A 66,624-nucleotide genomic window follows, 5' to 3' on the forward strand; every position below is an offset into this window, starting at 1 on the left:
CATGCCTCAATGCGCCCCTTGAACATGACATCCCTTTGTCCCGTCATTCTCTCCGAGAAGACGGGCAATTACGTCCAATCAAAACCTAAGTTCATACCACGTGACCATCCTCATTATGACGTCATGATACCGGAAGAAGCGAGAGAGAAGACTAATCTGTACTGTGGACACCCTGGTAGGAGGCCGATGTACATGTATATATTCATACTCTATATATATTCTTTCACGTCTGAAAATAATAAAGTATAATTAAAGATCACAACATGTTATCAACAGACATAGTGATATTACATTATTTCTTCCTTCAAATCAAAATTGTCCCCCCAAACACACACACACACACACAACAATTTCAATGAATTGATGTTGCTTTTGTCATTAGCAATTAGTGTATCTCTGTTTTGTTTTAATTTATTTTTCTGTGTGTAGTAGGAAATATTTTATACCTTTTAGTATAGGTATCATTTTGTTCTTATAAGCGTCTCTTTGTGTCTACAAAACCAGAAAAAAAAAGACGATACTCACCCATCAGCCACAGGACTAAAGTAAATGAACAAGGAAGGACACCCTAACAAAACTGTAGAGTTTAAAAAGGTAGAAGGAGAATTTTTGACGTATAAATCGAATAACTACATTTTTTTTTCCATCTCTGATGATTGCACGCACTAGACTTGCGAGCCCAACCCCTGTCAGAATGGAGGGACCCTGTACGGAAACTATGGACGACTTCACTTGCGAGTGCCATGGATCATGTTGGAAAGAGATGTGAAATGGGTATGTGCGTATAGGGAATTCCCGTCATATCGACGTCCTCGGGACCAGCAGTTCAATTTCAATATTATTGCCGAATTTTGTTACAGCTAAAATAATAGTAAAGGACATAAAAATATGTGACCCTGCATCACAAACCCAACAAAAGTCGCCAGACATGGATCTCCAGTTAAGGGGAGCTTATGGAAGAGCAGATTCCAAGCTACAGAATGATGTTTAACTTCAAACTGACTATCCTTATCTATCTTAATACTTGGAAGAGAACTTGCACTTTCGAAAAGTGTGTAAAGAGAAAAGAGGCATTGAAATATGCGTCTGTTCAGTGATTAATTTATATCAAGCTGCCCTGCATACAAAGAATGGGACTAAAACAAGATGTAAAAATCCTTAGCAAAAAACAATTAGGGGATTCTTCTGAAAAAGGGTCTGCTCCATTACGATATTCTATCCAAGACGTTCGTCAACTTTCAAGCAATAGAATTATCCTTTCAGAAGTTATAAGAATTGAAAGTGAAGAATGTGTAAAGAGCTTTTTAAAAGAATGAAGAAGGGCCTATACGACATGCTTTATTACGTGCACTATTCTACTAAAAATAAATGCTTTAACAGGTTTTTCCATTCGTTTTAATTATACCCAGAATAATGTAGAAGAATTGCATTTTTCAGAAAATATACACGTTTACATATATATATATATATATATATATATATATATATATATACATATATATATATATATGTAACAGCTGACGATAGGTTAACCCGTTTCACATACTTTGAGTGCTCGGGGTCACCAACAGATTATACTATTGATGTCAAAATTTTTACATCATTGCAATAAACATTTCGTAAAAACCCTATTCGCTTTTAATGATTCAACGATCCATTTTTTTTTTTGCATATTAGGTAAATCTACACGTTTATCATTTTGTTTTATATAAACAGGTGGATCCTCACTTGCACTGATAAAGACTCTCCCTGCGGATCATCACTTGTGGTCCTTCGAGTACCCTCTCATCAGAATTGGCCATTACTCTATAGTCTCAGAGTACACATGAACTTACCTCCTACAGGCATTCCAAAACTTAACACAAAATATTTGGTGTAAATGTGTACAATGTACGTATACATGTATTTAGCGTTTAACACAGGTGTGATTGCGTGAGCGCATTTCTCTACCCTCCCCCTCCCCCCCCCCCCCCCACCGCTCCTATCTCATCTCTATCTCAAACTCAATATCTGTCTTTTTTTTTTCTGTTCAGAGTGTGACGCGGTTTACCCTGGCTCAGTCTCGTCTGCGGGTTCCTGCTCTATCTCTTCAGCGCACAAGACCACCAGACCTGGCAAACTGGCGCGGGATAGATGCGATCAACTTGGAGGGTATCTGGTCGCCATAGAAACGCCGGGCGAGCTGATCACCATCCAAGAGGACATTCTCCTCTCCTTTTATGGAGTACCGCTTACAGACAAAGTGTGGACGGGGCTGAGTGACACCTCCTCTGAAGGAGATTATGAATGGACAGGAACCGGTGAGACCTTAACCATCTCTAGCAGCCTGTGGGAGCCGGGTCAGCCAAACCCAGACACTGCACAGGAGCAAGATTGCATCTTCTTAAAAAATACTCATTGAGGGACACTTACTGCCACAATGAATTCAGCTACGTCTGTGAATTTGAGGCCGTGGACATGAAAAGTTTACACCGCCGTTAATGTCTGACGTCTGAGATTTATTTATTTATGTATTTGTTTATTAATGAATTGATCTGTTTGTTTATTTGTTTATTCACAATTTCATTTATTTTGTTTATTTACGATTTTATTCATTTGTTTATTTATTGTTTAGTCATTTATTTAATTCTAATGCACTATATTTACCGATGCTCTGCCCCTGCTCTTGGGTCGACTCTTCATTTCAAGGTATTATGTGTTTTTATTACTTTGAGATACAGATATACCTTTTCCCACATTTTCCCTGCACTAGTTCTACCTCAATAAACTTAATATAGTCAGTAAGAGACACAAACGAGAAAATACCAAGATCTAGCCATTCAAATCGGCCTCAATATTCATTTTCATTACCTTTTTGAATGATATATTGTTGTTTAACATGAAATAGGTGAATGAATTTCTCTGTGCTTTGTAAAGCAAAATGTCAGTGCAGTATCTTTAGGAGTAAATAATGTGTTCTGTGTAATCTTAACATTGATCTTTCAGCAACATCTTCTAACCACAATGTAAATAATTTTACGGATTGTCAACATTTTTCTGTACACTCGTAATTCTTTATCCCACAAGGATCAGTACAGACATGATGAGTAATCTTCAAGCATGAATCTGCAATCAACGGAAGAAAAAGAATAATAGAGGAATCAGCAAGTATAATTTGTAACATCTTCCCAGATGGCACTATCTATAATGAATCCTAGAGTTTTGGCAAAAAATGTAAGTGATCAATTAAGTCATGTACGTGTATTTAAAATAGTCATGTAATCAATGTTTTCCCTAGCAGAGGATGTACAAAATAAGCCAACATTGATACATATAATTAAATCGAAGTTAAGATAGATGTGTTTAAACAAGGATATTCTGCATTGTGGTCGCAAAAGAAACCCGCTAGATATTGAAAATCTGTTTATCCGCAACATAAAAATAATGTAGTGCAATAGGGAATGGGGCCTTAGACCATATATTAATTGGGAACGGGTAAAACTCTACCCGTCATGAAAACATGAATAAGCATTACCAAATTAATAAACATTGAGGTAAGTAGTGACAGAGTGTGCAAGTGGTACCTTGTTAAAATTTAGAAAGTATGCAACAGATTGGAGAAAAAAAAAGATCTGAAAGTTAATTCATATATAAGGAGTAGCATTGCTTTGGCTGCGATCCGGGGGAGGGGTTTTTCAGATTTTACATTTTTGAGAGGTAATTAAAAACCACGTAATAAAATATCAAAGAGGGTATAATTCTCAGAAAAATTCATGGTATTGTTGTAAGTGGTGAGGAGTAGCAATTATTGCATTATTGAAATTGTCGTTGCCTCACCGTTTTTGTTGACACGGCTTGTTTCTCTACAAATGCACTTGGAAAGTTATATTTTTATTGTTTCATGACCTAAAAGGTTTATACCAGTAATTCGACTTGGCACTGCCGACAACCAGGGATAACGGAAGATAATGTCGCTTCCCGGAGAGAAGTAATTCACAGGTTGGATCCAACTGGTTTCTTTCCCCGACATGTTTGTTAAAAATGCAGGTCAGCAGTTGCGATCTACCAAATACATTTGTTCAGAGAGTAACAGCTGATTAAAAAAAAAAATTATCTGTTATACAGTAGAAAATATATAAAATAATGTGTCACAACAAACAATATCTATATGAAAATAAAAAGACAAAGTGCCTCAAATTAATGTTGTGACTGAGAAGTAAGAAATGAAAAGAAACGAATGTAAGATATTGAAATCCTTTGATCACGGTTAATACAATCATAATCCATGATAATCTTTAATACAATTGTTAGGTAGGCCTATCTATACTGTAACAAAGTTAACTGAGGCTAACAAATTGATACTGAATTTTGAGGCGTAAACCTTGTTTTACGTGATACAAAATCTTTTTGTGGTAAGATAAGATCTAGAGGAAAGATAGAACTAGAAATGTCGCCACGGCGACTGGTATGCCTCCGCCATAAATGCATGGTTTTCCTGATAGGTCTACAGTACAATGTCTTGACAATGTGTGATGACAGTATCACATTATTGACAAAATATTACAATGACAGGTTTGTCACAAATGTGCTGAATGTTCACTTTCGTTGAACTAGGTTTAAGTGGATGAACGACTAAATTGACAGGGTGCAGGTATTAGGGGGATTTGAGGACTTTTACTTGACTTTTAGCCCTTTTGTAAGTTTATGCATTGAGTAATTTTAAAGGTATGGAGAAAAGTGTATTTTCAGTATTAAACGCAAAAATATTAGTATATAAATCTGGCCTTTGACCCTTGACCATAATGTTCTAAAGAGAATCACTGTTAGGTAAAACATGCATAAATACGTGATACCTTGAGTTACTTTCGAGATATGGAGGAAGAAGTGAAAGTTAGCACTTTCACTTGACCTTTGACCTTTTGGCAAGAAACTTTCCACAGAATATCTATTGGGTAATACATGTATATATCAAGTTTCAAGAAAAATCCTGCAGGCATTGCATAGATATGAGAAACATTTTGAGGAATTGACTTTGACATTTGTATATATAACCTTTGACCCGTGACCCCAAAATTCCCTACATAATCACTATCAGTCAGTACATGCATTTAATCAAAGTTCCACGAAGATACCTTGAACCATTTGCGAGATATGGAGAAAAACATGAAATTTGAACATTTTGACTTGACCTTTGACCCTTGATCTTAGACGTCATGACCCGAAACTCTTTCTGGAGGATCTTTATTTGGTAGTACATAAATACACTAAGTTTCAAGAAAATAACTCCTGGCATTGCATGGATATGGGGGAAATAGTGAAATTTTGAGCATTTGACCTTGACCTTTGATCTTTAACCTTGAGCATGTGCACCTAAAAGTTGATAGGCACAACTTCGCCCATTCATACATGTACATGCCAAGTCTCATTAGGATACCTCAAACGATTTTTTAGTTACGCTGTCCACAAATTGATTACGGACGGAAGGACAGACGGACGGACGGACGGACGGACGGACGGACAACCCGAAAACATATTGCCTGCGGCACCACTTCGTGGCGGAGGCATAAAAAGGGGGAAAAACTGAGTTCTTCCATGAAGATTAAGTTGCATCCCTGATCGCGCAGGCGCTAGCGGGCATGTATGCAGTTATGAGCACTGAACCGCGAGATATAGTTTTTTGATCCTTTTTAACCCTTTTGTGGATGATGAAAAAAAAACAATGTAAAAAAATTTCACAATTTTGGTTGCCTGCCATTTCCTCTCCTCTGTTCTGGATAAGAAAATCACAGGAATACACTGTAGGATATTTCACACTCACGGAAATTTGGTGAACCAACGGGGCCAATGAAAGCGTACATAATAGATCGGTATAAATTACACAACCAGGAAATCTATTTGTTGAACAATATTCATCTTTACTTAATTACGAAAGGTCAAGAAGGGTCATTTCTCTGAAAAAAAAAGAGTATAGTGCCAACGTCTGATGTCAGAGGTAATCTGTGGTATTGGCGTTTAAAGGGACTGTACAGCACGGGTTAAGGTGAGGATTCAGGGATATAACATTCCTATGTGAGATAATGAGGAACCTCTTATGAAATATGAAATAGCATGTAATTCTAAAAATGATTCAACGTTTATTATTGATGAAAATTAGTTTTCAAATGGCTGAGATATCCCAAAAAGTGATAATAATAAAAAGTGAAAGGCAACGACTTTATTAGGATCTCTTTCTTGTCACCTTGTTTTTGGATATCTCAGCCATTTCAAAACCGATTTTCATTAAACAAACTTTTGATGCCCCTTAGAATTACATTCTCTTTGACATCTCATAGAGTGGTTTCTGAATATCTCGCAAAACGTTAAAAGCTAAATCCTCACCTCAACCAGCACTGTACAGTCGGATGTCTATGAAGTTTTCCCTATCACTATTCACAATATCATTCCAGTATATTTAAATTTACATAGCACAAGCACGTCATGCAGCCCTGTTCTTGTTCTTGTATATGTGTTTGTGATATCCTTTCTGTCCTGACTATTAGTCCTGTAGAGCCTGCATGGTCTGTTTTAGATAATTTCGTTCTCTTGCTTTGGAATCAAGAAAGTCTAACTCTTTGGATGGATATCTTGTTTTGTCCAAGGTGTCACAATAGAAGTTCCATGATCAAATGGAAAGGGAGTACTCATTTCACAATTATCATATCACATCATATACATATGCAAGCACTGACTTCTAGTGAACCCTTTATATATTTTTTTTTCATGGAACATAGTGCAGTGTGCTTGGTTCAAAACTTTGCAAACATTATTCAAGATCGTTCATTACAACTTATATTCATCTTCCAATCTACGAATGTACACTCAAGATCATGTAGATTTTCCAATGAAGTCATGGGAAAGAAAAAAAAATAAAACGAGTAAAAAAAACTAAATAGAAATCGATTGGTCTTTATCCATGTGGTTTCCTAGTTTCCAAATCTGTGTGTGTGTGATCCCCTTCGGGTCAGGTGGGAAAGTTGACAAATATATGGATGAAGACTATTTGGACCATTGAATGATATTGCCTACAGCCCAATTAATAACGCCGTGAGTGTGTTTCTTTGTTTGTTTCTTACAGAAGTTAGAATCTCCTGTCTCACAAATTAGTATTTACGCAGTATCAGTGGCGCTGAATATCACTCAGTAGACTATATGCCTTGAAATTCAGACACTCGAACGTAATACCTGTATTCATTTCATTCATTTCATTTCATTTATTTCCAAATTCTCATTAAAATACATGTGACAAAGAACAAGGTAAAGATAATAACATTACATTCGGTAATAGTATACATGTACAAGAAAAACAAGAACAATGAAGAGAAAAAAAAAATGGAGAAAAACAAAGAGGAAATTCTAAGAGAGAAAATGGAGGAGCCAGCAGAGGCCATTGGCCTTTCTACGGCTGGACTCCCACTTGAGATTTTTTTTTTTTTTTTTTGTACATTATAAGATACACTTAAATGGAGGGAAAAAAAGACGATTAAAAAACAAGAAAAATAAAAACAAAAATAAGAACAGGCAAACTACGTGTGAAAATATGTAGAAAAAATACACATTGCAGACATCATATGTACGTTGTCTGATTAAATTTCTGGAGAAACTTCAATTATAACTATTCAACAAATATATTTTATATCTACGTTTAAAAGAGGCAAGGGAAGGACATAACTTCATTTCTTCAGGCACAGAATTCCAAACATGTACTCCTTGATATTTAACAGATCTTTGTGATGTAACATATCTCAGAAGAGGTAAATATAAGTTACCAGTTTGTCTAGTGTTATGTAAATGAATATCTCTTGTATATTTGAACATATCATCAAAGACAGAGGGTAACAACTTATGAGTATACATATACATAAATGAGGCTGTTTGTAATTTACATATATCAAATACAGTAAGAAGCTGGAGCTTTTTGAACAGAGGTTGGGAAGGTGTTGAAGGGTGAGAATTTGTTATTGCACGCAATGACCTTTTCTGAAGTGTGAACACACGATTTAAAAGAGATTTTGCACATTGGCCCCAGATCATTGTACAATATGTTAAATGTGGCAATATAGTGGCGTTATAGATATACAATAAAATCCTCAACGATAACAGATGTCTTATCCTATAAATCACACCTGTTGCACAGGATATTTTATGCAAAACATCATCTATATGGGACGCCCAATTAAGATGTTCATCTAACATAACACCAAGAAATGATGTACAAGACACTCGCAATACCTTTTGATTATTTATAACAACATCAGCTATATCATCTGCTATTCTCTTATTTTTCTGTTTAAATACTATACAGTTTGTTTTCTTCATATTAACCAACAGCTTATTTGATAAAAAACCATTGTTCACGTTTGGGTATTTCAGTTGTTATAATAGATGTTATTTGGGTGGCGTTTCTACCAGATATAAATACATTTGTATCATCTGCAAAAACAACTGAACTCAAATTACTACTAACATTTTGTATATCATTTATGTACAATAAAAATAATAAAGGGGCCTAGAATAGATCCCTGGGGGACACCTGAGGTAATTCTTAGAAACGTGGAGCTATTGCCATCAATACAAACAAATTGTTGTCTATTACTTAAATAACTCTTAATCCATTCCAAAGAAATTCCACGTATGCCATAAAAATATAATTTTTGTAACAAAATAGAATGATTCAGGGTGTCAAAGGCTTTCGACAGATCTAAAAAGATCCCAACTCCTACATGACCAGCCTCAAAAGCTGTATTAAGATTGTTAATGAATTCCAGTAAAGCCATATATGTTGAGTGTCCAGATCGAAACCCAAATTGTTTATTATAAAGTATATCGTATTTATCAATAAAAAACATGAACTTAGCATAAACAAGCTTCTCAAATATCTTTCCAAAAATTGACAACAAAGAAATTGGCCTGTAATTTTCACACTGAGACTTATCGCCTTTCTTGTATATAGGCAAAACTTTAGCTATCTTTAGTTTTTCGGGAAAACAACCAGTTTGCAAAGATATATTAAAAATATGGGTCAATACTGGAGCAATGATATGTATACACTTTTTCAAAACCATGGTGCTGATGTCATCATGACCTGGACTTTTGCCATCTTTCAGACTTAATGTTGCATTAATTACATCAGAGTTGGTTATGGGTGTGAAGAAAAATGAGTTTGGGAAATCACCAATAAGAAAATCAGATGGACTTTTCACTGAGGATGGAACACTTTTTGCAATATTCTCACCAACAGAGACAAAATATTCATTAAACAATTCTGACACTTCCACAGAATTTGATACAGACTTGTTATCTTTCACCAATTATGGGGAATCAATCTTACTCTTATATTTCAAAATACCATTAATAACATTCCATGTACCTTTCAAGTCATTTTGTACTCCCAAGAATTTCTTACCATAAAAATCACGCTTAGCTTTTCTTATTGCATCATTAACAATATTTCTCTGTTTCTTATAAGCAGCCTCTCTATATAATGTAGGATTTTTTTACAAATTTGCGATAGTAAACATTTTTCTTCCGACAGAGTTTCCTTAAATTCTTATCGAACCATGGATTCATTTTTGTGCTATTATTACCCTTGGTCAATACCATTGGAAAACATGTATTGTATAAAGAACAAAATTTTGTAGAAAATATATCATATAACAGATTAACATCATTTGTAAGATTGTGTATGATGTCATCCCAGTTAATCACAGTCAATTCTTCATAAAACAACAATATATTACTCTCATTAATATGTCGTACCAGAGATGAGCATGGCTCATTCACATTCTGTGTGTGTAAAGTTACATTAGATATGAGAAAAATTGGCATATGATCACTTACAGGGTAAGTGACTATACCTGACACATCAATATTGCACGGGTTATTAACAAATATATTGTCTAACAAAGATGATGATTCAGTTGTGACTCTGGTTGGCTTAGAAATAACAGGACCCTCACCTAGTGCCATCACATAAAGCAAACGGAATCGAAATCGGGTTAGAAATGGCGAAGGAGTAGCATTTTGTAGCCAATGTACAATATAGGTCAAAAATCAAGGTCAAAGGTCAAAGAAGTCAAAGGTCAAAATTCTGTGTAGAAGTTTTGAAGCCCTCACCTAGTGCCATCACATAAAGCAAACGGAATCGAAATCGGGTTAGAAATGGCGAAGGAGTAGCATTTTGTAGCCAATGTACAATATAGGTCAAAAAATCAAGGTCAAAGGTCAAAGAAGTCAAAGGTCAAAATTCTGTGTAGAAGTTTTGAAGCCCTCACCTAGTGCCATCACATAAAGCAAACGGAATCGAAATCGGGTTAGAAATGGCGAAGGAGTAGCATTTTGAAGCAAAATGTACAATATAGGTCAAAGGTCAAGGTCAAAGGTCACAACTGAAATTCTGTGTAGAAGTTTCAAAGCTCCCATGTAGTGCTATCATATAAAGCAAACAGAATTAAAAAAGCATATGAATTCATGTATTGTATAAAGTCTTTGGAATTTGTATCATCCTGATTACAATGATTTATATTGAAATCTCCCATCATAAAACAGGATTTACGCTCGTTTGCAATTTTGAAGAGAATTGTCTCAAAACTGTCTTTGAAGGCAAGAATAGGCTGACCAGGTGGTCTATATAACACTCCAATAATGACATTTGAATCGGAGTATAACTCAATACAAAACAATTCCACTGAATCTACAAATACATTCAGATCATCACGTATCTTATATTTTAGAGTGTCTTTTATGAAAAGACCCACTCCACCACCGGGACGGTTCCTTCTTCCCTTTCCAACATAAGCTGTTATTTTCGCCTACAGATATTTTCGCGAATGAGGAGGTCACAGACATTTTCGCGAGATGTTGTTTTAGCGATGTGACACCGAGGCTATCGTAAGTGCACTATTAGTATAGTGTACGGCAACATTTTCGCGTGTTGTTAGATTCGCGGTGCAACATATCTCCATATCTCATCATCTGAACAAGACTCACACTTTTTCTTCTCTATTCAAGCTAATTGTTCAGCTGCTGAATTCTTCGCAAAATCACCAATAAAAACAAATAAAGTGTGTCAGATATTTCTTTTTTCTTCCTTTTTGGATGACCCATGCACCCCCCCCCCCCACAAAAAAAAAAGGAAGTTGGAAGAACGAGGGAGATACTTGCAAGTTACTGATCTCGTGTTACAGCATTTTCCTTTTTGACGAAGTTTGCTCAAAAAAGATGTTGGAGTCCAAACCTGGACAATTTCTGCCCCCAAACTCTGAGGAAAAGTCTAAGAATCGAAAATTTGACCACAAATCGGGATATATGACGGTTCGGATGACCGCTGACGATATGTACAAAATTTATCCCATGCGAAATTTGTCATATATGACATCCTACATTTTCAGAAAGATATAAAAAATGGAATCCAATCTCACTGCCTCAAATCTCGTTGGATGCTCAGAAGAGAATGTTCGTTTTTACCTTTGCAGAACACGGTAAAGAAAAAAAAAACATAGATGAAATAAAAGTGTAAAAGAGTGAAAGATAAAAGAAAGTGGAAAAGAGCGGAATATTCAGCTTTCTTACGTTGATAACTCTATGCCACTTTGAACATTTCAGTAAATGTCATTTAAGTGAATGTAGAAAACAACAAATAACATGCTGCATATAATTATATGAAGAGCTTGCTTCCAAAAGGTGCTAAATCCATTTTTCAATGGATTTAGCGCCTTTTGGAAGCAAGCTCTTCATATATTTCATGATATCAAATAAACGGCAGTACATCGGGACTCGAATCAAACAAGCTTGCTTTCATGTAGGTCCCGTCATACTTCTCTTTGTTCATCCCCATTTAGATTTCGACCAGTTATCATTACCATTTATGTGTTATTACCAAGTACATTTGTATATTGTTTGTTTTTGCACATTGTTCACAAGGTAAAAGAACTTGTATTATTATTTCTGATGTAATATTCATATACGAGAAGTATGAAAATAAATGAATTGAATTGAATTGAATTGAATTGAATGGAAAAATAAATTTTCCATTCTATATAGCGGTACGTCGATAAGATATCACCCCTCCTTTTCATCGGGGCGGAGTAATATTTCAAAATCTAGTTTACAGGCAAAAATGTGTTCAAAAACATGTGAAGGTGTTAAGGCGCTTTCAAACCAAATACGGTAGATTGTCATAACACATATCACATCTTCGTTAGATCGCGACGATTTAGGTGACGCCAACCTTTCTTGCGTTGAAAATCAGAACCAGGATTTACCAAGTTACAAGTAGGGTATTCTGTATTCCTTCTTTTTCTTTAAACTCATTCGTATCCCCTGAAATTTGGAAACATGGTCTAAGAAGCATATTTTCTGCAACGTTTCAGTGTTATTTATTTGTTGTCGTCCGATCTACACATAAATTCTTTGTGCTTAGGTCTCTTAAACCTTTTACTTCGTGCATTGTGGTTGATTTTGCAATGTTGTAAAAGAAAAGAACAAATAATGATAAGGCAAAACATGAATACATATTTGACTTTTTCGAAGATTCAATTTCTCTATTAAGAGCTTTTTTTTCAAGATTCATACACTGCAAAAAGTCCGGTGTTAAATAGTGAACACCAAGCTGGTTTAAATTTTCGGTGCTCATTTATGGTGTTAAATTAACACCTACGGGTGTCATTTCCGAATTTTAAACTGTTTTTTGAAGAGTTTCCTAGTAACTACACTTCTTGTTGATTTTTAATTTAAACAAGACGATCAAGAATTTTACATTAAAATACTAGATTTTTAAAAAAATGTGAAAATAAATTTACACCAAAGTAACACCAGCTGGTGTGGTCCCTTATTGAAGCTGGACGGGTGTTAAACCATTGATATTAACACCAGCAAATATCAAATCAACACCATGTGGTGTCATTTTTGAATTAACACCTGTACAGTGTAAAAATAACACCAGGTACAGTGTCAAATCAACACCACGAAGTGTCAGGTGAACACTTTTCAACACCATCACAGTGCATTTTTAACACCTGTGGGTGTGGTCCTTTATTGAAGTTTGATCGGTGTTAGATTTAACACCCGTGGTGTTAAATCTAACACCGATGTTTTTACAGTGTATCTTAATTTCTCAATGTCAGTCATCTGTGCTGCATAACTGAGACAAATTCAAGTTAACTATACGAGATCAAACATATTTGATGTCACCCTATGAAATCTCATCCCCGCTATGAGGTATTATTTCATTAGATATCGGAAATAAGAATTGAATGAACCTACACAATTTGAATGTTTTGGTTTTTGTTTGGTTGTTTGAGATATGTTATCACACTGTTGTGAGACAATATAGAATGAACAGATTTCCCCCTACAGCTGCTGCGTGTTAGGCTTACCATGGTGAGATATAGGCTTTAAACCTATTACACAAATTCCTACTCTTGAATATCAATTTCCAGTGGAAATATATGGTTTTAAAGACTATTATTACCTTAAATAATGAGCACTGTATCAGGTGCAAGATTTTCAAAATCTTAAAAACTGCTACAATAATAACTGGAGCTGGGAGTTGAGACAAGTTCGTATAAGTTTTGAAAATTAAAATTCTCTATGTCTGTTTGAAATTGGCTCCCGTTTTATGGTTTCCCGATCACTGAGGTGTTGTAAGTAAATACTGTTGATGCCATAAATTTCTGTTATCTTCGGGATGTAGAGATGTGAGATGCTTAGAAAAGGTTAACTTCAAACATATCGAACTTAGAAACTGAACCTAATTATGTTAAGCGTTGATTTGTGTTCTTTGATGAGTAGCTTATGATGATGACAAATTGTGATATCGCTGCTACTCTCTGGGCCTTTTATGTAAACCTACAAACATTAGACACATACACATACACACACACACACACACACACACACACACATAAACACATACCTGAAACCTTTGTCCATACTTTATAGTTTCGATGACTATTGCTTCTTCTCTTTTCTCCGAATAGAATAATAACTCATTCTTTTTCTCTTCATATTCTTCTTTTTCGGAGTAAATGGTATTGTAATGCTATACATAAGAGTACTGATTGATTGATTAATTACTTTATTGTCCACTCTGCAAATTCTTTGTACATAATTGGATATCTCAACAAAATAAACATTAAATACATCACAGGTACACCACAGACATATCACAGAATACGAATGAAACTAACTCTATATTAACATACAATAACATATGCACCATAACAACATGGCATTAACCCGACATTTACAACTAAAAATATTGATATATAACACTTTTATACAATTATTCAACTTATAAATACATTCATTGATATCCTTTTCTACAACCCATGCAGTCTTTTATCGTAGCGAGGCTTCGAAGCAAAATGGTGGGAGAATAGCTAATAGTTTTCATGATGTCTCGACTGCAAGAAGGAGAACCGCCATTGTAATTATTTCAATTTTATAGCGCCTTTCCTTGTCTCGGGGCGGATTAATATTTCAGAACACCGTGGCAGCAAAGAACTTCAAAGCTAAAAAGCTTTGTAAGTGGTAGTGCGACTTTACCCTGCATGATAAGTTTGTAATGTACATCACATCTCCGTGTGATCACTTGTCGGTAGCACCTGCCATCAATAAGTTGGCGCCGGTCTTCTTGCCCAGAGAGTCAGAACCGGAATTTACAGGGCTGCAGGTAGGAAACTGTGCATTCTTTCTAGTTTCATTATAGTGTTTGTAGCTTTTGGAATTATTGACTCTTTTGCACATTAAAACAATATTTACAAGTCTCTCCATATTAATGGACATTAGACGTATACGTACATGGCTTGGACGTCACGACTTACAACTATACCCGCCAGTACAGCTATGATTTTGCGATATGGAATCATTCGCGTCTGCAGCTGCCCAGCGTGGATAAAATCATTCCATTGAAAACCATAATTATGAATTTATCAAACCAAATGACCTGCACCGTAGCACCATCTTCATGATGGTGCTATTCCACCTATTAAGAGCATTCAGAACTTCAGTAAAAGTAAAGGTGCATTCACATTGCATTCGACACGACAGCACGACACGACACAACGACACGACACTTCGACACGACATTCGATTTTCCGTTCACACTATGCACGACACGCCCATAAATGTCGTGTTGGATGTCATTCGATTTGTAGTCCATGGGTGCGTTTATCAACTCCTTTTCTCGGCAGAAACAGGTTATCCAAACAGCTTTCAAGGAATTTTTACGAGTTGATAAACGCAAAGATGTTTTGAAAGCCCTTTAGGAAAGCCTTTTCGAAAGCCCCAAATTTGTGGCTATCCAAACAGGTTTCCTAAACAGGCTTTCAGAAACCTGTTTGTAAAAGCCTTTTGGAAGTTGATAAACGCAAAGCTTTTTTGAAACGGCTTTGTAGTCTTGTACTTCAGTACTTGTACCTCTCCTTGGGTTGAATAGCGCAATGCAGCTTTGCAGTGACAGGCCAGTTAAAAAAAATTGTGTTCGCGAAGAGAGTTGATAAACGCAACTATTTTGAAAGCCGTTTCTAAAGGGCTTTGGAAAGGGCTATCGAAAGCCGTTTAAACAGGGGAAAGTTGATAAACGCAGCCAAAGTCTCATGCCGCCACTCAGAAATATTTGAAGTATGTGCTAAACTGGAGCTGTCTCACAGATAGGAAGGCAAATGATTCATGTGGCATTGCATCATGACTCGTCACTCTCAAAGGAAGATATGTCTTTATGATGGTAATTGCTTTTCGCCGTCCCTTCTTAGAAAACAAGCGGCACATTAATAGTACAGGCAGTCAGGGCTTTGGAAAGGGCTCTCGAAAGGGCTATTAAAAGGGCTTTCCAAAGGGCTATCGAAAGGGCTATCGAAAGCCGTTTACACAGGGGAAAGTTGATAAACGCAGCCCATCTAATACCATTACCATGGCAACAAACAATAAAAATGGCGGCCCCCGTATTTGATGATGAAGAAGCTGCGATTATCGCCTGCTCGTATTTGTAGTAGGAAGAAGCGAATGAGTGCATGAGATAAACCAAAAAAAGGTCATCGCTGGGGGAATATTCCCACTTGGTGAGAGAATTACTGAGTCATGAAGACAGGTTTTATGGTTACTTCAGAATGGGTGTTGACGAGTTCACGCAACTCCATCACCTCATCAGTGACGACATAGAGAAGCAATCCACCACTTTCCGAGCGGCAATATCTTCCCTCGAGAGAATGGCAATTTGCCTTAGGTGAGACTGATGAATTATTATAAAAAGATGCTCCATATCACCACCTTCGTAGATGATTAATGAATGTTACACTTTTTGAATAATAATATTAGAATATAATGTATATTTACTGACACTCTGTAGTATTTTGTGTTCTTTGTTTCATACACGTGCAGGCACACACACACACACACACACACACGAACACACACACACACATACACACGAACACACGCTCATACACATACACACATACACGCACATTCGTTTCACCGCTGGATATGGACACAGTTGCTAACGGATGAACACCACATTCTATATGTCACGGTATTGCAATCATTGGAAACCTGTGACGCACAAGTCAAATCGTCCTGTGCGAGCTTGAAACATCATTGGAGATGAGAAATTAATAAGACTGACTTTATCAATTCATCACATTTTTGGTTTCTACGTTATTTTAATCTCCCTAAAACATACAAACGAACAAACAAACAAGCAAACACTGATCGTTATGAGATCAACTCAGATCATATTACACTTCAGAGTAAAATTCATAAACAAAACGAAAGAAATGCAATTTTAAATTTTCACCTAGGCCTATATTTCAATGTTAATTGAAACGGCATAAAATCACCACATAAATTTACAGGTCAGATTCAACAGTGGCACTGAGTCTGATTCTAGTTGGACATTGAATTTTAATAGTCCTATATACAAGTACATGTACATGTATTTTCTTTTCCCATATATACAGCAATTAGACTGATTTCTCTAAAACCAACTTTCTGAATATTCCATGTGCTATTTCAGACGACATAAGATTTTTGATAGAACGCCATCTAACCCACTACGGACTGTCACTCCCCTTTGATACTGCATTAAAATGAGATCAGAAGTATACAAAATTTAATTGAATCGGCTAACAAATAATTGCCTTCCATCTAAAGTTATTGCCGAGATATTGATATATTGCAAGTATATTTTCGTCACTGTTTTATATCAACAAATCAATATGATCTCATCTTGAAATTGTACTCTAACAAGGGAAGGATGTCTGGTAAACATGCACATTGATAAATAATGCATTATGTACAAACACAGAATACACCAGTTTCATACCTGTAAACAATGAGACCCAAGGGAGGGAAACACATTGGACTTCAAATCCCACAAATTGGATCATCAGATATTCACAAAAATAAGAAACTTGTAAAATAATGCTAACTTTACACTTAAAAATCTGAATTATGAATCAGGTGGGAATGATATGGGAATTTACTCACAAAGATACCACAGTACCTTTAAAATCTGATTTACATTTTAAAGTTTTTTTTTTTAGTACAATATTATACTCTTCTTAAAGGACCTATGTCAACCTAGAGCATTTGCTCATTATAACCCACCTCTCTATTCATACCTTTTCAACATCTAGATCACATTATAGTCTAAAAGATCTGCGTGTTATAAGCAGTCTCAAAATGCTCGAGCCATTCGTTACTATAACATATTAAAATTTTCTCTGTGAGAAAGTTATAAATCTGCAAGTGAGACTTTAAATTGTAGTTACAGTCCAATGTTACATTGGCTCATGTGAATTGTTCAGATACTGTAGGCAAAAATGTTTGAGACCGATGAAATTGTTCCCTACTTCGGTATGAGTTAACAATCTTTGTTCATTGAAACAATGAAGGGTATATTGAAAATATGTAAATTGTTCTTTTCATCTGAAAAATATTTTAAGGGCAATATCTCTGAATGACTTTTTCGGGGTTGGGAAGATAAAGTTCATAGACCACACACAAATAAATGTATGCTTTAATATTCTTCGTACAGATACTTGGCAACAGGTGACTCATTTGCAACTATGGCATATAGTTTCCGAGAAAAGTTCACTGAATACTTTTCCACCCCAGCAGGCGCAGTATCCTAGCAAACAAATGCACGTTTTGGAAAGGCCAAGTAAAGTAATTTGATAGTTGGTGTCTCTCTTGGCTTTAACATGAGATTATTATACTGTAGAGAATTACATCCAAAAGATGCAAGTTTTGGGTCAAGCAGGATGTCTTTCATCTCCCTGAATGAACTTATTTTCTTGAGGTTGTAAAAAGCAATGGTTTGAATATGTTTCACTTGATATTAAGGATCGCATTTCAACTGAGATCCAGAATTCACATAATTTAAAAGGGCAAAGTAAATTACACGTATTTACCTCCACAAAATGGTGATGAAAATTGGAAACAAAATACCAGTCGTTTAAATACTAAATATGAGGGACTTTACTTTCTCTACATATCTTTGACAGTAAATGGAGTTAAATCACAGTCGAGGCAAGTAACATGTGGTGTTCCACAGGGCTCAGTCCTAGGCCCTTTATTGTTCCTTATTTATATTAATGACATTATCAATTCATCTAGCTTGTTTACTTATTCGCTTTTTGCAGATGACACTTGCTTACTTGCCCACCACAACTATTTGTTACCCTTAATAAACTCTGTAAATGATGAAATTGGTAATATATTTGAATGGTTTTGTTGTAATAAACTATTATTGAATACTAGCAAATCTCAATATGTTGTATTTAGATTAAGAGGGAAAAGAATCCAAAATGACATTGTTCCACTTGTTATAGGCGGTAACCAGATTGATCGAAGCCAAAATGTACGATTCCTAGGCTTTATAGTCGATGAATATTTATCGTGGAAAGACCACGTCAGTTACGTCTGTACTAAAGTTTCTCGTAGTGTTGGTATCATATCCAAGTTACGTCTCTATTTACCAAAAGAAACCTTAATTACTCTGTATAATGCCATAGTTATGCCTCATTTAATGTACTGTAATGTAGCTTGGGGAAATACTTATAAGACTCATATAGATAAGTTGATTGTTCTTCAGAAAAAAGCTGTAAGGTATATTACAAATTCAAACTTTAGAAGTCCACGTTTGCCATTGTTTATTCAACTTCATATTTTGCCATTTGAAAAATTTGTTATCTTGAGTTGCTTGATTTTTATGTTTAAGACACAAGGTGATCCGAAATCTTTCATGAAGGATGCGTTTGTGTTAAATTCTACCGTTCATGCTTATAATACGCGTAAAAGTAATCTCATTCATCAACCCTTTGCAAGAACTCAAACTGCCCAAAATTCATTTGTATATGTTTGTATTAGAGAATGGAATAATTTGCCATTGAGAATTAGGTCAGCCTCATCACTATCCAACTTTAAACGTACATGTCGCATTTATCTTGAGGGAAATTTGTAAAACAAGAATGATCAGGGAAGCTGAATTTAAAAGTATAGTAAAATAGAAAGTATCTTTCTGCAATTTCATGTAAATTGTATGTGTGTGCATGAGAGTTTTTGTGACACGTGTTTGTATGATTGAATGTGTGTGTGTGCGCGTGTGTGTGTGTGTGTGCTTGTGTTGCATCTGTCCTATGTAAATATGTTACTATTATACTTCTTGTTAATATGTTTAAAACTTTAGTATGTTTTGCTTTGTTTTATATGTTTATCCGGGACCCCTTTTTTACAAGCTCTGCTTCTTTTGGGGTCCCAAACCATTCATTATTCTTAATGCTGTATCCTTTTTGTAAAATGTCAAATGTTTAATGAATTGGTTAAATAAACTTGAAACATGAAACTTGAAATGATCAATAATTCTTATTTCAATTATTAGACCTTAAAGCTTGCCTTCTAGCCACCCCACATAATTGAGGAAAAAATTATTGTTCCGATTGGTTTTAACATGCTTGTACATGTATATGTAAAAGAATGAAATAAAGTTTCATAAATCGTGATGAGAGTACATTATACGATTACTCATTTAGATATTCAAAATGACTGGTCAACAAATGATTGCTCCTCTCTCCCCCCCCCCCCCCCCTCAAAAAGTGAAATTTAATGTCATAACATCCTAATTTCTCTCCAATTTTTCATAAATGTTGCACTATTCTGTAGGGGAAAATTGCTTTCCTGTGTAAATAACCCAGACCTCCAGTACTCTTAATTCCTTTGTTCATAGTATTTAGGAACAATAATACGTCAGGGTAGCGGACATGGTGAAAATAACATGTACTATGTCCTCTACACATTACATTACTATTTTTCAGAAAATTTTCTATCAACTGCAAAATGGACGAAAACATGCTTTTGTTATAGCTACCATTGCAGATGACACGATATGTACATGTAGTACAATTACAAAGACTTAATAATGTACTGCGTATGCACATATAAAGTGTGACGGCAGATAAACAAATCATTGGACGTTTATCCATGATAAGATAAATCATTGGAATCAACCGAACAGTTACACTGTGTGCTACCATTTCCAATCTGAGTTGAAACAACTGGTGTATTATAATTATGGAGAACTCCCCATATTGATCTTGTAATTTAAAAGATAACTACTAGACCAGTTCGATTGCTGTGCAGTCGCTGCTTCTGTTGCTGCTGCTGCTTCTAGCAGTGTTGCTGATGTTCCTGAAAGTGCAGATGCTAAAGTTGCAAGTAGAGGCTCTGCTGCTACAGTGGTACGTAGAGGCTCAGTTGCTACAGTTGTAAGTACAAATAGAGGCTCTACCGCTAAACTGTCGTACTTAGAGGCTTGCTACTTCAAGCGGTGCTGCTGATGTTTCTGGGGATTCAGCTGTTACAAATCGATGTTGAGGCTCTGCTACTGCTGTCACAAGTAACGATACTGCTGGGGAAGTTTTAAGCAATGCATCAATGAACAAATTATGTGAGCATCCTGAGGGTAGAATCTACAAGATTTATACTAGATATACTTGCAAACATCTATCATGGGCACTAGAATATACAGTATATTACATGAACATAAAGCAAATTATCAGTAATTGATTTTGTTTTGGACTGAGAAGAGACATTGACATGATAAGTAATAATCAATATCAGACTTTTAAAGAAATAAAGTGGAAAGCTAACAATCTTCAGCATCCTACAGTCATTACAAACTACAATATAATTACAACATTCATTTTATTCATTACACAGAATTGAATATTTATATTCAAATGGTAATGCAATGAAAGTACATTGTACCTACATGATACTATGCATAAAAATCTCTACATACCTGGTATTTTAAAATGAATAGAAACATAATTTTCTTGATACAGTTATTGATCTAGAACAAATCAGTACCGGTAACTATGTATTCAAATTACCTCAGGCAGAAAGAGGAATGCCCTCATCATCCGACATTCTACGTCCATCCATGGGCATGTTGAAGACTTGAAGCACCCTCCCTTTCCACCAGCCATTTTCACTTCTCATATGTACGCAGGAACCTCGTTTGCAGTTTGGTCCGTTGAGCATGATGGAGGTCACTTGAGCTGACAGGATTCATAGAACCGTCCCTCTTCCACTTGACAAGAACATCTATGCCTACGGTGGTTCAAAAAATACAAAAACTTGTACGGACAATTTCAGTAAGAAATTTGACAGTTGTGTAATACACTATGTAATAAAACATTACATGTACTTGCAGGTTTGAAAAAAAAAATGTGAAGAAGAGTATTTCTTAGAGTTAAGCACAATTTCAGAAGAAAAAACAAATAACATTCTTCACAGGCAATCAACTACAACACTATGTGAGACAAAATGAAAATAGCTACAGCATACCTATTTGAACTGCAAATTGTCATCAAAGTCTGCTGATCTGTGAAGAGCACAGTAATTCAAGTGCAATTGGTTTGAGCTTTTACACCTTGGGGTTGGCAAAGGTAAATAATGATAACTGATACGCATTGATTAGAAATGTGATGTTTTTCACGTAAAAACATAAAGTGCTTGCATTTTTCTCTTTTTCTGGTTACAATCTTTTACTACATTGAGTAGCATTCAACATTGATATAAATGAAATAATTACAGTAAGGCCATTAAAAACTTGCCCCAAGTATGCTTGGGCAGGTGTCTAGGGAAGAGCTTGTAATATCAACATCAGCCTGTCATCACCAGGTTAATATCTACATAAGATATTTGACAGTAAAGTTAGATAAGATCCACATTACAATAAATGTACAAGTATTACATTCCAGATATCAAAACAGTGATTTCTGTCAAATTACATGATATAGTCCAATCATCTGTTCCACTGACAGTAATAAACAACCCATTCCATGTACTACTATGCAAACAGAGAAATGTTTGTTAATACCTGGTACCCGGTACACTGTATGACCCACAAGTACCGGTAATCACTTATTATGAATCAAACTTACCATTATAGGCAGAAGGAAAAACATCCTCATCACCACCACTCTCTGCAGTTGTACGTAGAGGCTAGTCTGCTGCTACAGTCTGACAGTCTCAGCTGCTACAGTTGTAAGTTAGCGTCATGCTGCTACAAATGTACAGTTTTACGGTACCGGGTACCATGCATAGAGGCTCTGTTGCTACAGTACCGCAGTACGTAGAGGCTGTGCCTCTACAATTGTATGCAGAAGTTCAGCTGCTACGGTCGCACTTTATAGGCTCTGCTAATGCTGCTGTTGCGTCGAGAGGTGCTGCCGATGTTCCTGGGATGTTAGCTGCTACAGTTGTTATGGTAGCGGTGCTGCCTTTGTTTGTGGGGACTCGGCTCCTGCTTGTAGTGGTGCTGCTCCTAGAATTATCCCCTAGATATAAATCAGGAAAATTATGTCTGTGTTATAAATCAGGGCACAAATAGGAAAATTTATATAAAATACAAATCCTTTTCTGGATATAGGCTTATAAATACATGTACATGAGTGTTAAACAAACTGTGAGTACCGGTACCGGTACCAGTAATCAACTTTGTTTAATTTTTCTGAAAGTTCACTGATATTTGTGTACCTGGTAAAAGTTACCGGTAATCAAAATAAGTACCGGTAAATATAACCTAACGAACGTTAGCTCTAGAGCCTATAAATTTACTGTTTATGCAAGATTTATATTAGACAGTATTAAGGCCAGAGTAGCTTTCCTCAGCTTAAGGAAGCTATGTAACTATAACGTTAACACTTAACACAGTTGAACACTAAACAGTCTCTTCATGCAATCTCATTCTTACTTAAACTATCTTCTTTCTTTTTTTAATGTGACAACATGAATCTTTATTGAATACAATAATGAATTACTTGTACAGAGGGCCTTCTTACAGTTCTACCTGGGTATTGGCAATTGCTACACGATATTTTTCTAGTTAAGAAATTCTACGATACTTTAGGTTTTTTTTTAATGCATCAAGGTTGTATGGGAGGCTTGCTTTATCTCTGACCACGAATAAGGATCCCCTTCGACAAATTTCTACTAATTTAGAGTGGCTAGGGTCTAAAAAAGCACTAACTATACACAGCCCAGTCGCTGTACATGGTACGTCATAGCGTAGTAACATCGTTTGTCTGGTCAGGCTAAAAAAGCACATGACATACGGTAATACGGTACTACACAACACAAGCAAGTTACTGCGACCAGCCCCATATCATGATACGTATACGCATAGCGTATGGGGCTGCGGACTGTAGCATTCAAAATCATGACTGGGTAGTATCGCGGACAAGTAAAAGTTAGATAGAAATGCATTTTATGATTTACACAAAAACATCATTTTGAATTTAAGTTAATTTAGATCTAGAGTCTAGATCTAAAATAAATGTCTTGATTATCATCACATTTAATTTCAAAACAACGTCTATGACATGTTACGAAAATCATGCACCGTTGCGGCGTCGGTCTAGATCTAGCCCAACCGGTAACCAGACGCTGTTACTACGCTGTGCGAAAACGTATACGTACAGCGACTGGCCTGTGTATATTTAGCCTAGATCCTATTACTCTAACTTGTTAAAGTAAATGATCATGATGTGTCTAAGACTCTTCAGTCTGTCCGAATTTTTATAAGTTCAATCTCATGAATTGGACTTGGAGTTGTTAGACACACATTCTTAATTTTTTAAATTTAAAGTTAATGTTTTTTATGTTACTGACACTCCCGTTCTGATTGTCTTACCTTTGAATTGTAACGACTTCGAAAGTTCGAAGGCAGCTTGACTTGGAAGTTGGAGTTGAGGGTTAACTTCGTAAAAAGTTCAACAATTCTACAATACAAATGTTAGAATATCTCTGGTGGTAGTCTGGAGATCGAGACTGGATGGAGAGTCTGGTTTGGGGTAGTCTTTAAACAAGGCGACTCGCTCTGCGTGCCCCCGTATAGCGCGTTTACCCCACAAACCTGTTGGCCGGCGAGTGGAGCGAGCCTCGCCGGCCAGCGTTTTTTTTAAAGACGGCACAGATTGGGGCATGGCGCGTGTTAAACCTATAGGAAAAACGTTGGGTTAGGGTTTTTGGTTATGGTTATGGTTAGGGTTAGGGTTGGGGTTAGGGTTAGGGTTTAGGGTTAGGGTTAGGGTTTGATGGTTAGGGTTAGGATTAGGATTAGGGTTAGGTTAAGGGATAGGGTCCCCGATAGATTTTTAGTTTCCCCAATCTGTGCCGTCTAAAAAAAACACGCCGCCGGCCAACAGGTTTGTGGGGTAAACGCGCTATACGGGGGCACGCAGAGCGAGTCGCCTTGTTTAAAGGCTAGGTTTGGGGCCGCCGCACCGCCAGAATGTTTGATTTGACGGGCCGTGACACACTAAATTAGGCTAACTCACGTGATGTGCGCAATGTTCTTCGCGAGCTCCGGCCGTTCCTTCTGCATACTGACTGTAATCGTTATCTGCACAACTTTAATACTTTGCACTGACTCCAATGTTTTAACAACGCAGTTTCTTACATATGGGACTGAAAAAGTTAAGCGATTACAACTTTGGTATTTGTATGTGAAAGTCCATAGAGAGGCTTCGCCTGTTTCCCGCTTCCAGCGACACGAGCAAACTTAACAAGAGGATACTTGTTTGTGATTGGCTAAAACTTTACCCCCGCGAAGAGTGTCGTGTGTCGTGCTTGAAAAATCGCTCTGTGAGCCGCGATTTGCTTAATCGACAAATTATGTCGTGTCCTCGTCGAATCAGGAAGGACGACACGACATGCTTGAAATGTGAACGGTCTCATTGGGTTTGCACTGGAGTAATTTGTTTTTGTCGTGTGTCGTGTCGTTGTGTCGTGTCGTGCTGTCGTGTCGAATGCAGTGTGAATGCACCTTAACACGAATGATTGAGACGTACACGTACGTAGTCGAAAAACATACGTCACAGTTGAAGGTGTCTTCCCACGAGCTAGACACCAACGAGTCATGCAGCTCACATTGAAATAATATGCAAATAGTGAATGGTCACGAGTGCAATGGTACGAGATTTCGCACGAGGTGAAAGATAGAGGCGCACTATTCAACGAGGCGCAGCCGAGTTGAATAGTGCGCCTCATCTTTCACCGAGTGCGAAATCTCGTTCCATTGCACGAGTAAAGACCATACATACTATTTGATTTATACAACGTCCAAGTAGATCTTTTTGGTCTAAGTAGGCCTAGAAGTCTATAATGTATGAAAAATATAGCCATACTTACATACTGTGGATCCACTACGATTCTCTTTCTGGCTTGTGCAATCAGTGTAGATACAGGTCACAGCTACACTAGCACTACGTAGGCCTACGTACGCGCATGCATGTACCGCGCACGTACACTGCGCTAGCTGCATGCGATCCTCAATATGCAATACACAGTACACGCAGTACCGTACAATTTCTGGAACCGTGGAATAGAACGAAAAAATCGAACCAAGTTGCACGCAAAAATAGAACCAAAATTGGACGGCGCGTTGAATGGAGTATATACTTATTGAGTATATACTTATTGAATAATATGTCACCAACAATCCTCCAATCAAATTACAAGGATCTACTTGGACGTTGTTTAATATGAATTATGCACCGACATGTATAAAGCCCACGAGTCATGCAGAGTTTGAGCTAGTACAAAGACCCAAGAGGTATAGATACTATTCAAATTAAGAACAATGAACTCGACGCTAGAAAAACGGTCCACCAGCTCGACAGTACCTAAATTCAACCCCCGAAGTAATGTCGAGCTTGTGATTTTTTTTTTTTTGGATATTTGATCGTCTTCATCTCATGGGTCTTATTTGCTTTGTGTCTACCTCATGGACAATATGGCTCGTGAGCTTGTTTGATACTTAATGTCGAGCTTGTGGGCTGTGTTAACTTGTTTTCGTGGCCTGTTGGTAGGCACTCGAAAGCTGTATAACTCGTGGTTTGTATTACTCGTGAGCTGTATGACTCGTGGGCTGTAGGAATCGTTGACTGTACGACTCCTGAGTGTCGAGTTCGTGACGTGCACTCTAATGCAAGAGCACATGTGCAAGATGTTAGTGTATGTCAGGTTTTTTTTTCTTTCTTTTTTAATCTAACTAACCTTGACAACTCCAAAGTCAACATCACGGAGGACATGATATTGGTACTGATCATACCTAATCCCTGATAAGTGGCTTATTCCTGATGGGTAATTTAATTGCTCTGCCCAATCAATTATCCCACTACTCTTAAAATGGGTGTTTTTGCACGGAGTATACAAACTCTCATTGCATATCGCGTTACTGAAAGCATTTTTCTTACTCGCTCAGTTTTAGCCTCGCAAAACAACCTATCTAATTACCCCTCATTCTTTTTTATCTGAGGAATCTTATATAGGCGATGTTGATTATTTTCTCACTTATCATCCAGACCCCCAGAGCAATACAATCTACAAGATGAAGGTGTTTAAACAACTTCTCTTCGGACTGGTTACATGCATCCATGCATTTCACCGAGGTGAGTTTATTAACGTTATAACTTTGTTGGTAAAGTGGTGAAGCAGATAATGGAACTGTAATGTAAACAAGAAAATAACTTTTCTAGTGGAAAATCTTTATACTGCATTTTTGCTGCTACATAACTATTAAACGCTCCACCTGGAATAGATGAAAAGGTGAACTGGTACAAAAAAAAAGGTTCTTTTATATGTATATACGCATATTATGATATGTATGTGTTATCCTGCATCACAAAAAGTCGCCAGACATGAATTTTTAGTTAAGGGCAGATTCTGAAAGAGCAGACCTGAAGCTTTAAAATTTCAAAATGATTTATAATTCAATTCAAATGGAATCCAAATGGAATCCCCTAACCTATACTAAATACTGGAAAGGAAGCACACATTGTGGTAAAGGAGGAACTTTAGAAAAGAGGCTCGGAAGTACAGTGTCTATTCAAGCGCTTAATCTTTACCAAGCTGTGCAATGAATGGGACAAAAATATGATATAACCCACCGAAGCAACAACAATGAAGAGACTATCAGATGAAACTGAAATTAAAGATGTTGTATAAGCACATTCTGCCCATGATTAATGCCAACTTTCAAAGCAGTAGCGTCATCCTTTCAAAAGTTATTAGACTTGAAAGTGAAGAGTGTGTAAAGGATTTTTGAGAAATAAAAGGGGACCTGATCATTTTATTCTCCCCCCCCCCCCCCAAAAAAAAAAAAGTTGTAGAAAACTGCTGAAAACACACTTTCCCAATCATGTAATGAGACCGAAATAAAGAATAATGTAGAATAGCTCTTTCAGAAACTATGAAAAAGTCAGGATTGACTCGCGACCCATTTCATCTTTTTTGAGTCCTCACGTAAAATCAAGAGGCGCCACTGTTTTGTTGGTTTTGTGATATACTGTCATATATAATATGCATAGTTATATATATACAATGCTGAGATCATCATCCACCTGAATTTCTCCAGTAAAGTCATAAACGATTAATATGTATTGTAAAACATTAACATTATTTGTGGGAGGATGATATATCAATTCATACCAATTAAATTTAAATTTCAAAAGTTGAGAGGTTTTTAATATCTCGATGCCACCATCGCTCGAAAAAACAAACAAACAAAATCAAATATTGTCTTCTATATTGCTGCATTCCCTCCAACCACATTCGTTAAGCTTTTGACTAAATAGTGTCGCTACAAAATTTCTTCCCGATGTAGATTGCTTCGCAGAAACAGCAGAAGACACGTGTGAGAATGGCGTTTTACCACCTGAACACCTTTGTCCCCTTATCGTCTCCGAGAGGACGGGGTTTTTTGTTCAGTCAACACCTAAATACATTCCACGTGACCATCCTCATTATGACGTCATGGTTCCAGAATCAGCGAGAGGAAAGACGAACCTATACTGTGCTCATCCTGGTAACTTAATTGTAGCCTGTCTTCTCAACTAAGCAGTATATACTGCGAGTTGAAGAATACTAACAGCGTTACGTTTGATTTTTCCGCGGAATAGATTCTGTGTGTGTGTGTGTGTGTGTGTGTAAACTACTAAACTTTGCAATATTTTGGGCCTGCCGAATACGAATCTGTTTGTTGCTATTAGATAGTAAAAATTAGGTCTTTTGAAAGAAAAAAAAATTGTCTACAAAGTTTATTGCATACAAATATAATTATACACACATGAATGTATGTGACCATGCACCACAAAACCAACAAAAAGCCGCCAGACATGGATTTATAGTTAAGGTCAGATTCTGAAAGAGCGGACTCTAAGCTTTAAAATGAAGTATAACTCAATCCAAATGGAATCTGCTAACCTATCTAAATATTGGAAAGAAAGTACACACTCTGGATAAGCGTGAACTGAGAAAAGAGGCTCTGAAGAACAGGATCTATATTCAAGCGCTTATATACCAAGCCGCGCTAGCTCTGCGATGAATGGAACAAATAACAGTATGATAACCATCAGAGCAACAACAATGAAGGGATGTTCAGATTGAGCTGAATTTGCGCACGCTTTATAAACACATTCTGTTGATGATCAATGCCAACTTTCAAAGCAGTAGCAATATCCCTTCTAAAGTTATTGGAGTTGAAAGTGATGAGCATGGACAGGGTTTTTAAGAAATGAAAAGAGGACTCTTCGAGAAACACCTAATCACACTATTCTACCAAAAAGTGTTCCAGAAAAACTGCTAAAAACCTAATTTCCTTTTCGTTTTATGATCCTAAACTTAAGTATAATGTAGAAGAAGACTTGCTCTTTTATAAGATATGAAAAAAGTCAAGATTGGCTAGGTTGACCTATATTTCACCTATTTTCAGCTCTCACACAAAATCAGTGCGTGCGACTCTTTGTTCGTTTTGTGATGCACGGTCATATACATTATACATACATATATATATATATATATATATATATATATATATATATATATTATACATATGTACATATATACATATAATATATATATATATATATATATATATATATATATATATACATATTATATGTCATGTGTGCATTTAGGGTCTAGGAATAGTACCCCCTGGAAAACCACCCTCCGGATAACTACCACCCGGATAATTACCCCCCAGGACAATTCCCCCCTAGGGCAACTACCCCCCGGACAACTACCCTCCAAGGGCAATTACCCTCCAGGGTAATTACCCCCTAGGACAACTACCCCCCGGACAACTACCCTCCTAGGGCAATCACCCCCCAGGGCAATTCCCCCTTAGGAAATCTACCCCCTGGATAACTACCCCTCGGATAACTACCCCTGGATGACTACCCCCGCGGATAACTACCCCCTGGATAATTACCCCCCGGAACACTACCCCCTGGATAACTACCCCCAGGAAAACTACCCCCTGGGTAACTACCCCCAGGAGAACTACCTCCTGGGTAACTACCTCCAGGATAACTACCCCCCGGATAACTACCCCTCGGATAACTACCCCCCGGATAATTACCCCCCGGATAATTACCCCCCGGATAATTACCCTCCGGATAACTACCCCCCCCCCGATAATTACCACCAGGATAATTATCCCCATGTTAATTACCCCCTCCTCCGATAACTAGACCCCAGATAACTTCCACCCGATAACTACCCCCTCCGATAACTCCCCATGGATGATTACCCCGGATAAGTAGGCCTACAACTTCCCCTCCCATATAACTATCAAGAGGAAAATTACCCCCAGGACAGTGCACCACGTCAATTACTCCCTGGGTAACTACCTCCGGGTCACTGCCCCCCCCCCCCCCCCCCGACTCTTACTTTCAATAAAAAGGATATCATTACTACAGAAAACGAAATTCTTTGTATTATTTGCCAGGAATCACGGAGATGCCATACTGAGACATCATCTTATGAAAACAACATCTAAAGGATTTACGATTTGTATCGTTTGCATTTAGGACGATTTACGTACAAGCTTAATTTCTCTCTCTGTATTTTGACTCTATGTTCATAAAAAAACGAAGCTGTCCCTTCATATCCTACCCGGTAATCCAGTAAATGTCAATGCCTTTAACCAAAACGATTTTCACTAAATCTGTATTTTCTTTTACTGTTCCGAAATTTCGGATTTCTCTTGATAGCATAGTATAAAAGAAGTTTAAAGTTCGAATGCCTTTACCATTGAACTAAAGACATTTTGAAGAAATGTTACACTTCAGAATGAGTTAAACTTTTTGCAATATTTTTTTAACCACAATTGTCTATCGTTTACCACAACTCCATGTAACACTTCTTTATTTTGAGGAGCTTATATCTCATGCCTCACGTGCCCTGGTTTTGACCCATCATCTTCCTCCTCCCTCTCGCTTTTCTCTGTCCACCGTGAAGGTAGTCTATTCCTGTCATTCATAACTCACCTTTCCTCTTTCTCTCATTACAAGGGATTTATCTCGTGTGTGTTCATGTGCAGTGCACTCCCGTTAAAACGAAATGTTCAGGACCGGCAGTTTTTTTTTTTTTTCGTTTTAACGAAATTTCGTTATAACCGAACCAATAATAATATGCAATGTATAACGAAAAGAAGGAAACCACGCATAAAAATTGTGTTTGTTGAATCCTCATCATACGCTGGAAAGCTATGTGAAATGGGAGATTACCTTTCTAATTTCGTTAAAATATCACATTTTAAAAAGAGCATAAAGTTGTTTGTGTTGTCACACATGTGTAGAAAATGACGGTGTACGATTTGGTTTACAGTTCGCTATTCCAAAGGTTCTTTTCTTACTAAAGTACGTTACTCCGAAGGCTCCTTATTCCGAACTTTCGCCATCCCCGGGATTCCGATGGTTTGTTTATGTAAAGGTTCGCATTTCCGCAGAATCGTTATTCCGAGAGTTCATAATTTAGATCAAAATAATATATTGTTCATTTTCCGAAGGTTCGTTGATCTGAAAATTAAATGAGGTTCGTCATTCTGAAGGTTTATAAATCAAAAAAAGAGAAGGGATCACTGTTCAGAGAGTCCGTTGTTCCGAAGGCTTTTTCATCCGAAAATGAAATAAGGTTCGTTATTCCGAAAAAAATTTTGTTAATGAAAAAAAAAATGAGAAAGGTTTGTTATTTCGAAGATTTATTTATCTTAAGACGATTATAAGAATTGCAATTCTTAAGTTTTGTTAGTGTACTCTCCTTTTTCCACCATGGATTAACGATACTTTTTGTAATGTTCCGATTAACGAACGTTTTAAATTCCTGTCATTTTCGGACTAACGAACCGTATAAGAATAAGAATAAGGACCATAATAAATTATTTTACTATCGGATTAACGAACCTTTGGAATAACGCCAAAATGTGCTTAATAACAAACCCTCTTTCATTTCCGAACTAACGGACATTTAGTTGTATCAGAATCTGTGTGTTTTGTATTAAAGGACTTCGGAACAATGAAACAAACCTTATCTGAACTCAGATTACTGTATTACAATAACGCAAGTTCCCCTCGGAAACTGTGCGTGATACACGGAGTGAACATTCAATGATGCGTTCGCTCATGCAGAGACGCTTTAAAAATGCTTGTTCCGCTACGCATTTTCGAATGCGATCCGCATTTCGTTATAACGGAGCACATTTCTTCTGTTTTTCTTTGTCAGTGGCGCTCAGAAACGACTTCGTGATAACGAAAATTTTGTTATAACCGTCTTCGTTATAAGCGAATTTTGTACCATTTAATGGCGACAATTTTGGGACCAGAAGTTTTGCTTCGTTATAACGAAATTTTGTTATAACCGTGTTCGTTGTAACGGGAGTGCACTGTATCTTTATTTGTGTACTTCGTCTCTGTCTTAATGTGCTTTCTTTGTATTGTTTCATCAATTTTGTAACTATTTTACTGTTATACCGTTAACGCTCATTTCAGAATTGCCCTACCTGCATTATTGGGCATTAACAACTAGTATATCAAGGATGTGGGAAGAGATTGTCACCTCCTTGGTATGATCACCGCAGAGCATTACCTCCCTTGACAATTACTCCTTATTAAAATTAGGCTCCAAACAATCACCCCTCTTACAATAACTCTCCCCCAGAAAAGTACGTCTCTCATTGTTATTTTCGGACAACGTTTGCTATTTGAATTGAAAAAAAAAATTTCATATCATCTGGTTTTGGTCGAGACCTAACTTCAGATTTTAAACATCTTTTGGGTGAGATAATTAGAAACCCCTTACGAAATATTAAAGAGCATGTTATTCCAAGAAGGATTCAAGTTTTTGTGAAAAAAAACCCTCTTGAAATGGCCGGGATAAAACAGAGCAGCCCTATAATGTAAAAAGGATTCTGTCAACTACAACTCTCTATAGATCTATTCAAAAAGACTGTGCAGGACAAAAGACTTCGTTAACAACTGGGGGTGTTTTGTAAAGAAGAAAGAAATACCGTTAAACTCGTAATATTTTACTCTGTCTAATGAGACTAACTTATATTTGAACTGGATTTCCCCTTAAAGTGTCGAGAACATTTAATTTGAAAACTAGCACAATTCTACTTGTATGTAAAACAAGCTGTAATTTTACTCTTATGACAGATTAGGGCACCGTTTGATAAAAGTTGCCAGTTATGACATCTTGTTAGTCTCTAATAATTTAAATAAAACCATGGGTTCTGCTTGATTGATAAGCTCGAGTCACTGACTTGTTACCATGGACCTGCTTTGATCGACCTCCAACGATTGGTAATGGAACTGACAGCTTGTCAGGACTGATAACTTTCATAAAACCGTGTCCGAATCCTATCAGAAATTATGGCTTCATATCGAAGGGTCCCTCGCTAATGTTAAGGGAATATGAATTGCAGTGAAATCAACTCTCCTTTTCTTATGTTTATCATCGAATGTGTTATAACGGTAGAAAATGAGAAGCCATAAGAGTAATGATGACAGTGTAAGAGAAAGGTTCATCTTCTGATATGGTGTTATGAACTTATTGAAAAATTACAACGGGTGGTAACTTTCGGGGGGCGGGGAGGGAGGGTTGTCCAGTAGGTAAGTATCAGGAGGGGGCGGGGGGGGGGAGTTCAGGGTATGGTTATGGGGAGGGGGGTAGTAATCCGGGTGGTAGTTATCCTGGGGGTAGTTATCCGGGGAGTAATTATCCGAGTGGTAGTTATCCTGGGGGTAGTTATCCGGGGGTAGTTATCCGGGTGGTAGTTATCCTGGGGGTAGTTATCCGGGGGGTAGTTATCCCGGGGGTAGTTATCCGGGGGGTAGTTACCCAGGGGGTAGTTATCCCGGGGGTAGTTATCCAGGGGGTAGTTATCCGGGTGGAAGTTATCTGGGGGGTAGTTATCCGGGGGGTAGTCATCCAGGGGGTAGTTACCCAGGGGGTAGTTATCCAGGGGGTAGATGTCCTAGGGGTAATTGCCCTTGGGGGTAGTTGCCCTGGGAGGGTAGATGACCGGGTGGTAGTTGTCCTAGGGGGTAATGGCCCTGGAGGGTGATTACCCTAGGAGGGTAATTGTCCGGGGGGTAGTTGCCCTAAGGGGGAATAGACCTGGGGGGTAATTATCCGGGTGGTAGTTATCCGGAGGGTAGTTGCCCAGGGGGTAAGTGCCCGGATACGGTGCATTTATATCAAAAAGTATGTAAAAAACGGTTCTAGGAACAGTACCCCCTGGAAAACCACCCTCCGGATAACTACCACCCGGATAATTACCCCCCAGGACAATTCCCCCCTAGGGCAACTACCCCCCGGACAACTACCCTCCAAGGGCAATTACCCTCCAGGGTAATTACCCCCTAGGACAACTACCCCCCGGACAACTACCCTCCAGGGGCAATCACCCCCCAGGGCAATTCCCCCTTAGGAAAACTACCCCCTGGATAACTACCCCTCGGATAACTACCCCTGGATAACTACCCCCTCGGGTAACTACCCCCTGGATAACTACCACCCGGATAACTACCCCCTGGATAACTACCCCCCGGAGAACTACCCCCTGGATAACTACCCCCCGGAGAACTACCCCCTTGGTAACTACCCCCCGGAGAACTACCCCCTGGGTAACTACCCCCAGGATAACTACCCCCCGGATAACTACCCCCCGGATAACTACCCCCCGGATAATTACCCCTCGGATAATTACCCCCCGGATAATTACCCCCCGGATAATCACCCCCCCCCCCCCCCGGATAATTACCCTCCGGATAACTACCCCCCCCCCGATAATTACCACCAGGATAATTATCCCCATGTTAATTACCCCCTCCTCCGATAACTAGACCCCAGATAACTTCCACCCGATAACTACACCCTCCGATAACTTCCCGAGGATGATTACCCCGGATAAGCAAGCCTACAACTCCCCCTCCCCTATAACTATCAAGACGAAAATTACCCCAGGACAGTGCACCACGCCAATTACCCCCTGGGTAACTACCTCCCGGGTCATTGCCCCCCCCCCCCCATCTTACCTTTAATAAAAAGAATATCATTACTACAGGAAACGAAGTTCTTTGTATTATTTGCCAGGAATCACGGAGATGCCATACTGATACATCATTTTATGAAAACAACATCTTAAAGATTTACGATTTGTATCGTTTGCACTTAGGACAATTTATGTAAAAGCTTAATTTCTCCCTCTGTATTTTGACTCTATGTTCATAAAAAACGAAGCTGTCCCTTCATATCCTACCCGGTAATCCAGTAAATGTCAATGCCTTTAACCAAACTATTTTCGCTAAATCTGTATTTTCTTTTACTGTTCCGAAATTTCGGATTTCTCTTGATAGTATAGTATAAAAGAAGTTTTAAGTTTGAATGCCTTTACCATTGAACTAAAGACATTTTGAAGAAATGTTACACTTCAGAATGAGTTAAACTTTTTGCAATATTTTTTTAACCACAATTGTCTATCGTTTACCACAACTCCATGTAACACTTCTTTATTTTGAGGAGCTTATATCTCATGCCTCACGTGCCCTGGTTTTGACCCATCATCTTCCTCTTCCCTCTCGCTTTTCTCTGTCCACTGTGAAGGTAGTCTATTCCTGTCATTCATAACTCACCTTTCCTCTTTCTCTCATTACAAGGGATTTATCTCGTGTGTGTTCATGTCCAGTGCACTCCCGTTAAAACGAAATGCTCAGGACCGGCAGTTTTTTTTTTTCGTTTTAACGAAATTTCGTTGTAACCGAACAAATATAATATGCAATGTATAACGAAAAGAAGGAAACCACGCATAAAAAAAATTTTGTTTGTTGAATCCTCATCATACGCTGGAAAGCTATGTGAAATGGGAGAATACCTTTTTAATTTCGTTTAAATATTACATTTTAAAAAGAGCATAAAGTTGTTTGTGTTGTCACACATGTGTAGAAAATGACGGTGTAGGATTTGGTTACAGTTCGCTATTCCAAAGGTTCTTTTCTTACTAAAGTACGTTACTCCGAAGACTCCTTATTCCGAAGTTTCGCCATTCCCGGGATTCCGATGGTTTGTTTATGTGAAGGTTCGCATTTCCGCAGAATCATTATTCCGAAAGTTCATAATCTAGATCAAAATAATATATTGTTCATTTTCCGAAGGTGCGTTGATCTGAAAATGAAATGAGGTTCGTCATTCTGAAGGTTTATAAATTAAAAAAAAAGAAAAAGGTTCACTAGTCAGAAAGTCCGTTGTTCCGAAGGCTTTTTCATCCGAAAATGAAATAAGGTTCGTTATTCCGAAGAAATTTTGTTAATGAAAAAAAAAAATGAGAAAGGTTAGTTATTTCGAAGATTTATTTATCTTAAGACGATTATAAAGATTGCAATTCTTAAGTTTTGTTAGTGTACTCTCCTTTTTCCAACATGGATTAACGATACTTTTTGTAATGTTCCGATTAACGAACGTTTTGAATTCCTATCATTTTCGGACTAACGAACCGTATAGAATAAGAATAAGGACCATATTTTATTATCGAATTAACGAACCTTTGGAATAACGCCAAAATGTGCTTTATAACAAACCCTCTTTCATTTCCGAACTAACGGACATTTAGTTGTATCAGAATCTGTGTGTTTTGTATTAAAGGACTTCGGAACAATGAAACAAACCTTATCTGAATTCAAATTATTTTATTACAACAACGCAAGTTCCCCTCGGAAACTGTGCGTGATACACGGAGTGAACATTTAATGATGCGTTCGCTCATGCAGAGACGCTTTAATAATGCTTGTTCCGCTACGCATTTTCGAATGCGATCCGCATTTCGTTATAACGGAGCGCATTTCTTTTGTTTTTCTTTGTCAGTGGCGCTCAGAAAAGACTTCGTGATAACGAAAATTTTGTTATAACCGTCTTCGTTATAAGCGAATTTTGTACCATAGACTTTAATGGCGACAATTTTGGGACCAGAAGTTTTGCTTCGTTATAACGAAATTTCGTTATAGGGCCTAACCGTGTTCGTTGTAACGGGAGTGCACTGTATCTTTATTTGTGTACTTCGTCTCTGTCTTAATTTGCTTTCTTTGCATTGTTTCATCAATTTTGTAACTATTTTACTGTTATACCGTTAACGCTCATTTCAGAATTGCCCTACTGCATTATTGGGCATATTAACAACTAGTAGCAAGGATGTGGGAAGAGATTGTCACATCCTTGGTATGATCACTGCAGAACATTACCTCCCTTGACAATTACTCCTTATTAAAATTAGGCTCCAAACAATCACCCCTCTTACAATAACTCTCCCCCAGAAAATTACGTCTCTCATTGTTATTTTCGAACACATTAGCTATTTGAATTGAAAAAAAAACCAACATTTTTTCATATCGTCTGGTTTTGGTCGAGACCTAACTTCAGGTTTTAAACATCTTTTGGGTGAGATAATTAGAAACCCCTTACGAAATATTAAAGAGCATGTTATTCCAAGAAGGATTCAATTTTTTGAGAAAAAAAACCCTCTTGAAATGGCCGGGATAAAACAGAGCAGCCCTATAATGTAAAAAGGATTCTGTCAACTACAACTCTCCCTAGATCTATTCAAAAAGAGGGTGCAGGACAAAAGACTTCGTTAACAACTAGGGGTGTTTTGTAAAAAAAAAAAAATACCGTTAAACTCGTAATATTTTACTCTTTCTAATGAGACTAACTTATATTTGAACTGGATTTCCTCTTAAAGTGTCGAGAACATTTAATTTGAAAACTAGCACAATTCTACTTGTATGTAAAACAAGCTGTAATTTTACTCTCATGACAGATTAGGGCACCTTTTGATAAAAGTTGCCAGTTATGACATCTTGTTAGTATCTAATAATTTCAATAAAACCATGGGTTCTGCTTGATTGATAAGCTCGAGTTACTGACTTGTTACCATGGACCTGCTTTGATCGACCTACAACGATTGGTAATTGTGTGGAACTGACAGCTTGTCAGGACTGATAACTTTCATAAAACCGTGCCCGGATCCTATCAGAAATTATGGCTTTATATCGAAGAGTCCCTCGCTAATGTTAAGGGAATATGAATTGCAGTGAAATCAACTCTCCTTTTCTTATGTTTATCGTCTATCATGTGTTATAACGGTAGAAAATAAATGACAAACCAAAAGAGTGATGACAGTGTAAGAGAAAGGTGCATCTTCTGATATGGTGTTATGAACTTATGGAAATATACGACGGGTGGTAACTTTCGGGGGGCGGGGAGGGAGGGTTGTCCAGTAGGTAAGTATCAGGAGGGGGCGGGGGGGGGGGGGGGGGGGGGGGGTTCGGGGTATTGTTAATGGGGGGGGGGGGTAGTAATCCGGGTGGTAGTTATCCTGGGGGTAGTTATCCGGGGAGTAATTATCCGGGTGGTAGTTATCCTGGGGGTAGTTATCCGGGGGGTAGTTATCCGGGGGGTAGTTATCCGGGGGGTAGTTATCCGGGGGGTAGTTACCCAGGGGGTAGTTCTCCGGGGGGTAGTTCTCCGGGGGGTAGTTACCCAGGGGGTAGTTCTCCGGGGGGTAGTTATCCAGGGGGTAGTTATCCGGGGGGTAGTTATCCAGGGGGTAGTTATCCGGGTGGTAGTTATCTGGGGGGTAGTTACCCGGGGGGTAGTCATCCAGGGGGTAGTTACCCAGGGGGTAGTTATCCGGGGGGTAGATGTCCTAGGGGCAATTGCCCTTGGGGGTAGTTGCCCTAGGAGGGTAGATGACCGGGTGGTAGTTTTCTTAGGGGGTAATGGCCCTGGAGGGTGATTGCCCTAGGAGGGTAGTTGTCCGGGGGGTAGTTGCCCTAAGGGGGAATAGACCTGGGGGGTAATTATCCGGGTGGTAGTTATCCGGAGGGTAGTTGCCCAGGGGGTAAGTGCCCGGATACGGTAAAAAACAACAACAAAAAGAACAACAAAAGACACGTATCTAATTTGAAAATACGTAGTATCGCTGCATGCTATAGGATTAGAACCAGCACGGGCTCTCGGGTAGAAACTCTCGGGTGGATAGAGTCTTGTAGGATCATCAGGAGACCGCAGGTTCGAATCCTATCTGAGTATGTAGACCCATGATTTCAAATCTTTATTGTGTCTACTACTACAAGAATAGCAATAATTACTTTGGTGCTCATTTACCTCGATGTATTGTGTAGGACAATAAATCAATCAGATGCAATAAAAACAGCTCGATTTATCGAACAATAGGTTTCTATAGAATAAACAGGAGATGTAGTTCGGTTGACCCACAATAGTTTTGATGCGTTTAAATAATATAAGTGCATTTACCCAGTCCAAATTATTTGGTATCATTCTCCCGTAATTATAAAACAGACGTGTCGCTAACGAAATTGCCTTGGTGGCCACTAATAGCGCCTTTATACATAACTTATCGAAACTGATTATGGAAACATAGTTCTGCCTTACGTAAAATGAGACAAACAAACAAACAAACAAACAAACAAACAAACACATAAACAAAGAAACGACTTAACAGGCAAACGCCAAAGCATTTTCAACGATATAATTCATTACATGAACAGACTGTGAGCCCGATTCCTGTTTAAGTGGAGGGAGCTGCTTGGAATCTTTGGAGGAATTCACCTGCAAGTGCCCCATTCCATTTGCCGGAAAACGATGTCAAGTGGGTAAGTTGTGGTCAAGTTCGACACCCACGAGTCGTACATCCCACAAGCTCCACACTTTCCAAAAAAATGCGCACCAGCTCGACACTAGGCAAGTAAGGCCCATAAGCCTCGACACTAAGCAAATAAGACTCCACGTTATAGCTCATCGACCCATTTTACTGGTATAACTCGTGCGCTCTATGATTCGTGGGCTGATTCGACTCATGGGCTGCATGACTCGTGGGCTGCATGACTTTAAGGTGTCGAGTTCGTGATGTGCACCTGGTATGTTTCCATTTATTTATGCTCACAGTGTGTACACTTCAAAACTGGTGGTAAAAGTATTTGCACATTATGTTAACTTATGTAATAACTATGTATGTATGTCCGTGTATGTAGGCCTATGTATGTAGGTAAAATTAGGTAGGGACATTTGTTTTATATAATACATTAACTCAGAGACAATTTTTGACCGACATCCATGATTCATGCTGCACTCGAGATTGACATAGAAAAAAAAGTCCATGAGTCACACAGCCCATGAGTTCGACACCAGGCAAAAAAGCCCCACGAGCTCGACATAACAGCTGCTGCTTGGGGCTTACGGAGTCGGTCTCGTGGGCCCTATTTGTTAATTGTCGAGCTCGTGGGCCTTGCTTACCTAGTGTCGGAATCGACGTGGGCCTGGTTTAATTAGTATCGGACTTATGGGTCTTATTTACCAAGCGGCGAGGTCATGGGCTGTATGTCTCTTGGGTGTCGAACTCTTGACGTGCGGCTGGTAAAATAATTTAGTAAAACACGAAAAGAAAAAGGACTCCTTCATACCTTACTGCTATTTCAACAGCACTATTGATTTCATTTCATATTTCATTATGTATTTTTCATTGTTTCTGAATCCTTCCGTGACGGACTTTCTACGTCCATGTGTGTTACGTTTTGTCGTGTATGTAATTCAGACGTCGTGTGCCCTGGCGATGCATCGTCCCCAGACTCCTGCTATCTCTACCGTCAGGACCAACAGACCTGGGAGGTGGCGAGGGATACATGCGATGAGCTGGGAGGGTATCTGGTCGCCATGGGAACGCAAAGCGAGCAATCCAGCATCCGAAATGACGTTCTCGCTTCGCACTACGGAATTACGACCTTCTCCGGGATATGGGTCGGGTTGAATGACAGACTGTCCGAACAGTTCTACACGTGGGAGCATGTCGGTGGCACTTTGCCCCACTCAAGTGGTGTTTGGGGAGGGGGCCCGCCCCTGAGATCCACAGGAGTCAATCAAGACTGTATATACTTGTATGCAAATGGGCTGTCTGATGATTATTGCTACAGGGTAAAGCCCTTCATCTGCGAATTTAAGCCTTGACTTGACGATGTTAGATTCTATATGGTGGAAATTCTCGTGCACATGAATCGAATTCATTTACTCTCCCTCCTCTCCCCCTCTCTCTATCTATCTCTCTATCTATCTGTCTGGCTATCTCTCTATCTATCTATCTATCTATCTGTCTATGTATATGTCTGTCTATCTACAGCTGTATTCTATCTACATTGTATCTATCTATCTATCAAAAAATCACGTGACGCGGCGGATGGAGTGAGGCGCCATTTTTAAACTCTCGATACCACTACCAAACTTACACAAAATTTTCATTTTGGAACAACCTGACAAGCTGCAGGATCTTCTGGATATTGACTTGAATAACTTGTCTCTTGGAATATCGACGTCGTGTATCATTTCTCCATGCCTAACACCTATGAATTAAGGAAGAAAACCATGCCCGGACCTACGCAACGCGGCGCCAGTGCAAGTTCCACCCAACGCCCTGATTTACCGGATGATGCCTCATCACACGCGGGAACCTCTGGCGGGGACCCCCAACCCACACTCGCTGATCTTCAGAAGTCATTGAACGCCTTCTCAAGTAAGGTTTGCGCTAAACTGGAAGATATTCACACAGATTTGGCGAGTATGAAGAAGCGAATGCTAGACCTAGAGTCAGCTGTCGCTGACAACTCGGCCCGGGTACTTGATCTGGAGAAAGGGAAATTGCCGGAAACAGAAGCTAAGTTAAAGGAGGAAATCGACGCTCTGAAGGAGAAGCTTACGCTGTCTGAAATATACCAGCGTAAAGGAAATCTCCTTTTCTACGGCCTTCATCAAGCCCCCAACGAGGATGTATATGCAGTTCTACGTGGTGCTTTTGTAACCCTTGGTCTGTCGCAAGAGGAGTCTGCGTCTATCGCACTTGTTAATGCCCATCGCCTTCCCCAGCGGAACGCAGCTACCAGTTCACCCCAGCCCATAATTGCAAAATTTGTGTACATGTATGAGCGAAATCGCGTTCTTGCTACCTACGAAGGAAGAACTACTCGTCGCGGAACACCCGACGATGGAGCTCAAACGCGAGGTCCAAGGATTTCTGTCCGCACCGATCTACCCCCCGCCCTGAAGGCCAAGCGAAGCGTACTTGCAGCCAAGGCGTACAAGATGAGGAAGGACGAGAACCTCTCCACAAAAATAACCCTTGTTGGAACTAAAGTGGTCTTGTTCAGCAAAGCGAAAAATACCACCGCCTGGCAAGCTTATAAGGAATAGCTGCACTTCATTCTGTTCTTACTTCATTTCCATATCATATCAGATCAACGGTGTTTTTCGGCTTGTGACATGCCATCTGCTCCAGGTAACACTCTTCTATCTATATCTTTCAAAGTAATACTGACATTGATAATGAAATATGTTATAATATTACCAATACAATTTTGAAAATTGAAACAAATTGTCAAACTAGACAGTTTGAAGTAATATAGAACAAACATTGTTCACTAAATTTTGTCCTAAATAGTGTTTTTTTTTCTTTCTTTTCTTTTCCTTTTCTGGCACAAAGGACAATTTTGTAAGAACACGATGAAAATATAATGAGTTCTTACCTGTTAGACCGATTTTTACGAAGTGTATGCCACGGCTGACCATAAATAGGGCTATTTGTTACAAGTTTGTATGTTTTCAGCTAATTTTGCTCCAATGCATACATATAAAGGAAGCTCTGGTTTTCTTTTTTATTGTTCTCCTCTCCATCTTGGAATAAAAAAAAAAGAAGAAAGCAGCATGGAAAAAATGTATTCATACTTACCTCTTATAATGACAATGAATTGCAGATCAATGCTGCTTATACACAGTAGTGACCATTTCTTCTTGTACATTATTTCCTCACTGATTGAACAAGTAAAGCCTTCACTTTCCTATTTTATTTTCACAAGAAGACAATGAGGAGAGAGAGGAGGAGGATGAGGAGAAGGGTATAATGAAAGTAAAAGGTTGAAGAAATGAATGTTGGTATTCTGTTGCTTTTTAAGGTTTTTTGTTGTTTTCCCTAGTACAAAATACGGTGATATGATAGAAAATTTGATTATTTGTTTTATTTTCTCCTCATTTCCATTTAGTAATGAAAAAGAAAGAAGAACAAAAAATATTTGTATATACTAACCTTTTATACTGATTGTGAATATTGTATATCAGTGCTGTCTATACACAGCAATGACTTTATACTTCTCCGTGTATATCCTTTCTTCATTGATTAGATAAGTTAAGCCTTCACAGACCCACTCTTAATTGCACCAAAAAAAAAAAGCAATGAGGAGAAGGAGGAGATGAAGGTAAATTGGATTTAGCTTTTACCTTACCTGTTATACTTACAATTGTATCATGAAATAGGTCTATAGTGAAAGTAAACTTAAAGCAGGTTATTTGCTGCGTGACATCATTTCACACCTTTTCTTCTTTGAATTATTTCGATTTTGTAATAAACAAGGAAGAGGAGAATGAAGAAAGAAAAATCCTTTTATTTGTTAAAATGACTGAAACCTGTGTTAAAGCTGACTTCAAAGTTTAATACATTTTGTTTTCGTATGTGTGTGAAAATTCTCCAAGCATAATATGCATAATATGAAGTTTTTTTTCTTTTTCCCTTTTCATTTCCATTTTCTAGTCAAGACAAAGTAATACATACAGTACGCATTTATTCATAATATCTACTCCACAATGTATGTCCATGTTGACATCAAGTTCTTTATTTTTTGTGTGGAATGCTGATTCTCATGTATGACCTTCAGATCAAACCCAGTATTGACAAAAAAATAATCAGATGATAAGGAAGAAAGGGAATAGGAAAACGATCTACATAAACCCCATTTGTTTGATTGTGTAATGGATAAAGTTGATCACAAATTAAGATATATATGTAATTGTTGTACGAGCCCCCCTTTTCCAGTACCAACCAGGTTTAAATACATGTTTGTATTTGTAATAGTTTCTCGGTAATCAGAATTATCATTTTATGTTTTGTTTTTGGTAACAGTTCCGGGGAAAGTTAACTCATATAATCATTCTTATATATAATTATACTTAACAAAGATAAAATGTTTGTTAGTATAATGTAATACGATAAGATTGATTTAAAGCTGTGCTACACGAAGCTGTCTCAGTAATTTGTCTTATGTTGTGTTTGTTACTTGTACACCGCCGGAAAATATTCATCCGTTTAACTCTAAAGAAGTAATGTTTGACAAAATTTGTTATAATTCTGGAATGTTGTTATTATGAACTTTGCGGTAGCTGGAGGGGGGGGGGGAGGGACACGGATCACCTGTTTTGGGACACCGTCGCCCAGCAACCTTCGTTGCTGTACTACTTGGGCTTGTTTATAGGTGCTGTTTATACTCATGGATAGTTATGGCAATTTATTGTATCATATCAGGTGATGTTGGCCCCTTGACTGCCGTTGGTTGTCTTAATGTATTAGTTATTTAAAATTCAAAGTTATAACATATTTAAAATAACTGGAGATTGGGAGGCGTTCTGTTGTCAGAACGTTATTTTTATGCAAGAGTGTAATGACGTAATAATTGTGCAAACATTTTTCCCAGGTGACAACACGCCTTTATTTTTTCATCTATTCTCGGCTTTGCTTTTCCCTTCTTATGCACACACACACACCTGTAGACACATGTATACCCACGAATGTTATAAGTTAATTGCATAGCCGTTTTGTTCAGTTCGTCAAGATTTGTTGTCTAGATTCTCTTTTCATTCCCCCTCTCACTCACTTTTTTCTTTCTCTCTCTCTCTCTCTCTCTCCCTCCCTCCCTCGCTCTTTTATCAAGGGTACTCACTCAGTGAGACAGATTGGGCTATCTATTATTTTATGTATTTACACATTGTGTACTCGTATTTTGGGCAATTTTGTTTGTATTTGCATATCAGTTTGATGAAAATTTTAACAATAACAATGGAATTGCATTTTTGTGTGTATGTGTTTTTGCATTACTTTGATATAATTGTTCGTACTGATTATAAATCCCAATGGTATAAGAATTAGTTATTTTGGATAGGCGATCCGACTACCAAAAAAACCCACAACAATAACTGGTTCCTTATTTTGTCATTAAGTGGTCGAGAAGTTTAATATGCTCGTGGACGCTGCCTAGTACGTGTAGCACACGTCTTTGTTTGTTAAATAAGTTTATGTTAGGTATTGTATACGAGCCCATGGCCTTGTGTACCATCCGCAACGATGTTGATTCTGTGTCATCTGTGTTCATGTTCGTTTCCTTGTTTTGTCTGTGTTTCATGTTTCTCTGCACGCATTTCGGTTTCCTTTCTTCTTTTAGGTCTGCATATCCCCACGTAGCTGCTGAGTTAGGACCAGGCGGGAGGCCAGTTATTAATTCCCGAATGTTTTATATTCTAACCCATGGCTGACACAATAAATTTTGCTTTTAATTCCTTGAATAATGATGAATTCTATAACACAGTAAGGCACTTTGAATCTGATCATGCAAATATGATCTCCAGTTTATATGAAGATTACATATCCGATAAATACAATACCTCAGCACAAGAATTTGAATATAACTTTGACTCAAATGATCCAGTCCAGAGTCCATCGTGTGTTTACTTGACCGAAAATCAGTATAAAAATCGGATCACGAATACAGTTGATGAAACATTTTTGTTAGCTCACTTTAACATACGCAGTATCAATAAAAATTTTGATAAGTTGCGCTTACTCTTAGAAAACCCAGATCATAAATCTTGCTCCATCATAGGGCTAACAGAAACATGGTTGAACTCTAATATCAGTCATTTATTTTCTTTACCTGGATTCGAATTTGTATTTAGAAATAGAAATGAGAGAGTTGGTGGAGGAGTTGGTTTGTACATCTCGAAAAAATTTAAATATATTATACATGAGGAGATTAGTGTTATGAGCGATGTACTCGAATCCCTTTTTATTGAATTGATAAATCCACATGGAAAAAACATTATGATTGGTGTAATTTACAGGCCCCCTCGGTCGAATTTGAATGATTTTTTGACAGTTTTGCAGGATTTAGTACAAAATCCCATGATATCTATTAAAGATACATTTCTGATGGGAGATTTTAATATCGATCTCATGAAATGTAACTCCCAAAACAGTTCAAAAGAATTTATAGAAACATTAATGTCTGCTTCGTTTTTACCATTAATTTCCAAGCCTACCCGTGTCACCAGCCAATCGGCTACCCTCATAGATAACATTTTTTGTAATGTTCTTCCACTTCCTGAGTCTGGTATCGTCCTCTCAGACATCACTGACCATTTTCCTATATTTGCTCAGGTTCCAATTAAACTGAATAAACAAAATAATTATCATAAGCGTCGTAAGATTACTGCAGATAATCTTACAAGTCTCCAAAACAGTTTAAAAGAACTCGATTGGTCTTCTGTATACAACACTACCGATGTCAATTTGTCTTATGATTATTTCATATCTACTCTTACCTCCGAAATCGATAACCATATTCCCCTGCGTAACATAAAAAATAGATATAAGCAAATTCCAAGACTCCCGTGGATAACCCAGTCTATATTACGATCTATAAATAGGAAAAATAATTTGTTTTATAAATATAGATGTAATCCCACTGAAAAAAATAAGAAAAAATATGTTTCATACAAAAACACACTCATCAAATTATTGCGTACGCAGAAGAAATTTTTTTATGTTAATCAGATAAGCAAATATAAAAATGACATTAAAAACACATGGAAAACATTAAAGAATGCTATGAATACACCTAACAATTCATCTAATATTTCTGAAGTTCGGTGGGGCAATGCCTCCAGCAACACTCCCGCTGGCATGGCTGAAATTTTTAATGACTTCTTTTCTTCAATTGGAAAAAATCTTTCTCAAAATATTCCTCTTTCTAGTAAATCTTTTAGTGATTTTTTAGATACACCTAACTCTAAAACTATATTTTTTGACCCAACATATAAAGAAGAAATAATAAAGATTGTTGCCAATTTGAAAGAAGGTAAAAGTCCTGGCCACGACGGAATTGACAACTATTTGATAAAAAACATAATTCCTCAAATAGTGGATCCCCTAGTACATATTATCAACTCATCGCTTGCAACTGGCCATGTGCCAAATAGCATGAAAATTGCGAAAGTAATTCCTATTTATAAGAAAGGGGAGAAGGATGATGTCAATAACTATAGACCCATATCTTTATTATCTTCTATTTCTAAGATTCTTGAAAGAATAGTCTACACCAGGACAGTACGTTTTCTTAAAACCTGCGACATATTTTCAAACTTTCAATTTGGATTCAGGGAAAATCACAGCACAACACACGCACTACTTGCCCTCATCGACAAAGTCACACACGCACTCGACGCACGTTCACACACAATAGGTATCTTCTTGGACTTCTCCAAGGCCTTTGACACGATTAACCACGGAATACTTCTCGCCAAACTGTCTCATTATGGAATACGTGGAAAGGCCTTGGAGTGGTTCACGAGTTACCTATCAGAAAGATCCCAATTTGTACATGTCAACGGCTTTGACTCTCAAAGTAAAACAATTGCATGTGGTGTTCCACAAGGGAGTTTATTAGGCCCATTGTTATTCATTATTTATATTAATGATTTCCATAGATCCTCGGAGAAACTATCATTCATATTATTCGCGGATGACTCTAATCTTTTTTTTTCCCACCCTGACCCAAATATCTTAATAAGAACAGTCAATGAAGAATTGATAAAGGTCATACAATGGATATACGCAAACAAATTGTCATTAAATATTCAAAAAACAAAAGTTATGCTTTTTAGTAATTCTTTAGATAGCCTCCCAGGCAATATAACATTTGATACTACTCCCTTAGAAGAAGTTTCTTCTTTTAAATTTCTTGGTGTTTGCGTTGATAACAAGCTTTCATGGAGGAATCATATTGATAACATATGTAAAATTATTTCACGTAACATTGGCGTAATGAATAGATTAAAATATTATCTTCCTTCATCTGCATTATTAACTCTTTATTCTAGTTTGATACTCCCTTATTTAAACTACGGGATTCTTGCTTGGGGTAATACATATCAGATGTTACTTGATAAACTTCTTTTATTGCAAAAGAAAGCGCTTAGAATTGTTTTTAATTTACATACCCGAGAACATACAGATGCTTTGTTTTCTGACCATAAAATATTAAAAGTAAATGATTTGTATGTGTTTCAACTTGGTCAGTTTATGTTTAATTACAACAGTACCTTTTTACCTAAAATATTCCACGATTTATTTCATCGAAACAGTCATGTTCATAACTATCCCACGCGACGATCCGACGAATTCCATCTTCCGTTAATGAGAACCGCACATGCCCAAAATACATTTCTTTATACTGGACCCAGACTTTGGAATAATTTAGATAATAGTTTAAAAGATTCCCCCAAATTTGTCACATTTAAATATAAACTCAGAAAACATTTACTTTCTACTTATAATCTTAGATAATTTAAATTGCTATAATTTATGCTTGAGCTTTCACCTGTCCTGATGTCGCAGCACTTGGCGTGTTCTGTGTGCAGACCTCTCTTCTTTCTTCTCTCCTTTTCCTTTCCTGTCTATTGTTCTTCGTAGACTTGTATTGTTACCGTCTTCTCTCCTCTCGGTACTGTCTCGCGTCCAACAGTGTATATGCGTGTGGGTAATTGAATGTGTGTACGAATGTATTGTCCTTGTCTTATTTTCCCGGTACATGTGGTTCAATGAACAGTGTCCGGGCACTATAGCATTGGTATTCTATATTTTTTTTCCCGACCTGTGTATCTCAAAATAACTACATGTATATTGTTATAGAATAGTATATCATTCACTCATTATTTATCTAGCGATCCACGTCCGACAAGCTTTGCTTTTTAGTGGATCACTATTTTCCATGATCGAATTTACTTTTCGCTCGCCCACGTAGTATTTGTACAGTGTTCCTCTTTATTATTGTACATATATGTTGTTCTATAATTTGTCTCGTATATTACATGAATCTTTTGCAAGCGTTGAACAATATCAGTTAATGACATGTATACATTGTACTATGTTTTTGATTTTCGTTGATTGGAAATAAACTATGATTGAATTGAACTGTGTGTCTATCTATCTATCTATCTATCTATCTGTCTGTCTGTCTGTCTGTCTATCTATCTCTATATCTATCTCTCTATCTCTCTATCTATCTATGTATATGTCTGTTTATCTATTCTATCTACATGTATCTATCTATCTGTGTGTCTATCTATCTATCTATCTATCTATCTATCTGTGTGTCTATCTATCTATATATCTATCTGTCTGTCTATCTATCTATCTGTCTATATGAAGAGTTTGTTCGCAAAAACCGATAAGTCTATTTTTGAAGATTTTGAAGTACTTTCTCTGCCATAAGGCACAAAATAATACCTTTTAAATGATATATTGGTCACTACATATAAAGGTACATTTTGAAGTTATGGTCAAAAGAAGCAAAACAATTCTTATCATTCTCTTTATATTTCTTGACCTTTAATCGCAAATATCTCCATTTGGCAAATATGGACCTATCGGATTTTGCGAACAAACTCTTCAAATATCTGTTTGTCTATCTATTCTATTCTCTCTATCTATCTATCTATCTATCTATTATATTTAGCTATTCTATCTATCTATCTATCTATCTATCTATCTATTTATCTATCTATCTATCTATCTGTCTCTCTATCTATTCTACCTATCTATCTATCTATTATATTTAGCTATTCTATCTATCTATCTATTTATTTATCTATCTATCTGTCTCTCTATCTATTCTATCTATCTGTCTTGATTTCCTTGTATCTCTGTCTTCATTGTTGTTTTTTTCCTTTCTTTCTATTGATTTTGGAAATGGTGACCTTCCTGACAACAACATGTGATTTCTAGTAGTCCAGTGCATATCTAGGGCCCTGAAAACTGAAATGATGAATTTCCGAGTTACAATCCCGACTGAAAAATCTCTTAAATTGTCTTTGCACCGATTTTTTTTTCACCAATCCCTTCCCCTTCTTCCCTAACTTTTTTATCTCTCTTTTTCATGCGTTTCTCTCCCTCTCTCTCTCTCTTTCTCTTCTTCACTAAGCATGCTGGAGATCATTGCACCTTCATCACCTTTCCCTGCCAAAACAATATTTTTTTTTTGTAGTAAAATCCTGAAAGAGGCTAATATTTTTCGAGAATGTATATTCTGCTTTGATAAAAGTATAGCTCTCTATACATAGCCAGTTTGTCATGTACCTATAGTACTTTAGAGTTAATAGTAATGTGTTTCTTTTATTTCTTTGCTTGTTTGTGTGTTTGTTCATTTTTTTATCTAGTTTCCTGAACTATGTATAAAATGTTGTATCTTGTAAGGGTATTTTTTTTTTAAACCACACGGACTCATAGAAAAAAAAAACAGCCAATGGCTGAAGTGAGCGACCCGGGGTGTAATAGAATTAACTCAAATTCATGCGTGTAAACTCATTCTCTGAAAGCACTACAGCACAGAAGAGTAACGCCCAAGTGACTGGGGATGAGAAGTAGTACTGGTCATTTTTTTTTCCTCGACTGAACGAATCATCAACACGAATTAACTCCCTCTTCCCTCAAGATAGAAGAATGTCCATCGTGTTGTGCTTACATGAAACGTTTCAAACCAAATACTGGAAAGGTTAAGTATACGGACTGAAATAATCCACCATGATGTAAATAGGCTAATATGTCATAGCGCATAAAACCCTTCAATGAATACTTTGTAGAAAAAAAAAAGATAATGTGTACAGTATATAGGCTTCCTGCATGTCTGTATCACTGCTACGAAAATACGTTTTAGAAGGCAAATGGGTTATTGATATACACTCAGCAAAAAAAGAAAGTAAACACTTTTTCGAGGTCATATTTTTCATAGAAGATTTTTATAAAAATCAATGTATCATATACCATTTTAAAGGTAATTTAATTGCTTATTAAAGCTAATAGGTTAATTAGAAAGAAAACTTTATGCATGAGTAAGCACATTCGATTTTGTCCTCCAAGGCACAAAATTAAAAATTGCAAAAATTGACAAGTTCTCTTTTATTTGCAAATGCCCTTCACGATAACATTGACAACAAAAGAGCACTTTAACACAATGAGAGACATGATTAAAATAGGAAAAATAAGTTTTTGTTCTCTTTATCTCTTAATAACCTCTAAGAAAACAAAGTGGGAAACTAGGGGGAAAAACAAAAATTTTCTGTCAAGTCAAACTTCAAATGACAAAGGGAATAATAAGCATAAAGATGGTTAAATGAGCAGAATTTCTTTATTTATTTCTTTCAATCTAGTGATTTAAGAATCCATATGACAATTTCAAGAACCGAACATTATTTACAATTTCCAAATTTGAAAAAAAACCCTCAAATTTCTACCATTTTTGTTAATTATTACTTCTGCTCTCATTTCATTTGAATTTGGATTTGACATAAGATGCTTTATTTTCCCCCTTTATTTTTAGCCTTCATTGATCTTTTGGTCTTTAAAGATATCATAGAGATCAAAGGTTTATTTTGGCAACTTAATTCATGTTTCTTTTTGTGTGAAATTTGTTGTTTGTTCTCATTGTTCTATGGAAGAGCACATACGCATGAATGGCAAATTGTTCAGTTTTGCAATTTTTACTTTTGTGCCCTGGAAGACAAAAACAATGGTGTTCACTCATGCATAAAATTTCCCTTTTTGATGATCCACCAGGTTGATAGCCAATTAAATTACCTTCAATATGGTATATAATACATTAGCTTTCAGCCAAATATTCTATGAGAAATCTAAACTTGAAAAAGCGTTTACTTTCTTTTTTGCTGAGTGTATATATATTTGAAGATTACCCAAGTATTTGAAGGGTTTATTTTCTAAATTAGTTAGGAATAACCAGAGCTGCCCGAGTTGGCGCGAAGACTAGGCTTGAAGAGGGACAGCGTGAGCGAACCAATTCTCAGTGAATTTATTTGTATTCATTCAGATGCATGAAAGCGACACTATGTGGCCATTCCTGATTTTTTTTTTTTCTATAAGCACAATACTTGCGATGAAAGAATTGTGGGTACACTATCGACTGGGTTTGTAAGCTCTTGTTTTGGTTTCCTTTCCATCTTCTCTTTTTGTCTTTATGTTGTATGTTTCCATATAAGCTGTCTTTTCCTCTTTCTCTCCCTGTGTTGTCTCAATTTCTCCCCCTCATTTTCTTTAAAAAAAAAGAGATACTTGTTTTAAAGGTAATTGTGAATGGGGTAAGTTACCCAAGTGTGTAATTATCTTCTTTAGATTTTTAGTTTTGGAAGTTTGAAGAACATCAGGACCTGATTGACAAATTGCCCTACATCGACGTAGATAAGCACTGAATTGATCAGTGTTTTAGTAGTAGCCATATTAACAAAAAATCATGGGCGTATATACTCGAGCAGGAAGAATTTCATGAATTTTTAGCCGCTGCGCCATCGCCCTTCATGCGGTCACTTGGGCGAGCAGTCGAGGGTTTTTGTATTGGATGTGTCGTAATGATAAAGATGGATGTAACATTTTTAAATTTAAAATGAAGAGTTTATCGTCGACGGCAAGGCATTACCGTTTTCCACATCTGACTTTTGGCCCCGTTCGATCACCGACGACGGACAATTATTCTGTGGCATAGTTTTGGCACTGAATTATGCTTTACGATTACAATGGATGATCCGCTTAATTTTGAAATGGTGGTTTGGCAATGAAGTATGAAGGTGATGAAAGGAGAGGAGTGCTGGAAATAAAAAGCGCTCTGCATAATGACAGTGTCGATGGTGAATTCCGATCGCATGAGAAGATGGTGGTACTTTTAATCAAATGCAATGCATGGCCAAAAATAACTACATCAGGTTATCACTCCGAGGTGCAGTCGGCTGATTTTCATTAGCCATATCCAAATAAAACTCGTGAGGGAAAAGATGAATGTGACACTTTTGAAAGCATTGTTATATTAAAGGAACTACTATTATAGTGCAAAGGCACGTAATATGGTTGTGTACATTCACTGTACCGTCAACATACTGCACTTATGTGGCGAAACGAATCAATTATGATAATGATGATGATGATGATTATACTACTACTACTACTAATAATAATAATAATAATAATGATAATAGTAATAATAATAATGATGATAATAACAATAATTATAATCACAATAATAATAATAATAATGACAATAATAATAATAGTGATAATGGTATAATAATAAAAATAAAAATAATGATAACAATGATATAATGAAAACAAGAATAATTAAAACAATAACATTTTTACGTTAAAAATATTATGATATTGAGTACACTATATTCCACTATTTCCTTCAAGTTGCTTGTTAACTCCCACAAAAAACAAAATCAAAAACAAAACAAAAAATTCACTAACCCAGATTCTGCTCATGACATCATCATTGTGATGTACTAATGATGTGATTAACAAAATACATTACAATGCACTTTTCTTTAGACTAAATACAACTTGCATGTTTCCATGTCATTGATATGGCAAATGATTCAATTCAATTCAATCCATACATTTATTCAGTAATAGACATCGTTTCGATATAAAATGTTTACAAAATGTAACAGGTACAGTTCCTGAGAAAGCCAGAGGCTTCTTAAAATAGAATGTACCCTTGAAAACAAATCATACACATATTGCAATTTAAACATTAAAATATCAAATGATAAAAGGAGCACAGAGCGAAACATACATAAAACATACTAAGACAGAGGACAAAACAAAACAAATAACATCACATGAAGCAAATCAAACAAAACAGAACGAGGTATAGAACGAGACTACAAAAATACGTGTAAATAGTACGAGAAGACATTACCGATTGCAGCTCATGTAAAATACATAATAAAACATGTAATTCAAATTTCCTATTTTGACTAAAATGAGGAGAAGGCAAGAGCATATCGAAATTCTTCCTTGAAATTGTTCAGAGGCAGCTTTTTAAGATTTTCCGGAACTCCGGAGTTCCAAATATTAGATCCATGAAATCTTATCGACTGTTTCTTGGGCACGAGTTGTTCGGAAACAGAATGGATACATATTGAATTGATGCCGTGTGTTTCTTGAGTGAATTTCATTACAACGTTTGAAATAATCCTTAAAAACAGATGGAAGTGTATTGTGAATAAACTCGTACATAAACAATCCAGTCTTGTACAAAACTAAATCAGACAGAGATAAGACGCCGAGGCATTGAAATAGATCATGTGTATGCGCACGATAATGTGAGCCAGTGTACAGACGAATAACCTGTTTCTGTAACACCACTAGTCTCTTTAAAAGGTAGGCAGATGCACGACCCCATGAGGTTACAGTAGTTATAGTAAGGTAATATAGTGGTGTTGTACAGTGCATGCAGGGCATTTAATGGTAACATAGTACGTAGCTTTAATATGCAGAACACCAATATTCATGCTTATCTTACGAAAAATATTGTGTATGACTGGTTCAGGATAATTTCTGATCAATAATTAAACCGAGGAAATTGACATTGTCAACCTGTAAAATATCATCGTTATTGAGTTTCAGTTTTACATCTGCAGAGGCAGTTTTATTCTTCATATTATACAGCATATACTTAGTCTTTGATACACTGAGTTGCAATTTATTAGCTTGAAACCAATTTGAAACCTTTTCTAATTCAGTATTTCCTACAGACAAAAGTCTATCTATAGCTTGTATCTGCAAAAAAAAAGATGGTGGTATCATCCGCGTAAAGTATCATTGTGAGTGACTTTGAGAATCTCGGAAGGTCATTGGCAAAGATAAAAAAGAGAAGAGGTCCCAAAATGCTTCCCTGGGGGCCCCTATTAAAATTGGTGCAAGGGTAGATAGAGAATCTTTAGCCTGGACACATGATGGCTAATGAAACTCGACATTTCGGGGAAACATGCGAGTTATTCTTGTCTAAGTAAGTCAGGGTGATTTTTTTTCTTTTTGGTAATCAAAAACAGCGATAAAGTACTTATAGCAATGATTGACGTATTTTGTTAAATCATTTTTTTTCTACACATGGACAGATACAAGTACTCCAAGAAAATAGGAGAAAAGGCCCACATAAGGAACGTATTTACACATTCGTTTCGGCACATTAAGTAATGTTGAGAGTATCATGAATCAATGCCAAGTCAACATGCATCTGCACCGCATATAGTTTTATGTCCTTTAACGGCTTATCATCGGGTAAAATGCTTTACCGCCCGGTTTGAGGCCTCATGTAAAATAATGAAGACCAATAAAGTTATTGCGGGGTGGAAATTTGCATGCAGCAAAATAGAAAACGCAATTGCAGCGAACGATCCGTGGAAGAGTAAAGAGACAAAATGTGGGATGCGGGGGGGGGGGTGCATATAGACACATCCACTACTTCATCTGGTGGTAGTGTATACTTTCTAATCAAGCTGCTCTTAGATAGAACCATGCGAAGTTCTTTGAGGCCACTGGAAAAACTGGGATTCGTATCAAAATATGTTACGACTTCAGTGCAAAAGAAATAGAGCAATCGCATTTAAATAGTCACTTATGTACAGTAAGAGCACTTTAATTTTGTCAACAATGATGTTTTTGATGTTTTATACTCAGTCTACACTGATTTGACATTGTTCTTCCCTTTGTAATTTTTGTTCTGTACTCTATATTTATTGGATGAACATTAAAAAAAAACAGACACAAAAATTTAGCTTTTAGATATAGTGAAAATCGTACATTAAAATGATACGCAAACATGGAGCCTGTATCAAATGTGTCAGCATTTTTTTTAAACTGCATGTCTCCAAAAATATCACCGGGGCGGAGTAATATTTCAGGAGCCAGTCCACGGCTTTAACTTTCACACACACAAAAAAGAAAAAACCCGCTCTGTAGTAAAGTGGTCATCGGGCTTTACCCTGGGTTTCGCACACTAAACCGGCACACGATACGAACGTTTGAAGTGCAACGTGCGGAATAACGGACCGGACGCCAAGTCCCATTCTAGTGCACAGAAACCAAAATCAAGAATTTACAAAACTACAGGTAGGATATGATTTTTTATTCTTCCTTGATATCTTCACTGTATGTGTTCTGTTATGAATTCTCGCTATCGCCAATGACGTAAAAAGTACCTGGATGTTGATTTAAGCGTCATTTACGGTGCATTATGGGATAGTCCGGTAGCAAAGTCACTTCCGTTCGTACGCGCGTGATACGTGACCAATGCTATTTACACACACAACCGACTGTATTCTACGTGTACTTCCGGTTTTCTCGACTTGAATTACAGCTTTAATATGATTTGGAATTTCTCCATTCCTAAGAAATTGCTGTTAATACGACTATTGGTTGTTGCTGCGAAGCTGCCATGTGTTGTTCGCACGACAATAAATGAAAAAAATCTGCAGAAATAGGACCCTTACCTGCATGCGAGACGTGACGTGGCTGCGTGGGTGAAGTTTGCGGGTGACTCCACAGCGCAGTACGTGCACGCGCGACTTACTAGTAGTGGTAGTAGCACTAGGTACATGTGTAGTCAACGTAGTAGGCCTAGTGCCTTAGCTACGTACATTGTACGTACATTTTGTACTTACTTGGAAGAAGTTGCTTCGGAGACAGGATAAATTCGAGATCACTGTTCGTTCCCGATTGTGTTCGCGACATCGTTCGACAGAGAACAAATCAAAAAAAGATGGGCATTCTATGACGATATACTGTATATCCAGGTGAGTGAATATTTTCCAGCATATGCATGCAGAGATGACTGATCTGTTGACTGTGATGTGCACGTCGATCGCATGATCAAGCAGTACGCTGTACCGGTATGTGTTAGCTTATGCGCTGCGTGCAGTAGTGGTGCATGGTGATGCAAGGCCGCCCGGCCGCCGGCGGGGACTACAGTGTACGAGTATGACAGGCCTGATGGCCACTCGCTGGCTCGGGCGGTACAGCGGCCTACTGTACTAGTACCCGTGGTCGGCGCGGCGCTATAGGTAAGGTACACGTACGCGCACGCTAGCGTTGTGCAAATTATGCCCCGCGCCGGAAGTGCTCTTGCTACCAAGTGCACTAAATCTTGATGAAAAAGCCACATCCGGGTACTTTTTACGTCATTGGCGATAGCGAGAATTGAAAACGTATTGTCATTGTGAGTAGACTTTCGTCGACGTTTGGTGCTAGTTTCAACCTTGAATAGCTGTTGGAAGGCGCACCTTATAACCCGCCATAATGTGTACAAATGTACATACATGGGATGTTATACCCTGATTGATTCTTTAGTTGTATAATTTGATTTTGAGATAGGAAAAGAACATCCCTATTTGCTGTGTTTTAATAACTTAGACGACAATCTATTTGATTCACATGCAATTGTTCTCACAAATTCAAAGTTATCGGATGAACGAATTTTAAACTGGTATACTCGAGTCTGTTTAAGTATGAGTCGTATGCAGGAGCTGACAGTTCAGATTTTGCAGTAGGAATTTTTTTTTTTTTTTGGTCTGGCAGATAGTGATTATTCCATATCAGTTGAGTTCTGTCGTGAATATAAATCTACCGAAATAGAGTTTATGATACGACTTTCCACTCAGCATGTCAACGTATGTATTGAATTGACAGAGTTATTAGTAATCTAGAAATTATATCACAATTATGTTTGAGAATTGAAACGAAATACGAGGGTGTTTGATAGCGTTGTTATGTGCAAACTTGAACTGATATTGTATATCTCCTTTTTTTTTCTCTCTTTTGTATCACCAAACCCCCGATTTGAAGGTGTGCATGCAAACCCCACGTACATTTGTGAAAACAACCATCATTACTTACTGACTTGGAAATAATAACGATGGATGGAATAAGTGATCATTTGTGTCATTATGTACCTTAATGAACGAGCTTGTATTGCTATGACGTCATAGCGTTTTTTGTCTTTCACTTAATTTTCTTAGTGGGTTCAAGGGTTAGCTTTGAGCTATGTATCATTCTGAGGTTGATCCTTTAATGATATAGTTATTTGTGTGTGTGTGTGTGTGTGTGTGTGTTTATGAAGTGTTGATTGCAGAAAAGAAACAAAAATGAAAATAATCTATCTTTATGAAATTAAAATACACAACAGAAGGGATGTGCTAAAAAGGCACACAGAGAAAATAATGAAAACGTTAATGTTAATGTGTTCAAGAATATTAATTATTTTGCAACAAGTGCAGTGTTTTTGTTTGTTTTATTTCCGTACTAAAAATCAACATATTTCATACATAAAGTCTAGAAAAGAAAGAAAAAAAAACATACCGAGGGTAGCCCATTTTCAGTAGTGACAATGATAGTCACTTCTGGTCTTCCATGGGGCCCTGTTCACAAAAATTACACACAATCAGGGACTGATAATAGAATAGAATATAACACAAACACCAAATAGAACGGTACATTCATTACTACATTGTGACTACATAATATATACAATATTATTACATATTGTTCAGAGGTTTGGAGAATTAAAAAAAAAACAAGTGGAAATGATTTCGGTTTTGCCTATAAAATTAAACTTCAACACGGATAAAGAGGAAAGTTGACGTAAATCATTAGGTATGTTGTTATACGCTGCTGCAGCTCTGTATGAAAATGAACTCTTACAATAATTAGTTTAAGGCTGTGGTAACTGTAAATCGTTTTGATTACGGAAGAATATGGTGATGTCTTGTACTTAAACATGATTATCTTTCATATAATCGGGGGCCATGTTAGTTATAATCATATACATGAATGAAAGCAGATGCTTTTTTTTTGTCTTTTGGTTACTGTCTTCCACCCTAAGCTATAATGAACATCACTGGTAGTAATATGGGAATAAGGGTTAATTTTCAAAATTAATCTCCCGGCTCTATCTTACATTAATTGGGAAAAAGAGCTACCCATGGCAGATTGCAATACTACATCACCGTAATCAAAACGAGGTAACACAATAAAACAATGTATCAGTTTAATGCAGTCATATTAACAAACTGTCTCAAACGACCCATATAACTAATCATTTTACTTGACTAGTTACATAGTTGTCTGATGTGAACATCCCACAGTAACTTATCATCTAGAATAATTCCCACATATTTAGAACTATTCACCTGAAGTAATTGTTTACCCTATAAGTTTAACATTCAAATACTCTTGCTTTTTGGTACCAAATAACATACAAACAGTTTTATCAAAATTGATTTTTAAATTGTTGTAAGCCATCCATGTTTCTATACATACAGTATAACATATACGAACTCTTTTTGCAAAACATTTTCCACAATTTTCGGGTTTTTATGTGAGTAATTAGATGACCGTGTCATCGGCGTGTAAATGGGCCCTGCAGTCAGAAAAAAAAAACCCGAATTGATATCATTGATAAATATACTACAACAATGGTCCTAACAAGCACCCTTGTGGCACTCCTCTGGTTAATGAAAATGATAGCAATAATAATAATAATAATAATAGTAATAATGATAATAATGATAATAATAATAACAATAATAATAATGATAATAATAATAGCAATAATAATAATGATAATAATAATAACAACTATTATTATTATTATTATTATTATTATTATTATTACAGGTGCGGGGACCACGTGATGAATGGAGAGTGGAGGAAGAACGGAGAGAACGGGTTGAAGTGGAGGAGCGGAAGGAAATTAAGTCTTTAAGATAAGATGGGGCAAGATTATTGCATATCTTGTAAACAATGAGGAGGATTTTAAAGGTGATACGTTGATGAATGGGAAGCCAGTGGAGGGATTGGAGAACTGGAGTAATCATTGTATTTCATAATTATTATCATTATAATTATCGTTATGAAATTACAACACTCTCCAGCTTTTGACATCTCTCTTAACTTGGACAACATTTTCTTGAGTAACTTTACAAATTAATTTTGTAGACACAATGTCCCCCACATTTTTGTTCGTTAGGCGAGTGATGTGATGCAATGTTACTTTTTTCCCCTCCCTTTCCAACTCAAGGAAATAATACCCGAGATGCAGTCTTCAGAACGCATTCACATCCTAGCGGTCATATACGTCTTCGCATTACAAACCGGTAGGTATTTTGCATGATGTTGAAAAAGTAAAAAAAAAAAAGAAACAAAGAAGAAACACATAGGAATAAAACAAGAGAATTTATCACTGATTCAAATGGCATTAACATTTACTTTTTACTCACTGAGACTGATACACTCTCAACATTCGGGGGGAAAAACAAAGTAATTGGAAAGGTTAAGGGCTACCAGTGGAGAGAAATCAATATAATACGGTCACACACGCATATATGAAGAGATGAGGTGGGCCAGATATTTTCAAATCCCATATTTCCCGAAAAAAGGTAGTTTCATCATCATAATGTTTGCTGTTGCAAATTATAAAAAAAAAGAAGCTTTATGCTTACGGAGGTGAGTCAGTAAAGACACTGTAAACGTTGTGGTCTCAATTACAACATTATAGAACCTTGCCGCCTTTGATGAGGAGTACGTGCTGTAAAGAACATGAAGAACGAGAATGAACAGAAAACTCTCAAGGATACAAAAGTTTGGACATTATGCTGCGATTACCAAGATATCTGCTCCCACACGTCAGTATACTATAAAGGGCTTTTTACACTTGTGTTTCTTAACCCCGGACTTTCTCTGACCCAGGACTATCGTTAGTCCCGTACCAATTTTTTCAGCTTTTTACACTCGCCAATTAGTCCCGTACTATCTCTTGTCCGGGGCTAAGGAGAAAACTGACCTTTTTACACTCGTATTTCTTAGCCCCGGACTTTCCAAACCACATGAATATTCATAATTACGCTGTGTACTGTACACGTACACGCACGCACCGGCAGCACTTGATTACCTCGTTTCTGATTGGTCAGTGAGGGTCGGACTTCGTCTCCGTCGCTTAGCCCAGGATTATTTTTTCGTTCTGTTTACACTCAACTTGCTTGGCACCGCAATTGCGGTGCTAGCACCGCAATTGCGGTGCTAACCCCTGCTATTTTGCAGGGCCAGATAGTACCGTACTATCGGTGGGGCTAGCCCACTTTGGCAAAAACGAGTGTAAACAGAAAGTGGGCTAAGGATAGTCCCGTACCAACTCTGTTTTTGGATATCTCAGCCATTCCAAAACCGATTTTTATCAAACAAACTTTGAATTCCTCTTAGAATAGTATGTTCTGTACTATTTCACACGTGTTTTCTTGATATCTCGCAAAAAGTTAAAAGCCCAATCCTCATCTCCACCAACACAATACACTCCCTTTGAATTGGCCAATCCCGTGTTCTGAAGCAATACTCTTACAGCTCTGTGTAATGGGTGTACATGCAACCACTAACCATGAGGTGTCATTGCTATCTCGATGCCATAATTACAGTCTAAGGATACTATCAGACTCAGTTCACGTCATACATACATGTAGGGCACATTTATTCCGTGTCTGTAAAGGCAAGTAGGCTAGTAACTCCTACACGCAGGAAGAACTTTTCTCGCTACAAGTAAGATTTTGTCATTGTAGACAAGGTAAAAGAACTAGTGCTGTTTATTTTGATGTAATATTGATAAACGAGAAGTATGAGATATATTGAAATCGAAATTGAAATTGAAAAGTAACGAAAACCTCACACGGACGGATCAACGCGGAAAGGATGTATGCCTGCCCAACGACTTTGCGCAGCGGATTTGAGTTAGCCTGGAATGCAGAGGTACCTAACGATAGCATGACCTCCTGTCAGACCGCCATTTTTAGTGCAGACCTCATACATGCGCAGCTGGTGTTCTAACTACCCTCTCTTATTCTTGGGGGAGGTATCTTAAGGGCTTTTTACACTTGTAAAATTTTGCTTAGCCCCGGACCAACGGTGGGGCTATTCAAAGTATGACATTGTTAATGAAGTGATGGTTACAGATTTAAAAATAAAGACTGGTATACTTGTATGAGACATGTAAACAGAGTGTACGTACAAGACTCCACGCTGACTTATTTTCTTGGTAGCCCCATCGGGCCACATGTATATTGATTTGATAATAGTCCTAATACTTATGATTTAATCATCACAATGATTAATAAAAAAGTGGGAGTTGATGTGCCATGAAGTTCAATGGATAATTACATCTTGTATAAATTTTTCTACTAACTGTGCACATTCACACTATTCACACTTAACCTATCTGCATGAAATTTTCATATGTATTAACTGATATCTGGCTCAAGTAGCAATAAATGTACTTGAAACAGTGGTACTGAATAGCAATAGAAATTAATGCCAAGAAAAAAAAAAGTTCAGCCCCTTAAAAGATTAAAATGAGGGCCAAATTTTTGATGTTTTGATTAACATTCTTCTTGCTTTCTTTTTAAATTCGGATACCAAGTAGTGAGCAAAGGATGTTGTAGCCAAGGCTGTTGCGATGCAGTACCCCACTTTGTGAGACACCACACAAGGTGCAAAAGGACATGTAAGTTTATACTTGTAAGTTTGTGTGATCTACAACTTTTTTTAGCCCTCTTTAGCAGAAAGCTTAAGTGACATACCTTGTAACATGGTATCTTATTCATCTATCAGCTTGCAAAAACTTCAACATTTTCAACTTTTCTCAAGAGCTAGTGGACAGAATTAAGCAACCAAACGAGGAGTTGATCATCCTTGTTTAGTTAGGGGGCAAGGACCCAAAGTTTTTCAGGTTATGGGCATGACCCCTCCCCCCCCCCCCCCCCAAAAAAAAAAAAAAATAAATAAATAAAAATAAAAAAATAAAAAAATGGCCTTTACAGGGAAATTGCATCTATTTCTTAATTAACTCATGGTGCAAATATACAGGCAATGTGGGGACTTTTTATAATCTTTGATGTACCTTCTCATAGATGTCTAATAAAGTTGTGTGCAGATTGGCCTGATTCCATGACTTAGGTTCGATAAACGTTAACTTCAACGTAACGTAATGTAACTTAAGTTCCAACATGCCTGTTGCGCCGTTCATTTATAATAAACCTATACTCGTTTTCTTCCATAAGAATGCCACTACATGTATTTCTACTGCTATCAGATCTTCATCAGTTATAGTCAACTCTGTGCCAAAGTCAAAGTTGTTGAGACTCAAGAAAAAGCTTTGACTTACAATGCATTCTTATATTTCAGGAGTATACCTGTATGGCAAGGATCATGGATTCATTGAGTATCGTTTGAAGACCTTGAGGAGCTATGACACCACTCATCACCTCATGCAGAGAGAGAGAGAGAGAGTAGTTGCAGCTCCCACCAAGCCCCTGACCGAGCACCATTCCATTGTTAGATTAGAAGCCCAATGAGAAGAGACAGCTACCATCGGTATATAGGTCTAAATACCCTTGCTTTTTCCTCTTTTGAGATACAGTATATGCTCCTTTGACGTTGGAACTTACATTCTTGTTGAAGAGTCAGCCTCATCAGGCTCAGCGGTAGTTTAGCATGAAGCTGTTACCAGGATGTACTGCAGCACTTAAAAGTAGAGCAGGGCTCGCCGATGAAAAGAGTTTGTTGCTTAGAATGTGTGATTGTTAATGCTTTAAATTGTTGATTGTTGCATATACTAGTAACTGAAAATAGTTTTGACTTATATAGTCAAGAAAAAATCTCCTCTTCATGGCCACATGTTAATCAATACATTCATCTGTAAGGTGTTCCAAGCATATGAAAGAATGTTTGGCCACACACAGCTTGGCATTCCGCATGATACGAATCTGGCTGCGCTCATGATTAAGCACCCCCTTCTCTCCAGGCAATTCTTTAATAAAACCTTTTTATGGTCTAATATTCAAGAGAGAAAACGGTTGACAGACACTCGTATGTATTTTTTTTTCTTTCCCTCATTTTTTTTTTTTTTGGGGGGGGGGGGGATGCTACAAATAGCAGCTAAATAGTAGAATCTTCCAATGGTCATCCATGCTCTTGGGATGAAGATCATGTCTCCATGTTGTGATTAAGTTACCACATACATTTGTCACCCCTTTGATTAACAGTGATGTAGTACAATATGCATGTGCTCAAATTTATTGCATCCATCTTCTTTGGAGTAGAGGGAAAAATCTTAGAAAAAAATAAAACAAAATTGATGGGAATCATTGATCCCTAGGGTTACGGGACCCAGAGTTATTTTGTACATTTTCACCTTTATGTAATTGATGTACTGTACTTTGAAAAACTTGTGGGTAGAAGCTCAATTGGTTCAACTTCTTTTTCCACGAAACATCTGCAGCCCATCATTGATAAATCCACGGCATTAGAGAAAATGGAGCCAAATAGATTAGTTCACTAATGTGCCAAGTCAAACTTATGGATAATTCTTGCCTTGACCTCATAACAAATTATTAAGATAACCTGCAACTGACAATCATATTTTGTTACAGAGTGTTAGCAGTGATGTCACAATTGCCCACCATAAGGCTGCGTTCACATATAAGTATACTATTTGAGTATTCGGGGCTCGTTTTCGAGGGCACGGAAATAGCTTGAATCGAACGATAGGATTTCCTAACACCGGTTCACATAAGAGGGCACTATTTGAATGTACCGAATAGCATAGAATAGTGTAGCAAAGTGGGAATTGAGCTTGTTCGATTTTCCTGCAGCGTATACCGTCTCACGTTTATGAAATAATGACAATTTTGGTCTGGATTTGCCCTTTAGCAAAAATAAGCATGTAGACTGACATTCTGATGCAGTTTAGAAATTGTTAATAAGAATTGCTGGGATGTAGGAGGAAGAAATCCTCACTGCATGGGATGGCAAGTTGACGGTGAGGGTGATGGTGTACTGGGTGCCCGAATAGCGAATACCGAATACCGTATACCGTATACACTGTACTTCTATGTGAACGCAGCCTAATGAAGTCAATTGCCTAAACTGACTAGAAATCAAGACTGCATACAAAAGCTGCAGCAATGTTTACTTCAGGGAAACCTAAGGCAAAAGAACACCTTTGTTATAGATGCATGCATGAATGAATATTGATCGCCTTTGCTATGGAAGCCTCCATTATGGTGGCCGACATGACGTCACATGAAATCATTCTATAAGAAATTCAGTTTGCATGCATTAGTTGTTGCTACATCTGGCAAAACTCGGAAGGATTACAAGTGTTCAATATTGTACAATGATGCCTTATTTAGGTGAAGAAGATCAATGATATGATACATGTTGTGTCAACTGTATTGATTGCAATTCTTTTTCCATAAATAGTAGGCCCGGTTGAGGGGGGGGGGGGGGGCTACGAGCCCTCCTCCCCTTTGACATTCCATGCCAAATTTCATGAAGGCATGATTATCTTGGGGGGTTATTGATTGTAATCAATAACATAAATATTTTCATGCTGGACGTGTCGCTGACAAATTTCATTGAAAAGACAATGAAAAACAAAAAGTAAGAAACAAAGAAATACATGAGTATATAGAAAAAAAATGATACTTCAGAATTTTTTGATGGCACAGTTTTTTTCTCTTTCATTTGCTATGGACGCTAGAAAGAATATTTACACAAAAAACAAAAAATGTGCCTTTTTGGAACTTAAGTTATGGCAAATGGTCTGATTTCATGCTCAAATTAGCATAATTTAGCCAAGTGACTTTTTTTGTTGTTGAAAATCAACATTACCGTGTTATAGATTATGTCACAGGCAATTTGTGTGTGGATTTTGTAATGATCGCACGGTTGATGGCCGAGGTCTGGGGGTTTCACGGAGGCCCCCCTCTGGCTCTATCATCTACATAAATACCCCACCTAAATCCTACTTAAAGTCAAGACCATGCTTCTCTGATCGAGTATGTTTAGGTATTTGTGCAATGTACTTGTAGAGCATCACTGTGTTACATGACAGAGGTTCCAAACTTGATTAACCATGGAGTATTGAAAATTTCTGTGTTTTTGTCAATTTTTCAAAGCAATCACAATTCCTGGTACATGTGTAATTGTTTTTGTATTATAATATAGATAATGGTGACTATACTTTACAAGTCTTTTGTAGCTTATCATTGAACATGCAATAATTATATTCACTTGTAGTCGAAAATTAAACATGTTCAGGAAGGGTACTTGTAAAATTTTTCACTTTTGCACAAACTTTATGAATGTGGCATATTTTCGGGGAAATGTGTGATGCTAATATTTGAAAAGTTTGTTCGCAAAAACCGATATGTCCATTTTTGAAGATTTTGAAGTACGGTCTCTGTCATAAAGTACAAAATAATACCTTTTAAATTATATATTGGTCACTACATATAAAGGTACATTTTTGAAGTTATGATCAAAAGAAGCAAACATTTTCTTATTATTCTCTGTATTTTTCTTGACCTTTAATCGCAAATATCTCCATTTGGCACATATGGACTTATCAGTTTTTGCATACAAACTCTTCATTTGTAGAGCTTTGGGAATGACAGCTAGAATAGCATATTTACAAGGACCTTGTGATGATTATGGTGACAGTTGTTCTTAAATGATAAAAATATGTATAATTATTATTGACCACATAATTCATGGAAAACCAGATACTCAGCACATGAAGACTGTTTGTAATGGTGTACTGCTCTGTAGTTGAAGTTTAGATATTTAAAGAGGTATATTCCTTTTTTTTTTAAATTTCAGGTGATCCAGTGGACATCACACATTTATTTCATATAGAGAATCAGCTCATAAAAAAAAAC

General features: G+C 37.2%; 1 protein-coding gene and 1 long non-coding RNA gene across 3 annotated transcripts; one reads left to right on the top strand and one right to left on the bottom strand.

The window, feature by feature from the left end:
- Positions 1 to 20,740: 20,740 nt before the first annotated feature.
- On the bottom strand, positions 20,741 to 22,524 carry LOC139736588 (uncharacterized). Of its 2 annotated transcripts, none has more exons than XR_011711265.1 (3): positions 22,464 to 22,524; positions 21,408 to 21,627; positions 20,741 to 20,920 (listed from the first exon to the last, which is right to left on the bottom strand). It is a non-coding gene; the product is annotated as an uncharacterized lncRNA (long non-coding RNA). The 2 variants fall into 2 exon arrangements; XR_011711266.1 differs by having other exon boundaries at positions 20,741 to 20,923.
- Positions 22,525 to 41,262: 18,738 nt separating this feature from the next.
- On the top strand, positions 41,263 to 42,117 carry LOC139736597 (uncharacterized). Its single transcript, XM_071647347.1, has one exon. The coding sequence runs from the start codon at positions 41,263 to 41,265 to the stop codon at positions 42,115 to 42,117; it is 855 nt and encodes a 284-aa protein (XP_071503448.1).
- Positions 42,118 to 66,624: the final 24,507 nt, after the last annotated feature.

The sequence above is a fragment of the Diadema antillarum genome, unplaced genomic scaffold (genome assembly GCF_040938485.1).
Source record: "Diadema antillarum isolate AM-2024a unplaced genomic scaffold, OU_Dant_1.0 scf00000028, whole genome shotgun sequence".
NCBI classification, from domain to species: Eukaryota; Metazoa; Echinodermata; class Echinoidea; order Diadematoida; family Diadematidae; genus Diadema; species Diadema antillarum.

Coding starts and splice junctions, on each gene's coding strand:
- LOC139736597 (XM_071647347.1), top strand. CDS start 41,263: ATGCCTAACACCTATGAATTAAGGAAGAAAACCATGCCCGGACCTACG.